Consider the following 72089-nt stretch of genomic DNA (forward strand, 5'->3'; position numbering starts at 1 on the left):
CTAGGGATGCTCATTCAGATTCCACGGAAATGCAATTTCCGAAATTCCGATCGGAAATTGCATTTCAGCATCGGAATGCGGAAATCGGTAGTGCAAGTGTGTTAGGCGGATTTCCGCCGGAAATCGCGGAAATTTCCGCCGGAAATCATGGAAATTCCGCCCGACTTTAACATCGATTTTTTTCAAAAACTATAAGGTCTTTTTGAAACCTTTTTTTTGCATCTTGTTCAGGAGATTCTGCTTAATAAACCCTAAAAAATTGGTGTTTCTAGGACTTAAGGGGGATTTGCTATTAACTGCTAAAGTCGGCGGATTTTTACTGTGATGTAAAATGCAGAAAATCCGCATCTGCCTATTTTCTGCATTTACATTACAGTAAAAATCCGCCGACTTTAGCGGTTAATAGCAAAGCCCCCGTAAGTCCTAGAAACACCAAATTTTCAGGGTTTATTAAGCAGAATCTCCTGAATAAGATGCAAAAAAAAGTTTTCAAAAAGACCTTACAGTTTTTGAGAAAATCGATGTTAAAGTCGGGCGGAATTTCCGCGATTTCCAGCGGAAATTCCGCATTGGAATGCGGAAATTGGTAGCGGAAAGCGGAATCGGTATTTGGCAATGGCGGAATGCGGATTTACCGCGGAATCGGAAATTGGCATTTCCGACCATCCCTATTGGCAACGTGGTGTGTGACAACGGCAGCAATCTCATTGCTGCGTTGAATTTGGGAAAGCTGACACACATACCCTGCATGCCACACCCAGGCTTAGAGGACGTCCTGAAGCAGGCCAGGAAGTTGTGTGGGCATTTCAGGCGCTCTTGCAAGGCCATGGCACGCTTTGTGGACATTCAGCGTAGAAACAACTTGCCGGTGAGACGCTTGATTTGCGATAGCCCGACTCGCTGGAATTCCACTCTGCTGATGTTCTCTCGCCTGCTAGACCAGGAAAAAGCCGTCACCCAGTACCTGTATCATTACAGTACAAGGACACAATCTGGGAGGATGGGGATGTTGTGGCCCAACAACTGGACACTGATGCGAAATGCATGCAGGGTCATGGAGCCCTTTGAGGAGGTGACCAAACTGGTGAGTCGCGATGAGGGCACCATCAGCGACTTGATCCCCTACGCCTACTTCCTGGAGCGTGCCGTGCGTAGAGTGGTGTATACAGCTGTGGAGGAGTGTGAACGAGAAGAGTTATGGCAGCAGGAGTCGTGGGAGCCATTTACACCCGAACAACACAACACCTGTGGCAGCACAGAGGGGGGAGGAGGAGGAGGAAGAAGAGGAGTCGTGTGGGGAAGGAGAGGAGTCAGACTCTGATGATGGTGATGATGAGGAAAGTGTTTCTGTGGAGGAGGAAGAGGCGGCGGAAGAAGAACAACCGCGGCAGCCGTCACAGGGGGCTTCTGCTTCTCCACGTTCCTGTGGTATTGTTCGTGGCTGGGGGGAGGAAGAGGCGTTGCATCCTGTCACTGAGGAAGAGCAAGAGGAGATGGAAAGTACGTCTGCATCCAGCTTTGTGTAGATGTCCTCTTTCATGTTGTCCAGCCTGTTGAGGGACCCCCGTATCAAAAAACTCAAGTCGAATGACCTGTACTGGGTGGCCACGCTACTAGAGCCTCGGTACAGGCACAAAGTGGCGGACCTGTTAACAACTCAACACAAGGCGGAAAGGATGCAGCACTTGCAGAACAAGCTGTCAATGATGCTTTACAATGCGTTTAAGGGTGATGTGGCTGCACAACGCAATCAAGGTACCACTGGCAGTAACCCTCCTCCTCCCAAGTCCACGCAGGCAAGGACAGGACGCTCCAGCGATCTCAGGGTGATGTCGGACATGCGGACCTTCTTTAGTCTAACTCCTCGCCATAGTCCTTCCGGATCCACCCTCCACCAACGCCTGGACCAGCAGGTAGCCGACTACCTGGCCTTGAGTGTGGATGTAGACACTGCGAAAAGCGACGATGAACCCTTGGACTACTGGTTGCGCAGGCTTGACCTGTGGCCAGAGCTGTCCCAATTTGCCATACAACTTCTCTCTTGCCCTGCCGCAAGCGTCCTGTCAGAAAGGACCTTCAGTGCAGCTGGAGGCATAGTTACTGAGAAGAGAAGTAGCCTAAGTCACGACAGTGTTCAGTACCTGAGCTTTATCAAAATGAATGAGGAATGGATCCCGGAGGGCTACTGCACGACCGAAGACCAAATCAGTCCCCACACACAGCATCTCTGCCTGCAGGCCGCTTGCCTTCTCCACCACCACCAACAGGGTCCAGGTCAGGACTCTAGGCGGATTCCTGAATTTTTAAGGCCGCTGCCAGCAGCGGCCGCTACACTAATTTTTCTGGTGCGTGTACATGCCTGCCTAATTTTTCTGGCTCCACTGCAGGCGGCTGAAACAAAAGAAGAAAAGGCATGTACATGTACCAATCCCCCTTCGTGATCATTACCTTGCTGCGGTGAACGGGCTTGCGTATCACAATGAAGCAATGACCGCCGGCTATTTGAGTGTCTCGGGTGGGGGTGGCACACAAAAGATAATAAGGTCATTGCTTCATTGTGGTCAGACCAAATTTGATCAGCTGGACAGTCACTGTTGTTCTATCATTGAGCTACCACAGCCCGGCGACCATATGGGCTTGAAAAACGCTCTGGCCACGGTGCGCACCAGTCCAGCACGGCCGTCACTACGCAAACAGCTGTTTGCGGTGCGTTACACAGTGAGTTTGGTGTGTCAGTGTGAAGCAGAACTCTAATTACACTCCCTGATTGATGTATACACATGCAAGATGTTTGAAAGCACGTTAGGCCTGCAATTTAGCATTCAATGTGATTTCTGCCCTTAAAACGCTGCTTTGCGTCAAATCCAGATTTTTCCCCGGGACTTTGGGCATGTATCCCACTCCGACATACCCCCCTCCAGGTGTTAGACCCCTTGAAACATCTTTTCCATCACTTTTGTGGCCAGCATAATTTTTTCTATTTTTCAAAGTTCGCCTCCCCATTGAAGTCTATTGCGGTTCGCGCACTTTTACGCGAACCGAACCTTCCGCGAAGGTTCACGAACCCGGTTCGCGAACCGAAAATCGGAGGTTCGCGACATCTCTACTGCTATTTAAAATAACTTTTTTTTTTCACTCTGCAATTGAAAAAGTACCAAAAAGATGGTGAAAAGGCACTGTCAAATTTTTTTTTTACTTACACTTTTTAGGAGAAAAAGTGAATTGGATCAGGCCCATTCTGTGTTAGCATAATGTTCTTTTTAGCATTACTTTATTCTGAGCCAATAAACACTTTCTGTGGGTAAAAAAAGAACATACCAATTGAAGTCCGGTTGTCTTGTCAATCAGACCTAGATAAGGTGTGTTCATTAACAATAAGGCCTGGTGCACACCAAAAACCGCTAGCAGATCCGCAAAATGCTAGCAGATTTTGAAACGCTTTTTCTTCTTTTTCTGCAGCGTTTCAGCTAGCGTTTTGCGGTCTTGTGTAGCGGTTTTGGTGTAGTAGATTTCATGTATTGTTACAGTACAGCTGTTACTGAACAGCTACTGTAACAAAAAACGCCTGGCAAACCGCTCTGAAGTGCCATTTTTCAGAGCGGTTTGCGGTTTTCCTATACTTAACATTGAGGCAGAAACGCCTCCGCAATCCAAAATCTGCAGCAGCCCGGGAGTATGCGTTTCTGCAAAACGCCTCCTGCTCTGGTGTGCACCAGCCTATTGAAATACATTACCCAAGCGGATCCGCACCCGCAAGCGGATCGCAAACCGCAGCCGAACCGCTCTGGTGTGCACTAGGCCTATGTGCGGATGAGGTCGAATAGAGAGGACTAAATTATAGGCATACTGCTATCTGCCCAGCAGCCTGGTCTGTTCTATGGTCATGGTTGGATGAGGATGAGAAAAGGTGTCCCTCTGTGAGACCTTTAACAGAATATTGGTATCAGTCAGATTAGAAGGTTTCAACAGGAGGGATCACTAATAATGTTCTAGATTACATATACTGTATAACATCTATATCAACCATGCTGGGATGCTCTGCTAGATTATGTAATGGTTAAGGGCTCTGCCTCAGACACAGGAGACCAAGGTTTGAATCTCAGCTCTTCCTGTTCAGTAACCAAGCAGCACCTATTCAGTAGGAGTTCTTGGGCAAGACTCACTAACACTGCTAATGCCTACGGAATGCGCTCTATTGGCTGCAAGTGCTTTAAGTCTGTTAGGAGAAAAGCACTATACAAATGTAGAATTTATTATTATTTATATATATATATATATATATATTTACAAAGCAAGGGACTTGCCAGGGACCATGGCTGTAAAATAATATATATACAGTGGGATGCGAAAGTTAGGGCAACCTTGTTAATCGTCATGATTTTGCTGTATAAATCGTTCGTTGTTAAAATAAAAAAATGTCAGTTAAATATATCATATAGTAGACACATACAGTGATATTTGAGAAGTGAAATGAAGTTTATTGGATTTACAGAAAGTGTGCAATAATTATTTAAATAAAATTAGGCAGGAGCATAAATTTAAGCACTGTTGTCATTTTGTAGACTCCAAAACCTTTAGAACTATCTATTGGAACTCAAATTGGCTTGGTAAGCTCAGTAACCCATGACCTACATAAACAGGTGAATCCAATTATGAGAAAGAGTATTTAAGGGGGTCAATTGTAAGTCTCTCTCCTCTTTTAATTTTCTCTGAAGAGTAGCATCATGGGGGTCTGAAAACATTTCTCAAAAAACCTGAAGACAAAGATTGTTCACCATCATGGTTTAGGGGAAGGATACAGAAAGCTGTCTCAGAGATTTCAGCTGCCTGTTTCAACAGTTAGGAACATATTAAAAAAATGAAATAGAAGACCACAGGCTCAGTTCAAGTTATGGCTCGAAGTGGCAAACAAAGAAAAATCTTGGATAGACAGAAGCGACGAATGGTGAGAACAGTCATTCAGCCCACGGACCTACACCAAAGACCTACAACGTCATCTTGCTGCAGATGGAGTCACTGTGCATTTTTTAACCATTCGGCGCACTTTACACAAAGAGATACTGTATGCAGAGGAAGCCTTTTGTCCACCCACAGCACAAACAGAGCTGCTTGAGGTATGCTAAAGCACATTTGGACAAGCCAGCTCCATTTTGGAATAAGGTGCTGTGGACTGATGAAACTAAAATTTAGTTATTTGGGCATAACGAGAGGCGTTATGCATTGTGGAAAAACAACACAGCATTCCAATAAAAACACCTGCTACCTACAGTAAAATATGGTGGTGGTTTCATCATGCTGTGGGGCTGTGTGGCCAGTGCAGGGACTGGAAATCTTGTCAAAGTTGAGGGACGCATGGATTCCACTCAGTATCAGCAGATTCTGGAGACCAAAGTCCAGGTATCAGTGACCACGCTGAAGCTGTGCCAGGGCTACATCTTTCAACAAGACAACGACCCTAAACACTACTCAAAATCCACTAAGGCATTCATGCAGAGGAACAAGTACAACATTCTGGAATGGCCATCTCAGTCCCTAGACCTGAATATAATTGAAAATCTGTGGAGTTAGTTAAAAGAGAGCTGTCCATGCTCGGAAGCCATCAAACCTGAATGAACTAGAGATGTTTTGTAAAGAGTAATGGTCCAAAATACCTTCATCCAGAATCCAGACTCTGATTGGAACCTACAGGAAGCATTTAGACGCTGTAATTTCTGCAAGAGTAGGATCTACTAAATATTGATTTCATTTCTTTCTTGTGGTGCACAAATGTATGCACCTACTTAATGTTGTTGAAACAATTATTGCACACCTTCTGTAAATCCCATAAACTTAATTTTACTTCTAAAATATCACTGTGTGTGTCTCCCATATGATACATTTAACTGACATTTTTAATCGTAACAACCAACGATTTATACAGGAAAATCATGACGATTAACAAGGTTGCCCAAACTTTCGCATCCGACTGTAGACAGTCAGGATTAGATGCCTCTGTATAGATAGTTAGGATTAGGTGCCTCTGTATAGGTAGTCAGGATTAGCTGCCTCTGTATAGATAGTCTGGATTAGATGCTTCTGTATAGATAGTCTGGATTAAGGTGGCCATACACTCGTTAGATTAGCAGCAGATAGATCATCAGATAGATTTCTGATCTATCTGATGTGTTTAGGAACAGTTTTTACTAGGAACAGATTTCCAATAGATTTCAGTTTGAAATCTATTGAAAAATCGATCTGATGGCATTTTTTTGCCATCAGATTTCCATTAGGGCCAATGCAAAATGATAAGCAATCTCAACAGATCGACCTAGATTTTCCAGCATGCCAGATCAATTAAAACCGATCGAAATCGGCCGCAAATCGGTCGATTGGTCAACCGATTTGCAATTTGCAATACATTTACAGAAATTCTGCAACTTTGATAAACCAGCAAAACAAAACTTAAATAACAGAAGCATAAGCAGAACTACCAGCATATTTATTGTCCACAGATAGAGAACTCTAACATTCCAAGAAGTCCAAAAAGATAAAGTCCAGGCAATTAGACCAGTATTCCATATGCAGGCAATTGGATTCTTCAGGAAGCTTTTACACGGCATATATATGAATTGATCACCGGGAGACTTGGGCGCAGGATACAGCCGGTTTGGCTTATCCTGCTGCTGCACAAGTTCCGTCCTCTAGGTCCATGTAGATAGTGGGGAATAATGTAATTTGGCTTCCAGCTACAGTGTTTTAGAAGCAACTTCAGCAACTTCATCTCCGTCTCTGAAGTTACTGACTGTGCGCCGCTATAGCCGTAATTCCTACGGCGCCTGCTGTGCCCAAATCTCCTGCGCTGTAATCACAGCACTCATTTTCATGGTTCCAAGGGTTTAGAGAAAACACCACAGCTTTCTGTTTCCATCTCTAAAGGGGCCTATACACCTAACGATTTCCCCCCCGATATACAGCAGATATACAGCAGATTCGATCACTGTGATCGAATCTGCTGTGAAATCATTGCGCAAATGCTGACAGAGCGATCGATTTCCATCCAAAATCAATCGATCCGTCCGTGCGGAAGATTTTGCTCGATCACCGGCGGGCCGGGAGTGCGTCGATAGCGGCGTTCGAATGCCCGACGACCGGCGCAATACAGCGGCAATACATTACCTGCTCCGGCCGGCGCGACTCACCCAGTCTCCGCTGTTTTTTTCTCCGCGCTGGTCTCCAGGTCCGGCTGGCTTGGCTTCACTGAACTTCCTGTCCCGATTAAAGCGCGCATGCGCGGTACTGCCACGCCGGCCGCCGTGATGACGGGAGGCGGCTGGCGTGTGACGTCAGCCGCGTGATACGCGGAAGGAGCAGCCCGACACTCGGGCGAGTGTCGCCCGGGCTGCGGCCGGTCAGCCATTCCGGAGCGGGGAGTAGGAGAGGAGCCAGGACTCCGTCGTGGGACCTCCCGACCAGCACTGGGCTGGAAAAAGCCCCGGGTGAGTACAACTTTTATTTTTTAGATGAGCTCGGAGTCCCTTTAACCCTTAGAACAGCTATACATTTACAGGAAACACTTGAGACTAAAGTCATCGTTTAGGCCTGCCGGGGACTGCATCCCCAGTCTATCGATCCACCAAGACTCACGCCTAAGGAGTTCATTCACATGATCCCTGCCTTCCCGCCTCTGTACCACCTCCAAAACTTGCCACCGTAACTAGTGCTGGGGATACACGGTACGTTTCTGTACTGTGTATCGAGCAGCTGATCCGGCCAGCTGATAATATTCAACTGGTCCGATCACGCTGCTCGACCCCCGCCCACTCGATCCCCGCCGGCGGACAATGGCAGGGAATCGAGCGGCTGATAAGGAGCGCCGGCGGGGACGAGCGGTAATCAATCCGCGCACAGGCGCGGACGAGCGGGGACGTGGCGGGGACGCGACTGGGGTCGATCCGGCGACCCGTGTATTCCCAGCATTATATAGCAGATACATGATCCTATTTACCTGGAGATGCCTTGCTCCCAGACAATTCAATAGATATAGCCAAATCCCTCCTCCAGGAGCTGTGTGGTCCAGCAGAAAGGAGTCAGACCATTGTCTTTTGGTAAACATGAGCAGATAAGGACAAGTCTGCTAACAGACAGTAGAACAATAGAAACTCCACCTGACTCCAGCAAGCTAAAATCAACACAAGAAAATATACAGATCACTGCAAGCACTCTATGCAGGGAAAACAATACATTTTGCAAGAACAATAAATAGCAAACATCACAGGGATCTTGCTTAACCACTTAAGCTTTCAATCGTTTTCACTTTATGCATCCGAGCAATGTTCACCTCCCATTCATTCGCCTATAATTTTATCACTACTTATCACAATGAACTGATCTATATCTTGTTTTTTCCGCCACCAATTAGGCTTTCTTTGGGGGGTACATTTTGCTAAGAGCTACCTTACTGTAAATGCATTTTAACAGTAAGAATAAGAAAAAAAACTGAAAAAATTCATTATTTCTCAGTTTTCGGCCATTATAGTTTTAAAATAATACATGCCTCCATAATTAAAACCCATGTATTGTAATTGCCCATTTGTCACGGTTATTTCACCATTTAAATTATGTCCCTATCACAATGTATGGCGACAATATTTTATTTGGAAATAAAAGAGCATTTTTTTCCGTTTTGCATCCATCACTATTTACAAGCTTATAAAAAAAAAAAATAGAAATATTTCATCTTTACATAGATATTTAAATAGTTTAGACCCTTAGGTAAATATTTATGTTTTGTTTTTTTTATTGTAATGTTTTTGGTTTTTTTTATTAAACATTTTATGTGGGTATTTTTGGGAGGGTGGGAAGCAAATAGTGTATTATTTAGGGAAATATTTGTGTAGTGTAATTTTTTTTTACTTTTTGATGTAGTTTTAACTTTTTTGCCACAAGATGTCAACCTTGAGTTTGTTTACATGACGTCACTCTAAGCGTACAATGTACGCTTAGAGGGACATAGAGTCAGAAAAAGCGAAGCTTCTGAGAGAAGCTGTCGCTTTTTGTGCGGGGGAGAGGAATCAGTGATCGGGCACCATAGCCCGATTTATTGATTCTTGGGCTACCGAATCCGTGGCCGGGAGTGCGCGTGCGCGATCGGCCGCGGGGGCGAGCGGGAGCGCGCATGTCCTCCTTGACGTTTTTATACGTCAAGGAGGACAAAGTGGTTAATATCGATCTCACCCATGTAGCTGTCAGCCTTCAGCAATATTAAGAGAATGTCTGGTCAATATACAAATATACAATCAATGTTTCAATCTGAGTAATGATCAACTATGTAATTGTTTCAATATCTTTTCATTAAATTAGATGTTTAGATTTAGTCTAATGTTCTCACCTATTGAGAAAATCCAGCCACCTTTAAAGTTTTAGCTTCCTGTCCCATTTAATGTGTACCCGAGCCAAAGCTTGGGTACAACATGAGATACTTACCTAAAGAGAGAGAACCCTCAGGATCCTATTAAGGCTTCCCTCGGTGTTCTGATGTTCCCCGTCCCTAAGCACGGCCCTCCAGAAGATTAGTGACAAGGCATTGTTGCTAATCATATTGGGGTCAAGCACCTTTTCTTCCTTCAACATGGCTGCACAGTAGCGGCACGAGCACGCCTGTGTATGTGCAGTAAGCCGGAGCCACAAGCTCTGTGCTATTGTGCATGCACAGTGGCTACTGCAAGTCCTTGCCCTTGACAGATGAGGAGTGCGGCCCTGATGTGAAGGGGGGTGCGCTCAATGACAGAGGACATAGGACCACCGAGCGAAGCCTCAATAGGATCCGGAGGCTTCCCTCTCTTCAGGTTAATATATTATTTTGTACTTGAGTTTCAGCTCGGGATCACTTTAATGGCTGTCAACTTGTGAACCTCAATTTTTTTCTAATTTTAAACATCCTTGCATATAAATGAATATTTGCACAATTTTTGTGAGCAAAAAACATTATACAAAACCCTTTAATTTTGTTCATCTGTATTCATAACTAAAAGTTTAGAGTTATGAAAATGCATGCATTATTCCAAAAACACTTTTTTCTTAATTTTTAATATGTCATAGATGAAATTGGGTTGTTCTTAGTAGGTTATTATTATTATTATTATTACAGATTGGTGGTGAGGTGAGAATAAAAAGAAAACATGATAAAAGGATTGAAGGTTTCCATATTTCTATTGTCTGTGACAACTATTGGATTTCTAGTTAAATATGTACTTAAAAGCAGCAATGTTGCTTACTTTTCCTATTCCATTGAAGAGAATACAGGGCATGACAGTAAAACAACATGTACTGTAGCTCAAGACAAAGTTATTGAAACATCTTCAGAACAAATCCATTCTACTAAACGTACATTGGAAGACGTTCTGAGCCATGGGGATAACATCATATTTCTGGAGACCACTGACAGGATGCAATTACCATCCCTTGTTTTATGTGCAATCGAGTCTGCAGCACGAGCCTACCCTGACCGACACGTGGTCTTTCTCATGAAGGGTTTAACCCACGCAAACTCAGAAGATGATGGGAAAATGGCACTGAGACATTACCCAACAATCTCACATTTCAACAATATCCATATCTACCCTCTGATAATGGAACAACTCTTCAGTGACACACCTCTTCTATCCTGGTACATGAAGGTAAGATTTTCCAGAGTTAAAGTGCACTAGCAAATGTCTACAGCAAGATAAATATTAACATGTACACTACATTTAGAATTTTCTGTTCCCTGCTGCCTTTGTCTCAACTGTACATACATGAATATGTACCTAAAAGAAAGATGATATCCCACCTATCCCACTATTCTTCCAGAAGAGAATTGTGAAGTCAGGCACTGGTGTTGGAAAAGATGGCCTGGGTCACAGTTTCCACTATCATTTATTCTGAAGGTGTTTTGTCAGGTGTACAGTGCACTACTTTGTGTATTGGTGTACTGTCATGTTGGACCAGAGTCCAATAGTGCTGTAGATTCCAATGGTGATGTTGTACTTTACACGACTGCATCCAACACTTTTAATTGCACATGTAAGACTCAAATGCAGCTGTTTGGGCATAAACCCCATTCCATGAAGCTCTCTATGTAATGTGCTCTGTGATTTTACTGTAAGGAACTTAACTCAATGGCGTTCCAATGACGATCTGGCTTTTCTGAGAGCCAGCTCTATCAATCCCCCCCCCCCCCCGTAGTATGAGTGAGGATGTTATTTATTTCTATTTTGGCATCTCCTATTGCTTTTCAAAAATATAATGAGGGAAGAGTCTGGTTCACCACTTCTAGTCTCTCAAGTTTTCCCAAGCCAAGTTTCTTTGTTTTTTAAGTTGTGATTTTTTTTTTTTTAAATCAAGAACTCTCTCATAGGGTTTGAGAGCTATTCATATAATTTCAGTAGTCACTGTAGTATTGTCATATCTTTAATTACCTGGGGCTTCCTCCAGCCCCTAGTGGTCACTCTGTCCCTCACCGCACCTCTAGTCTTCTCTCTGTTCCTGCTGGCAGGCTCTGCAGGATTGTCAACCTCCAGACACCCAGTATGCTGGCAGGGTCTGCAGGATCACCGACCCCCAGAGGTGCAGTATGCTCCGGATGACATGGGCACATGTGCAGAAGGCGCCGACCCACTGGGGGTCAGCGATCCTGCGGAGCCTGCCAGTGGGAACGGAGAAAATATGGGAGGTGTAGCAAGGGACAGAGTGACCACTAGGGGCTGGAAGAAGCCCCAGGTATGTAAAGATAGTTTATTTAATTTGCCTCGTATGTCCTTTAAAGAACATTAAGGAAAAACATTTCTTAAACATTAGTGTGAGATTAATTTCCTGATCAGTGGGAGGAACTCCCAAATAGTTGATGCCGCTGTAAAGATCTAGGAAAGGTTAAGATTTCCACAGAGACATAATTAGTGGGGAGCATAGAAACCTATGGCAAAAAGGTACAAAACATCAAAATACTGTATAAGTCAGCTTAGGAACAGTAATGTAAACTAATATGGGTCAGCACGGTGGCATAGTAGTCAGCGTAGTGGTTAGCGCTCTGTGGGTTTCCTCTGGGCACTCTGGTTTCCACCCACATCCCAAAAACACATAGATAAGTGAATTGGCTTCCCCTAAATTGGCCCTAGAATATGATACATACATACACTACACGATACATACATAGACATATGACTCTGGTAGGGACTAGACAGGGCCGGCCTTAGGTTTCACAGCGCCCTGAGTGAACCTGATTTTTGTGCCCCCCTTCATCCTCTTCACGCATGCGCGCACACACACGCACTCACACACACAAGCCCATATGCAATTCACCTTTTCTCCTGAGATATCTCCTAGGACAGTGGTTAGCAACATTTTTGACGTTGTGACACATCATGCCAAATGCTCAGATCTTTGTAACACGTCACATATGTATAATAGGAAAAACATTATTAAGAACCACGAATGGATGGAAAGAGTGCATTATCCTGAATACACTTAAAAATGAAGGCTAGAACCTTTCAGGAATATTAATAAAAACAATCAGTGGGACAGTTACCTGCCCCCTCCCCCTCCCCATTTAGAATGATTGCACAGCACCGATAATTTGCACCACACGTTATAGCCGCAGTGGGCCCCCCCCCAAAAAAAACAACCCCCGATCTCATGTGTAGGTGCCCTTAATATAGGTTGCCAAGCATAGGTGCCCCCAGTATAGTCAGTTGAAGGTCTCCATCGCCCCCATAGGTAGCCAGGTGTAGGTGCCTACAGTATAGGTAGCCAGGTGTTGGTGCCCTCAGTAAAGGCAGCCAGCTATAGGTGCCCCTAGTATAGGAAATCAGATGTAGGTGCTCTCAGTATAGGTAAACAGCTATTAGGCGCCCCCTTGGAAGCCGGCGCCCTGAGCGACCGCTCTGTTCGCACAGGTCAAAGGCCGGCTATGGGACTAGATTGTGAGCCCCTCTGAGGGACAGTCAAGTGACAAGACAATATACTCTGTACAGCGCTGCGTAATATGTCAGCGCTATATAAGTACTTAAATAAATAAATAATAAATACATATGAAAAAATTTGTACCTAGGTTTAGATATCATCTAGAACATCTGTAATCAATCAGAGCAGTTAGAGCAGCCATATATTGAGTAGGGAATCCCAAAGCAAATACAGACGTCATTATTGTTCTGTATCATTGGCCATTTAGACTGTTAGTTAAGCAAATATCAGTCCTAATAGATGGAGGGTATTGAGAACCGTAATAAGTAAGTGTTAAGGAGATTATAAATGCTATGCTGTGAAAAAGTTGATTTAGACAAAACACAGAACATTTGAATCATGCTTTTTTCCTGGCGGACTCAAAGCACTTCAGGGCTGCAGCCAGCCACTAAAGGCACGATCCACGGCTGACCAGGATCATCTAGGACCTTGCCAAAAGACTCCTTACTGTTTTACATACTAGCTCGAGTCAGGATTCGAACCCTGACCGAGGGCTGAAACCCTACATCAAAGGCTACAGCTTTACCAGTTCCCTATCCAGCTGACCCATTTAAAATGAAAGCCTCCTAACAAACTCAGCATGGGTTATAAGGAACATCTTATTAATTATAAGGCTGGATATCACATAGCCAGGCATTCAACCTAGAAGAACACTAAGTAACTTGTGATTGCAGCCCTATAATGTCACCTAGTGGCCAGAACTATGAAGTGTCTCTAGCTAGATATACAGTATAAATCCCAATCATGTCAGTAAAGAGGCTGGATCTACCAATCATACATGTGCTTGTTTACTGAAAAATGGTAGAGCCAGGAATTCTATACACAATTCTAATTTTTATAAACTGCTCTTAAAGGGAGTCTGAAGCAGAGCCGGGACAAGATCCTCCAGCACCCAAGGCTGATACACCAAAGTGCGTACCTCCATCCCTTCCCCCCGAGCCATCAAACACTGATTGCTATTAGACTAAGAGGCACCACAGGGCCCACAACCTCCCCAACCCCTTAATCTCTAGTTATCTGGCTTGCAGTCACTGCCAAGTATCCCCTTTTCTTATTTCTTTCTGCTTCAAACACAATTAGGAATGACAGCTGAATGAATTATGCGCCCCCTCCTACACTGCGCCCTGAGGCTGGAGCCTCTCCAGCCTATGCCTCGGCCCGGCCCTGGTCTGAAGCCTTAATTAAAAAATAAAAAAAAAGATATTCACCTAAGGAAAGGGAAGGCTTTGGGTCCTATAGGGCTTTCCCATTCCTCTTACGGTCCCCTCATTCCAGAGCTGGCTCACCCATTTAAATCCCCCACCGAGGGAGGTTTTCAGAAGTCTTTGGGAGCCCAAGTGCCTCTCCGGACTGAGCATGTGCAGTACGGAGTGGCCTGTCTTTGGGAGCACTCGGGACCGTAATAGGAAGAACGGGAAGGCTCTTTAGGACCCAGAGCCTTCCTTCTTCTTATGTGAGTATCTGTTTTTTTGTTTTTTTCCCTGCTTCAGACTAACTTTAAATAGAAATAGCATACAGGAGGTACTTTCATGATACATGCTCATTGCTCATGCTTATGGCTAGTCCTGGGGCGTATTATGATATTTTTTAACATTAGACGATACAAAATAAATGACAGCAGATTTACTTACCGGGGGCTTTCTCCAGCCCCTAGAAGCCTCAGTGTCCCTCACTGTAGTTCCGCTGTCAGACACTCTTCTGGGGTCCCTACCATAGCAGCCGCCGACCGAAGCATGTGCCACTTGCGGTTGCGCTCCAGTGGCCGGGAGCATTCTGAGCAGGCACAGTATGCAGTAGCACTGCATCTGTACAGACTGCTCCTCACCACAGGAGCGGTGAGTGCATGTACAGTACACTACAGAGAGGACCCCAGAAGAGTGTCTGACAGCGGGAATGGGGTGTCTGCCATTGCAAGCAGACATAGTACAAGTTATATGTGATGATGTCACCAGATGATGTGGGGTACTTGTACTTTATTAAAATCAGGGTTGGACTTTAAAGAAAATCAGCACAGAGGGACAGACAGCAGAGTAGAAGAAAGTGCACACTAAGGGCCTGATTCACAAAGCGGTGCTAACAGTTAGCACCGTGGTGAAAAGCCCTTTATAACGCCTAAACTCTGTTTAGGCATGATAAGTTTAGGTGTGATAAGTTTAGGTGTGATAAGTTTAGGCATGATGGGCTCGATTCACAAAGCGGTGCAAAGTGTTAGCACCATGGTGAAAAGGCCCTTATCACGCCTAAAGTCACTTTAGGCATGATAAGAAGAAACTCGCGCGAAGTTGCCGCGCGTACGCGCGTAAGTGCGCGCGCAACACCCGACGCTTCGCGCGAAGCTCCCATTAAGCCCTATGGGACTTTGCGCGCGCTCTTACGCGCGTACGCGCGAACGCGCTTACGCGCGGTAACTTCGCGCGAAGAGCAGGAAAAATCGGTGATAACTCAGTGGTGAAAAGGTCATCACGCCTAAAGTCTTTTAGGCGTGATAACTGGGTTAGCACCGCTTTGTGAATCGAGGCCGATAAGTTTAGGTGTGATAAGTTTTTAGGCGTGATAAGTTTAAGCACCAACTGGGTTAGCACCGCAGTGCACAGCTGATCAAAAGTTTTGCGCTAGCAAAGTCTGGTGCACTTTGCATAGAGTTTAATGGCGCTGCTTTCCGTACGTGACTTTGCGCGCATAATAAACTTATCTAAACTTAGCATGCCTAAACTTATCACACCTAAACTTATCATGCCTAAACTTATCATGCCTAAACTTATCGGGCCTGATTCACAAAGTGGTGCTAACAGTTAGCAACCTGGTGAAAAGCCCTTTATCATGCCTAAACTCAGTTTAGGCATGATAAGTTTAGGTGTGATAAGTTTAGGTGTGATAAGTTTAGGCATGATAAGTTTAGGTGTGATAAGTTTAGGCATGATAAGTTTAACCACTTGCCGACCGCACGCTTATACCGTGCGTCGGCAAAGTGGCAGCTGCAGGACCAGCGACGCAGTACTGCGTCGCCGGCTGCAGCCTAATTAACGAGCGATCGCGCGGCTACCCTTGTGACTTCAGCCCGCCGGCCAATCAGCAGCGCCGGCGGGCTGTACTTTTTCAAATTAGCCAATGCAATGAGTATAATACAGTTTGTTTACGTAACAAACTGTATTATACTGCCTGCCTCCCGCTGGTGGTCACACTTAGCGATCGACCACCAGCGAGGAGAGCAGGCACAGTAAGAGTGCACACACACACATCTTAGGAGCCCCACAGACCCCCCGATCACCCGCAGCACCCATCAGACACCCCCGCAGATCAGACCTAACCACCCCCCATATCACCCATCAATAAATCCCTGTCACCACCTGTCACTTCTATCCATCAGAGCAGACCCCCATCCCCCCTTAGGGGTATCTGATCACCCCCCACACCTCCAGATCTCCCCCCGACCCCCCCCCCCCCCCCCACTGTATACTGAACCTATCTATCTCCCCTGCATCTGTCTATCTCCCCAGCGATCAGCTGCCAATCACCTATCAGTCACCTGTCAATCATCCCTTGTCACCACCTGTCACTGCCCCCCATTAGATCAGACCCCCAACTGCCCCTTAGGGGCTTCTGATCACCCACCCACCCTTTCAGATCCCACCGAGACACCCCCCCTGATCACATCAGCAGTCCATTGTTTACATCTGGTTTTCCCTGTAAACACACACTTATTACCTGTCAATAACCCATCTATCACCCCCTGTCACCACCTGTCACTCCTATCCATCAGATTAGACCCCCAACTACCCCTTAGGGGTATCTGATCACCCCCCACCCCTTCCGATCCTCCCCACACCGTCCTAGTTCATTGATTGCGTATATTCTCCCCCCTGCCACTGTGTATCGTATCTCCTGTCTGTAAGGCTTGATTGTGCTTTGTTTGGCTACAATTGTCTCAATTGCACTGTGATTGGCATCGATTGTCGTTTGATTGGCTTCGATTGTCACGTAATTTGTTTTCGATTGTCGCGTGATTGGCTTCAATTGCCCGTAATTGGTTTTGATTTTGCCAATTGCCCACTGATTGGCTGTTTTGCCCTGTGATTAGCATCGATTGTCGTGTGATTGGCTTCAATTGTCACGTAATTGGTTGTTGATTGTCGCGTTATTGGATTCAATTGGTCCGTGATTGGCTTTGATTGCGCCGATTGCTGTAATTGTGTTGTAATTGTCTCGTGATTGTTTTTGATTATTTGTGATTGCTCTCTGATCCCCAACCCCCCCCCCCCCCCCCTCACCATCACTATCCTAGTGATCTAAAAACTTTTTTAGTATCACTAGTGGTAACAAACAGTTAGGCCAGTTAGCTAAGCAAAAGGGTTGTTAGTGTCAGTTAGTGCTCAGCCCACTGCACCACAGTCACTAATTAGCGTCATCACTGTCGCTAATCAGCATTGGTACTATATAGTATCTGTAAGTGATTATTAGTGATCACAGTCAGATCTATATTAGGGTCTCTAGGATCCACAAAAAAACGCAGTGTTTGCCCGATCAGACCTGATCGTTCGCCTGCACTGCGTTCAGCCTGCCCCACCGCAGTGACAGAAATTTCTTTTTTCTGATCACTGCAAAAAACACTGTACACAAGCTGTGGCACTGTAAACATCAGTTTTGATTTTTTTTATCTAAACTCAGTGACCACAGCTTTCTACCTCTCAAGTATTCCCTTTCGCTAGGTAGGTGCTCTTTTCCTGGGTAGTCTCAGAGGAATACCTCCTAAATTTAGCAGGCCACCATGGCAAAAAAGAGGTTTTCCAATGAAGACATCTACAGGTACATGGACCAGTCGGATGAGGATGATTGGGTCGACTTATTCGACGAATCTTCGGGTTCAGAGTACAATCCTGTAGACAGCAGTGGCTCTCTGACCGATAGTTCCGATGACGAGGTTGAGGTCCCGGCTAGAGCCAGGCGTACCACACCCCGTGTCACTGGACTGCAGGTGGCGGAAGATCAGTCTCAAGGGCAGCAGAGTGGCGCTGATCTGATTTTTCTTGGTGAGGCATGCACCAGCAGCGCAGCATCTCCTGGACCTATCAACACCAGTACTTCCGCAGAAGACCCTGATGAAGTGGCGGACACCATCCTGGAAGTAGAAACTGGTTCGGTGGTACGTGAATTAAGATCCGATCCGCAGCCACCAAGTAGACGGGCCCGTACTCCCATTGGTTTTCCAGAGGTGCTGGCAAACCCTGATTGGCATTCCCCTGATCCCGCCACACCCATACTGCCCCCTTTCACCGCCCAGTCTGGAGTCCAGGTGGAGACAGTTGAACTAGGATCGGCCCTAGACTTTTTTGAACTGTTCCTCACCCAGGATCTCCTTGACTTAATTGTGGCTGAGACCAACCTATATGCCACACAATTTATAACCGCCCATCCGAACAGCTGCCACGCCCAGCCTTTTCGGTGGAAACCACTCCAAGTTTCCGAACTTTAAATTTTTTTGGGCCTTTTCCTCAACATGGGTATTACTAAAAAAAATGTATTGCGCTCTTATTGGTCTACACGCCACATACATAACATGCCCGTGTTCTCTGCTGCCATGTCCAGGACGCGATTTGAGATCATCCTGCGCTTCCTGCATTTCAATGACAACGACACCTGTCATGAAAGAGACCACCCAGCTTATGACCGGCTCCACAAAATTCGGCCCCTCATAGACCACCTGTCATCCACATTTGCAGATGCTTATACCCCTGAACAGAACATCTGTGTAGATGAGTCCCTCGTACATTTTACCGGGCGCCTTGGCATCAAACAGTACATCCCAAGCAAGCGCGCCCGGTATGGGGTGAAACTGTATAAGCTCTGTGATAGGGCCACAGGCTATACATCTCGTTTTAGGGTCTATGAGGGAAAAGACTCAAAATTGGAGCCGGTCGGATGTCCTGACTACCTGGGGAGCAGTGGAAAGATTGTGTGGGACTTGGTGTCACCCTTGTTCCAGAAGGGGTACCATCTTTATGTGGACAACTTTTACACAAGTGTGGCCCTCTTTCAGCACTTAAAGTTAGAAGGAATCCGATGCTGTGGCACCGTGCGGCCTAGTCGCCGGGGCTTCCCCCAACGGCTCGTTAACACCAGACTTCAACGGGGGAGAGGGCCGCCTTGTGTACCGATGACTTGCTCTCGGTGAAATGGAAGGACAAGAGGGACGTTTACCTTCTGTCTACCATTCACACAGACACGACAGTACAAATTACACGGGCAACAGAGGTCATTGAAAAGCCCCTCGCCGTCCACAGCTATAATGCCAACATGGGAGGGGTGGACTTCAATGACCAAATGTTAGGGCCCTATTTAATTTCCCGGAAAACCAGACGCTGGTATAAGAAAGTGTCTGTGTATTTAATTCAATTGGCGATGTACAACAGCTTTGTTCTCTACAGTAAGGCTGGGAGAACTGGATCTTTCCTTCAATTCCAGGAAGACATTGTTTCGGCACTCCTCTATCCAGAAGGTGCCAGAGCCCAACCCCCAAATGCAACTAGCCGGCTGCATGGAAGGCATTACGCCTACCCGATTCCCAGTACCCCAACTCAACGCAACCCCAGAAAAAGATGTCGTGTCTGCAGCAAGGCTGGAATAAGGCGTGACACCCCCGTTTACTGTCCCCGCTGTCCTGACCAGCCTGGCCTATGCCTAGGGGAGTGTTATGAGAGGTACCACGAGAAGGCACACTTTTAGAACCTAGGGAACTACAGACACAGCAGTAGGCACACAAGGGTCTCTCAGTGCTATTTCACACTGGCGCGATGCGTTAGGGCAAATTGCCTAGCAAAAGTCACACTTTGCGGTCCCCCCCTACGCCGGAAGTGCTTGACTTAACGCTAGTGCATGCCTACGTTACTGCGTGGCTTCTGCGGCAATTTGGGTCGGCCCAGAAGTCATGTTAGTCTACGGCGACGCAGTTAATTACTAGGCCGAATGCTACTCTTGTGGTATTCCCTGAAGATCTATTTTGGGCGAGACGGTGCGGCGGGCTCGACCGACCGGATAGGCCAGTATGCAGTGTGAACCCAAACATCAGGTTTTGAGAGATCCAAATACACTGGCCTGCCAGAAACCTCTCCTTTCACTTGGGACAGAATGCATAATGTACTTCGCCACATATCTGTGCGATTTGCACTTTGCACATTGACCCATGGGGGAGGAGAAGTTTATCCTCAGCTCGCAGGTAAAAAAAACAAAAAAAAAAAAACAGGTAAGCAAAAAAGTTAATATTTGGTTACCAATGTTATTGTTTGGTTTGAACATATTTAATAAAGTTTAAAAAGTTAATGTTATTGAAGTGCTTTGCTGCTTGCTTGCTTTTTTTTTTTTTTTTTTTTTTCTTCTTCTCTCTTTTTTTCCAACCGACCAATCAGCTGCAGCACTGATGATGCATCCTGACAGAAGCATTGCGCTTCTGTCAGGTTACACAAAATCGGTGCATGCAGCGCTGTAGGACGAGATTTCTCCTCCACAGTAAAAAAGATACGTTTGCCGAGGCATATGGGCCAAGGTGTGGTGTTGGGGATTCATATGCTTTGGCAAGCACTTTGTATCAAAAAAGAACTCAAGCAATGATTTCTCCATTCACATCGATCGATGTGGATGAATAAATCAGGTTTGCCTGGGCATACGAGCTGGTGGGTTTGGATTTTTGGGGTGGCAGCTCCTATGTCCCTCTTTCTTTTCTTTTTGTTTCACATTTTTTGGCAGATATTTGTTCATCCACATTGATCGATGCGAATGAAGGGATGTTTGCCGTTCATTTTTCCTTTCAGCCCAGAATGCACTACCTGTATGCCCAATATAAGGAGTATAGCAGAAATACTGGCCATACATGTAATAATTGCAGAGGCCCTAAAATGCCAGGACAGACCCCACAAATGACCCCATTTTGGAAAGAGGACACCCCAAAGTATTCCGTGAGGTGCATGGTGAGTTCATAGAAGATTTTGTTTTTTGTCACAAGTTAGCATAAATTGTTTTTTTTTTGTTTTTTTTCACAAAGTATCCTTTTCTGCTAACTTGTGACAAAAAAATAATTTTTTTTATAAACTCACCATGCCCCTCATGGAATACTTTGTGGTGTCTTATTTTTAAAATAGGGTCATTTGTGGGGTTTGTTAACTGTCCTGTAATGTGGGGGGGGGGGCTAAATTGTGAGCACCCCTGTAAAGCCCAAAGGTAGTCATTGCACGTTGGGCCCCTTAGCGCAGTTAGGCTGCAAAAAAGTGCCACACGTGCTATCGCCGTACCCGGGAGACGTAGACCAATGTGTTTTAGGGTGTATTTTTACACATACCCATGATGGGTAGAAGAAATCACTCTGTAAATGACAATTTTTTGATTTTTTTTACTCACATTTGTCCATTTACAGAGATATTTCTCCCACCCAATATGGGTATGTGTAAAAATACACCCCAAAACACATTGTACTACTTCTCCCGAGTACGGCAATACCACATGTGTGGCACTTTTTTGCACCCTAACTGCGCTAAGGGGCCCAGAGTCCAATGAGTACCGTTAGCATTTCACAGGTCATTTTGAGAAATTTGGTTTCAAGACTACTCCTCACGGTTTAGGGCCCCTAAAATGCCAGGGCAGTATAGGAACCCCACAAATGACCCCATTTTACAAAGAAGACACCCCAAGGTACTCAATTAGGCGTATGGTGAGTTCATAGAAGATTTTACTTTTTGTCACAAGTTAGCGGAAAATGATTTTTATTGTTTTTTTTTTACCAAGTGTCATTTTCCGCTAACTTGTGACAAAAAAAAAAATCTTCTATGAACTCACCATACTCCTAACGGAATACCTTGGGATGTCCTCTTTGTAAAATGGGGTCATTTGTGGGGTTCCTATACTGCTCTGGCATTTTAGGGGCCCTAAACCGTGAGGAGCAGTCTTGAAACCAAATTTCTCAAAATGACCTGTGAAATGGTAACGGTACTCATTGGACTCTGGGCCCCTTAGCGCAGTTAGGGTGCAAAAAAGTGCCACATATGTGGTATCGCCGTACTCGGGAGAAGTAGTACAATGTGTTTTGGGGTGTATTTTTACACATACCCATATTGGGTGGGAGAAATATCTCTGTAAATGGACAATTGTGTGTAAAGAAATCAAAAAATTGTCATTTACAGAGATATTTCTCCCACCCAATATGGGTATGTGTAAAAATACACCCCAAAACACATTGTACTACTTCTCCCGAGTACGGCGATACCACATGTGTGGCCCTTTTTTGCACCCTAACTGCGCTAAGGGGCCCAGAGTCCAATGAGTACCTTTAGCATTTCACAGGTCATTTTGAAACATTTGGTTTCAAGACTACTCCTCACGGTTTAGGGCCCCTAAAATGCCAGAGCAGTATAGGAACCCCACAAATGACCCCATTTTAGAAAGAAGACACCCCAAGGTACTCAATTAGGAGTATGGTGAGTTCATAGAAGATTTAGCTTTTTGTCACAAGTTAGCGGAAAATGATTTTTATTGTTTTTTTTTTACCAAGTGTCATTTTCCACTAACTTGTGACAAAAAATAAAATCTTCTATGAACTCACCATACTCCTAACGGAATTCCTTAGGATGTCCTCTTTGTAAAATGGGATCATTTGTGGGGTTCCTATACTGTCCTGGCATTTTAGGGGCCCTAAACCGTGAGGAGTAGTCTTGAAACCAAATTTCTCAAAATGACCTGTGAAATGCTAACGGTACTCATTGGACTCTGGGCCCCTTAGCGCAGTTAGGGTGCAAAAAAGTGCCACACATGTGGTACCGCCGTACTCAGGAGAAGTAGTATTATGTGTTTTGGGGTGTATTTTTACACATACCCATATTGGGTGGGAGAAATATCTCTGTAAATTGACAATTGTGTGTAAAGAAATCAAAAAATTGTCATTTACAGAGATATTTCTCCCACCGAATATGGGTATGTGTAAAAATACACCCCAAAACACATTGTACTACTTCTCCCGAGTACGGCGATACCACATGTGTGGCACTTTTTTTGCACCCTAACTGCGCTAAGGGGCCCAGAGTCCAATGAGTACCTTTAGCATTTCACAGGTCATTTTGAAACATTTGGTTTCAAGACTACTCCTCACGGTTTAGGGCCCCTAAAATGCCAGAGCAGTATAGGAACCCCACAAATGACCCCATTTTACAAAGAGGACATCCCAAGGTATTCCGTTAGGAGTATGGTGAGTTCATAGAAGATTTTATTTTTTGTCACAAGTTAGCGGAAAATGACACTTGGTAAAAAAAACCAATAAAAATCATTTTCCGCTAACTTGTGACAAAAAGTAAAATCTTCTATGAACTCACCATACTCCTAATTGAGTACCTTGGGGTGTCTTCTTTGTAAAATGGGGTCATTTGTGGGGTTCCTATACTGCCCTGGCATTTTAGGGGCCCTAAACCGTGAGGAGTAGTCTTGAAACCAAATTTCTCAAAATGACCTGTGAAATCCTAAAGGTACTCATTGGACTTTGGGCCCCTTAGCGCAGTTAGGGTGCAAAAAAGTGCCACACATGTGGTATCGCCGTACTCAGGAGAAGTAGTACAATGTGTTTTGGGGTGTATTTTTATACATACCCATGCTGAGTGGGAGAAATAACTCTGTAAATGGACAATTGTGTGTAAAAAAAATCAAAAAATTGTCATTTACAGAGATTTTTCTCCCACCCAGCATGGGTATGTGTAAAAATACACCCCAAAACACATTGTACTACTTCTCCCGAGTATGGCGATACCATATGTGTGACACTTTTTTGCAGCCAAACTGCGCTAAGGGGCCCACAGTGCAATGACTACTTTTAGGCTTTACAGGGGTGCTTACAATTCCACACCCCCCAAAATGCCAGGACAGTAAACACACCCCATAAATGACCCCATTTTGAAAAATAGACACTTCAAGGTATTCATTGAGGGGCATGTTTAGTCCATGGCAGATTTCATTTTTTTTTGTTACAAGTTAGCAGAAATGGAAACCTTTTTTTTTTTTTTTTTTGTGACAAACTGTCATTTTCCGCTAACTTGTGACAAAAAATAAAATCTTCTATGAACTCACTATGCCTCTCAGTGAATACTTTGGGATGTCTTCTTTCCAAAATGGGGTTATTTGTGGGGTATTTATACTATCCTGGAATTTTAGCACCTCATGAAACATGACAGGTAGTCAGGAAAGTCAGAGATGCTTAAAAATGGGAAAATTCACTTTTTGCACCATAGTTTGTAAACGCTATAACTTTTACCCAAACCAATAAATATACACTGAATGGGTTTTTTTTCATCAAAAACATGTTTGTCTACATTTTTCGCGCTGCATGTATACAGAAATTTTACTTTATTTGAAAAATGTCAGCACAGAAAGTTAAAAAAATCATTTTTTTGCCAAAATTCATGTCTTTTTTGATGAATATAATAAAAAGCAGCAGCAATCAAATAGCATCAAAAGAAAGCTGTATTAGTGAGAAGAAAAGGAGCCAAAATTCATTTAGGTGGTAGGTTGTATGACCGAGCAATAAACCGTTAAAGCTGCAGTGGTCTGAATGGAAAAAACAGCGCTGGTCCTTAAGGGGGGTAAAGGCTGAGTCCTCAAGTGGTTAAGCACCAACTGCGTTAGCACCGCAGTGCACAGCTGATCAAAAGTTTTACGCTAGCAAAGACTGGTGCACTTCGTATAAAGTTTAATGGCGCTGCTTTGCGTGCGGGACTTTGCAAGCGATCTAGACTTATCTAAACTTAGCATGCCTAAACTTATCACACCTAAACTTATCATGCCTAAACTTATCACACCTAAACTGGCTTTTCACCAGAGTGGTGCAATGGTTATCATGCCTAAAGTCTCTAACTGGGTTAGCACCTCTTTGTGAATCGAGCCCATCATGCCTAAACTGAGTTTAGGCATGATAAAAATGTTTATCATGCCTAAAGTCTTTAACTGGGTTATCACCGCTTTGTGAATCAAGCCCCAACTGTCTATCTCTCACACTGACACTGCTGCTCAGCACAGCAGCACTGCAGTAATCTGTAATAAGCTAACACAGTACTACTCTAGCAACTAACTAGCACTGCAGTACTAACTACACAATAACACAATAATCCTATTCCCTAACCTATACTGTAGCTAGGGCTAATAGCAGGCAAGCAGCAGGCCTGGCCTGCACACACACAGGACCTAATTAGCAGCTGCTGCAGCACAGAGTCTGACTGTCTGTCACTGACTGAAATCAAACAATTACACAAGCTAGCTAGCTAACTAAAAAAACAATAAAATAATAGTGTAGCACAGGTGTTTAGCGCACTCAAAACGCTAGGTTTTTAACTGTAATACAGCACTTGCTGAACCAACACCACTGGAGATGTCTCAGTCACAAGCAAGGACGAGATTTCTCATCATGGCACCTGCCTTATATACAGGAGGGGCTGGCCAGGGTTCCCCTCTGTGATTGGTTGCTAGGGCTTCGACTGGGAGCCCTCTGATGTCATGGACTTCATCTCCATGGTTACACTATCCGGATTTGGATACCCAAACTAAGTATCCGACCGGATTCTGGATTCCTAATAGGTATCAGAGTTAGCTCGGATAGTGCATTCCGGATTTACCCAGCTATCCGGAATCCGGATCCGAGGTCGGATACCGAAAAAAAGCTCAGGTATCTGGAATCCGGATGAGCATCTCTGATCTCAAGGTCCTTTTGAAAAAAATGTTGAACATTTTTATTTCCTTGTTCCCACTATTCTCCTTAACATACATAGCAATTTTGATGACAATGGCATGTATGGGGGCTTTGCTATTAACCCCTCGTCGGCACAAAATTACACAAACGTATGCGAAATTACGGTTTCTGATTACATTAAGAGCTCTTGTACACTGCAAATCGCAAACCTGATTTCCGATTCTGATATGCAATTCCGATTTTCAATTCCGATTTTCCCTGGATGATGTCAACACCAGAAGAAAAAAAAAAAAAGAAGAAAAAACGCAGCATGCAGTACCGATTAAAATCACTTATCAGAATCACATATAAAATTGCGTCAAAATTGCAAATCGTAATCGCATGTAGTGTGCAAGATGCCTTACAAACAACATTTTTTAAGCACTTACTTGACATTTTGCATGACAGTTTTGCATCATAATAGCTAATCATGATGCAAAATTATGGTTATACCAAATTTGTGCTCATCACTAGCAAGAATACTCCACCCTCCTGTGGGAGGGAGAACTACAAGCAAGGCATAGTGTTCAGCAATTAACTGTTTCAGAGCTGCATATTCATAGAACTGTAACTCCCAGCAAGGTTATTATACAGAATATATAATTTGTACAGGCACCCAACAGCCATGTTACCAAAATGGCTACATGGGTAGAAAAAAATGGAATCAGACCCATGGCGGGCTAGATTACCTTACCCCAGAAAGCCTGATGCTGCTCATTGTCTCTAGAGTCCCTCCCCTTTCCTGTCCTCAATCCTTTTCTTCGCAATCGCCAGCTGTGATAGACAGTGCTGTATATGCATTGCATTGTCAGTGGGACACACACACACACACACACACACACACACACACACACACACACACACACACACACACACACACACACACACACACACACACACACACACACACACACACACACAACACATCACAAGAACATTAGCTCTCAAAAGAGCTGTTTTGGTGGTGCTCTTCATCAACAAATATTAGCAAGGAGAAAGCTAACAGACCTCCTAACTATCGCTTTCCCTATCTCTCCAATGCCTCTCCCTTCTCTCACTAATACAGCAGCACACAGAGTGAGAACATGGCTGACACTGCTGCCTTATATAGGGGGGGAGGGGGTCCAGGAGGGAGTGCAGCGTGATTGGCTGCCATGTGTCTGCTGACTGTGATGTAGAGGGTCAAAATTTAGCCCAATGATGTAGTATAGAGGGCGGGTCAAACTCGCATAAAGTTTGCGTTTTGACGGGAACACGAACCCGCATTGTTTGCACAAACAAGTTTGCATGCAAACCGTTAATGCCATCTCTACTGACCCTATTCCTTTTTATCTTGCCACTCAACTCTCCTCCTTCATTCCTGCTTTACCAACGCTTTTTAACCTCTCCATCTCTACTGGCTTTTTCCTTTCCTCATTTCAACAAATAATCATAACAACACTAATCAAAAAACCCTCTTTGGACCCTACAGCCCTCTCTAATTACCATCTAGTCTCACTTCTTCCCTTTGCCTCTGAACTGCTGGAACCAGGGGTGCTCATCCGGGATTCCGGATATTCGAACTACCCGGATATCCGGGCCTTTTTTTCAGTATCCGACCTTGGATCCGGATTCCGGTTTGCTGGATAAATCCGGAACGCATTATCCAAGCCAACTTGGATACCTATTAGGTATTCCGGAATCCGGTCGGATACTTAGTTCGGGTATCCGAATCCGGATAGCGTAACCATGGAGATAACGTCCATGACGTCACTGAGCCAATCAGAGGGCTCCCAGCCGAAGCCCTAGCAACCAATCACAGAGGGGAACCCTGGCCAGACCCTCCTGTATATAAGGCGGGTGTCATGATGAGAATCTCGTCCTTGCTCGTGACTGCTCACTGAGAGACATCTCCAGTGGTGTTGGCTCAGCAAGTGCTGTATTACAGTTATAAACCTAGCATTTTGAGTGCGCTAAACACCTGTACTATACTATTATTTGATTGTTTTTTAGCTAGCTAGCGTGTGTTATTTTTTTATATCAGTCAGTGACAGTCAGATTCTGTGCTGCAGCAGCTGCTAGTTAGGTCCTGTGTGTGTGCAGGCCAGGTCTGCTGTTGGCCTGCTATTAGCCTTAGCTACAGTATAGATTAGGTAATAGGATTACTGTGTTATTGTGTAGTTAGTACTACTAGTTAGTTGTTAGAGTAGTACTGTGCTAGCTTACTACAGATTACTTCAGTGCTGCTGTGGTGAGTCAGTGTGACAGATAGACAGTTAATGTGCACTGTCTTCTACTCTGCTGTCTGTCACTCCGTTAGGTGAAGTACTATTAAGGTAGCCATACACTGGTCGATTTGCCATTAGATCGACCAGCTGACAGATCCCTATCTGATCGAATCTGATCAGAGAGGGATCATATGGCTGCCTTTACTGCAAACAGATTGTGAATCGATTTCAGCCTGAAACCGATCACAATCTGTTGAGCTGCTCCTGCCGCCTGTGCCCCCTCCCCTATACATTACCTGACGCTGGCTCCCGGGCGTCTTCTCCGCGCTGCACCGCACCGCTCTGTTCTTGCTCCATCCCGGCGCTTCCTGTGTCACTTCGTGACCAGGAAGTTCAAATAGAGCGCCCTCTATTTGAACTTTCTGGTCACTGCAGTGACACAGGAAGCGCCGGGATGGAGCCGGAACAGAGAGGTGCAGCGCTGAGAAGACGCCTGGGAGCCAGCGTCAGGTAATGTATACCTGATCGGATCGGCCGCCGCTAGCGACGCGCACCCTACCCGCGGGCGATCAAGGGTAATTTCCCGCACAGCGCGATCGACGGACCGATCCGATTTCGGGAGGAAATCGGATCGGCGGGTGCGTTTAGCGCGAACGATTGGCAGCAGATTCGATCCCAGGATCGAATCTGCTGTCGAAACGGCCGCGAATCGGGCCAGTGTATGGCCACCTTTACTGTGCTATTATCCACCACTGATTTTCTTTAAAGTCCAAGTAGAGTACCCCGATTTTAATAAAGTAGTACAAGTACCCCACATCATCTGGTGATATTCATCACATATAAGTTGTACTATGTCTGCTGGCACTGGCAGCCGGGGGAAGGGCAGCAAGGCCAAGAGGAGAGGGAGCAGCATTGCCGCCACCGTCAGCAGTTCTGCCACACCAGTGTCCATTCCGCTGCTAGCCACTGGCCGTCCAGCTGTTAGGGGGAGTCACGCTGCAGAGGAGCAGCAGCGGGTAGCGGCCATTTTCCAGCAGGATTGCTGGCTCAAATTGAAGGAGAAAGACGCCGAGCCTGTGATGGAGCTGATGGTGGATGAGCAGGCCATCACCAGCTATTACGCCACTACAATAGCTGCATCTACCTCCTCCTCCTGCTGGTGCTGTCTGTGTTACCCACCACCAGGGTCCACACACAACTATATCTTCTGCTGCCAGTCTGCCAATGCCACCAGCTATTACACCACTGCAACTACCTATAGTGGTGCTCATCCAGATTCCGGATATCCAAATTACCCGGATAATCCGAACTTTTTCCACTATCTGACTCGGATTCGAATTCCGGATACCTGGGCCAAATCCAGAATGCGGTATCAGGATTCGCAGCGGTATCCGGATAGGAATTTGGATATCCGGTTGGATATCCAAATCCGGATACTGTAACTATGGAGATGATGTCCATGACGTCACTGAGCCAATCAGAGGGCTCCCAGCAGAAGCCCTAGCAACCAATCACAGAAGGGAACCCTGGCCAGCCCCTCCTGACCTCATTGAGCCAATCAGAGGGCTCCCAGCCTAAGCCCTAGCACCCAATCACAGAAGGGAACCCTAAATAATTAAAGTTATATACGCGCCCTCTGTCTCAAAAACACAGGAATATACAGTCTCACACCAAGTAGCCAATAAAGTCCTCAGACTGGTTCCTCAGAGTCCACCGTATTCCAGAATATCTGGCTCCTTAGTCCAGGACAATCATCTCAACATGTAAATGAAAAAAAATAAAAGTACATAGCGTAATACTGCTTTCATCCAATCACTCCTTCACCAGGAGAACTTTACACCGTGTGCCTTTAAGGATCACCTTCCAACCACCTGTGCCGGGACACAACCCCCCAATGTGCCTGCACTTACCCTAAATATCCTCCAAGATCTCCAGAGGCAAGATTGATCACATATGGGGATATGCACCAGGAAATACTCTGTTTCAAACACTGGCAAGGTTTCCAATATTACTGCAACTTAGAGAACACTAACATAGTGTAATACTGTAAATTTATTAAAAGCAATAAAAGATAGTGCACTCACAAACATAAGGTAAATCAAAGCATGTAATGCTGACAGCGCTGGTCCCCAGGTGACCACTCTGCGGATGCCGCATCAGATTCCCCTCTGCCCGATCGAAGCTGCACTCCCAGCGTCTCCAGCGTCCACTTCCGGTCTCGTGTACTACTGCTCCGCCCTATGCATTTCGTCACAAGTGACTCATCAGGGGCTCGCAGTACAGCGCAGACCGGCATTTAAAATAGAAAACAACATGCCCTCCTACCCTCTTCCCATTGGTCAAAAATAAGAACCTTTATTACAATTTCATACGGAATCCTCCGCAGTCCCTCTGTGGAGCGGCACCCTCACATCCATCTCTATCCTATATACGTACACTCCTATCCATTAATGCCACCCCAATCCTATCATCGCCCACCCATATAAACTTGCGATATCGTAAACGATTCTTCACAAGAATTGCAACACAATAAAAACCAAATAAGTAGATTAGATCTAAATCACAATCAAAACAGTAAAATGTTATAAAAATAGTTACTTATTGCAAATGAAAGCATTAATATCAAGATCTATATTCATACCATTAAGAGCAGCTGATTCTAAATTATAAATCCACTCGGTTTCTTTTTTTGATACTTCCCTCAACCTATTACAGCCCCTCCATGATGGTCTCAATTTCTCAACACCGCAAAAATACATATTCCTGGGGTCTGAATTATGCTCATTCTTAAAATGCAAGGACAAGCTATGCAACTCAAATCCTTTCCTGATATTGTTGATATGTTCACCTATCCGTTCTTTCAACATTCTGGTGGTGCGGCCCACATACTGTAGGCCGCATTCACACCATACAACAAATACAACATATGTACTTGCACAATTTATAAAGATACGTATTTTAAACGTTTTTCCATTTACTGTAGAGACAACTTCCCTTGTTTTCACACCTTTAGCTTCTCTACAGCCTTTACAAGGGAAGAAGCCATCTGATTGCCAACCCAATAGTTTTTGTTGCTTAGGGGGGGGGGGGGGGGGGGCACACAACTAGGGGCTAATTTATCCTTTAGATTTAAAGTTTTCCTATATACAAAAGGTGGTCTAGGGGGTAATACCCTCCCCAACACATGATCCCCTTGCAGGATATCCCAATGCTTGGTAAATATTCGTTCAATTTGCTTATATTGTGTGAAAAAGTCAGTACAAAAAGTAAAAGGACTCACCTCTTCTTTTTTATCCCTCGATGAGTTCAGAAGGGAACCCTGGCCAGCCCCTCTGTATATTAAGGAGGGGTGCCATGATGAGAAATCTCACCCTTGCTTGTGACTGCTCACTGAGAGACATGCTCCAGTGCTGCTGGCCTAGCAAGTGCTGTATACAGTGATAAACCTAAAGCTGTTCAGCGATTAACACCTTCACTATCACTACGTTATTGTTCTATTGTTCTATTGTTTATTAGGTAGCTAGCTTGATTTCATTCAGTGACAATCAGAGTGTGTGCTGCAGGCCTGCAGCAGCTGCTATAGGTTCTGTCCTGTATCTGTGTGTGTGCGAGTCTTTCCCTGTTGTTGGCAAGAGGTGGACATGAAGTGGCTGGAAATCACTATACCTGCCTTACCACCCTTTACCGCCACCATCTCAAGCTCCTGGCTCCTCCTGATTAACTATTACTAACTAAGCCGCCTGGTTCACAATTTTTTTTTCAGCTATGGTACCAACAACGCTACGGGCCAAGTGCCACTGTCTAGTGCCATGTCTGACATGCTCCTGGCAGACGTTACAACTGTTACTGCTGCATTGCCCTGCTCCTGCTGCCTGTGCTGCTCCTACCGCCAGGGTGCCACAGGCCACTGATACCACCTATATTTAACCCAAAACACAATTGCTGCGTAATTTTTGGGAGTTGTCCGGCCTGAAAACTGTCATGTCCCAGTTGTGCGGTTGGACTTTGGACACAATGTGGGCTGCACGACCGCTGTCTAGAACCTAGTCCTGATGTTAATTGACAGCCATTTTTTTTTGGGGGGGGGGGCATTTTAAGTCCCCACACAATCAATTAGTGTTTCCCTTTAAAAAAATCATGATGCTACATGCCACATTTATCCTAAAAACCGTTGTAGAAGCAATTTAAAGGCCACTTCCGGTTTTCTATCAGGATATCTGAATGCGGGCGGATATCTCGGATGCTGGGCTCGGATATCCGATTCAATTCAGATAGCAAAAAGTTTGGATTCGGATATCCGGATCCGGATATCTGGGTATCCGGACCCGAATCAATTCAGATTTTAAAAAATAGGGGTATCCAAGCAGCACTGTCTACCTACTCCTCCTGTTGTGTCAGTCTGTGTTACCCACTGCCAGCCGCCACAGTCCACACAGAACAAATCTTCTGCTGCCAGTCTGCCACCAGCTATTAAGCCACTACAATAGCTGTATTTTGTTAAAAAAAAAAAGTTAAATTTTTTGAGATGTCTGGGCGAAAAACTGTGATGTCCCAGTTGTGTATTGGACACAATGTGGGCTTCACGACCGCTGTCTGGAACCTCCTGATGTTAATTCACAGCCTTTTTTTATTATTATTATTATTATTATTATACCTCCCCACATAAACAATTTCTGTTTTTCTTTAAAAAAAAACCATGATGCTTCATGCATCATTCATTTACTATAAAAGATGTTTTGGAAGCAATTTAACCTCCCTGGTGGTACAATAAATCCGCCAGGGGGCAGCGCAGCACTTTTTTTTCAATTTTTTTTTTAAAGCATGTAGCTAGCCTAGCGCTAGCTACATGCTTCCCCCCTCCCTTTGCTATCCCTCCCTGTTGAAATCAGTGGCGTATTTAGAGGGGTGCAGGCATGGCTAGTGCCATGGGCGCCCTCCTGTACCATGGGCGCCATGTCTGCACCCCTGTTCTGCAGCTGAAGCCGCCTGGTGTGTGTCCCGACTCCCTATGAAGACACAGTCATAGCTGCTCGTTTTCTCCAGGGGAAATATTAGAGAGGAGGCGCCACTAGGGGGAGCTCCAGGCAGCTCTGACGGCTTTGCAGAGAGGGGGAAGCACGCTGAGGATGGTGGGAGGAAGCACGTTGAGGATGGTGGTGCTGGATCTGCACGAGAGCAGACGATTAGGGTCTGAGACTGATCCTCTCCCTCAGTCTCTTGCAAAGCAGGTCTATTCTGCAGGATGGGGAGTACACTCGTAGCATGATGAAAGGTATGTGTATATAGGTCTGCACAGGGGGGAGGGAGCTGTGTATGGAGCACGGACTCTGCAGACAGCGTCTGTTCAGCTGCACTGTGAAGCATGTGTAGTGTGACAGGCTGTGATATCTGTTGTTGCTGCCTTTGTGACGCCCCCCTTCTGTTAATACTGCCTGTGTGACCCCCTGTCTATTATTGCTGACTGTCTGTGTGACACTCTTCCTGTCTGTTTTGCTGCCTGTGTGACCTCCCTGTCTTTTATTGTTGCTGTCTGTGTGACCCCCTTGTCTTTTATTGTTGCTGTCTGTGTAACTCCCTGTCTGTTATTGCTGTGTGTGTGTAACCCCCTGTCTGTTATTGCTGTGCGTGTGACCCCCTGTCTGTTATTGCTGTGCGTGTGACCCCCTGTCTGTTATTGCTGTCTGTGTGACTCCCTGTCTGTTATTGCTGTCTGTGTGACCCCCCTGTCTGTTATTGCTGTCTGTGTGACTCCCTGTCTGTTATTGCTGTCTGTGTGACCCCCCTGTCTGTTATTGCTGTCTGTGTGACCCCGTCTGTTATTGCTGTCTGTGTGACTCCCTGTCTGTTATTGCTGTCTGTGTGACCCCCCTGTCTGTTATTGCTGTCTGTGTGACTCCCTGTCTGTTATTGCTGTCTGTGTGACCCCCCTGTCTGTTATTGCTGTCTGTGTGACCCCCTGTCTGTTATTGCTGTCTGTGTGACCCCCTGTCTGTTATTGCTGTCTGTGTGACTCCCTGTCTGTTATTGCTGTGTGTGTGTGACTCCCTGTCTGTTATTGCTGTCTGTGTGACCCCCCCCTGTCTGTTATTGCTGTCTGTGTGACTCCCTGTCTGTTATTGCTGTCTGTGTGACCCCCTCTCTGTTATTGCTGTCTGTGTGACCCCCTGTCTGTTATTGCTGTCTGTGTGACTCCCTGTCTGTTATTGCTGTGTGTGTGTGACTCCTTGTCTGTTATTGCTGTGTGTGTGTGACTCCCTGTCTTTTATTGCTGTCTGTGTGACCCCCTCCTGTCAGTTATTGCTGTCTGTCTGTGATCCCCTGTCTGTTATTGCTGTCTGTGTGACCCCCTGTCTGTTATTGCTGTCTGTGTGACTCCCTGTCTGTTATTGCTGTCTGTGTGACTCCCTGTCTGTTATTGCTGTCTGTGTGATCCCCCTGTCTGTTATTGCTGTCTGTGTGACTCCCTGTCTGTTATTGCTGTCTGTGTGATCCCCCTGTCTGTTATTGCTGTCTGTGTAACCCCCTGTCTGTTATTGCTGTCTGTGTGACTCCCTGTCTGTTATTGCTGTGTGTGTGACCCCTCCTGTCTGTTATTGCTGTCTGTGTGACTCCCTGTCTGTTATTGCTGTCTGTGTGACCCCCCGACTGTTTTTGCTGTCTGTGTGATCCCCCTGTCTGTTATTGCTGTCTGTGTGACCCCTTGTCTGTTATTGCTGTCTGTGTGACCCCTCCTGTCTGTTATTGCTGTCTGTGTGACTCCCTGTCTGTTATTGCTGTCTGTGTGACCCCCTGTCTGTTATTGCTGTCTGTGTGATCCCCCCTGTCTTTTATTGTTGCTGTCTGTGTGACCCCCTGTCTGTCATTGCTGTCTGTGTGACCCCCCCCCCCCCCTGTCATTGCTGTCTGTGTGACCCCCCTGTCTTTTATTGCTGTCTGTGCCCCCCCCCCCCCCCCGACAGAGTACAGAGAGGGAATAAGAAGACTGACAAAAACAGACGACTATAACAAATGTGCATGAGACAGGGTGCAGTTTTTACAGGGGAGCCTCTGACTGGGGGGCGCAATTTTAGCTTTTGCCATAGGCGCTATATTACCCAGATACGCCCCTGGTTGAAATGTCTGGGCTAAAAACTGTGATGTCCCAGTTGTGTATTGGACACAATGTGGGATTCATGACCGCTGTCTGGAACCTCCTGATGTTAATTTACAGCCATTTATTTTTATTTATTATTATACCTCCCCACATAAACAATTTCTGTTTTTCTTTAAAAAAAAAACCATGATGCTTCATGCATCATTTACTATAAAAGATGTTTTGGAAGCAATTTAAAGGCCACTTCCGGTTTTCAGTTTAGAGTCCGGATTTACACGAATAATGGGTTCGGATATCCGGATCGACTCGGATACCTGAACGGTTCAAATTTGGATATCCGATCTTATCCGGATTTCTGGCTATCCGGATCAACTCGGATATCAAAAAGAGGTATCCGAGCACCACTGGCTGGAACACAGTGATCAAGAGTCGGGAGCCAATGAAATCAGCTCCTGACCAGCTCACTGAGCTCTGCTGTCTTAGCGATGGCAGGGTGAGTGGGCTGCAGTGGCGAGAGAGCGGCACAGTTGGCGGTAGCGGCAGCAACATGTGGCACAGAGATTGAAATCTATGCCCTGACAGGGATAACAGGTCCCAAACAGGGTGTAGATTTTAATCAGCAAGGTCTGGAAGCCATTAAAGTGTGATTTATAAATGTTTGGAAATGTTTTTATTGAAAAAAAAATAGCCTGGCTGTCTTAAAGTGGACCTGAACTCTTGCACAGGACCGAAGGAAACGTATAAAAATGCACCCTGTATGTATGTAGAGAATTTAGCTTGTCTAATTCCCCATAATCTGTGACTAATCACAAGTTGTCATTTGATCCCTCAGTTGTGTCAACTGGCTGCTACGGCAGAGGGCTAATGTGTAAATACAGGATGTTAACAATAAGACTGCTTCCATGAAATCAGAAAGTAGACACACTCCAGAATAATTGCAGGATTTGTATCAGCTGTAACAAATAAATGTTTTTCTGTAAAGGTTATTATGATGTTGCGTATCTTTAAGAGCAGAGAGGAAGTTCTGAGTTCAGGTCCACTTTAATTAGCCACAGACAGTCTGTGACCTCTTAAAGAGGGATTGTCAGCCATACAATCAAATTCCAATTACCCACTGCACTGTGTTTATTAGTTACCATATTTTACGGACTATAAGACGCTAAGGACTATAAGACGCACCTAAGTTTAGAGAACAAAAACCAATAGAAAAAAATAATATACTAAACCTGGAGCGTCCATGATGCAGGGGCATCTTATGGACCTTTTCCCCAATTATTATGTCTTCCTTATGTCTTTCTTGTACTTCTTGTGCCCCCGTGTTCTCCTTTGTCCCTCTGTGACCTCTGTACCACTTGTGTCCTTTGCCCCCCTGGGTCCACTGGTGTCTCTGTGTCCTCTTTACTCCTTCCTCTGTCTCCATGTCCTCTGCCCTGGTGTCCGATGCCCTGTGCGCTGTCCCCTTCCTGTGTCCCACTTGTCCATTGTTTCCTCCATGTCCAGTGTCTTCTATCCCCATTGTCCCAGTGTTTGCTATCCCTATGTCCCCCTGTGTCTGCATGTCCCCTTGTCCCAGTGTCTGCCTGTCCCCCTATGTCTCAGTGCCTGCCTGTCCTCCTATGTCCCAGTGCCTGCCTGTTCTTCCATGTCCCAGTGCCTGCCTGTCCTCCTATGTCCCAGTGCCTGCCTGTCCCCTTGTCCCAGTGCCAGCATGTCCCCTTGTCCCAGTGCCTGCCTGTCCCCCTATGTCTCGGTGCCTGCCTGTCCCCCTATGTCCCAGACCCAGTGCCTGCCTGTCCTTTCATGTCCCAGTGCCTGTCTGTCCCCTTGTCCCAGTGCCTGTCTGTCCCCTTGTAGCAGTGCCTGCATGTCCCCTTGTCCCAGTGCCTGCATGTTCCCTTGTCCCAGTGCCTGCCTGTCCCCCTATGTCCCAGTGCCTGCATGTCCCCTTGTCCCAGTGCCTGCCTGCCCCCCTATGTCCCAGTGCCTGCCTGTCTTCCTATGTCCCAGTGCCTGCCTGTCTTCCTATGTCCCAGTGTCTGCATGTCCCCTATGTCCCATTGCCTGCCTGTTCTCCTATGTCCCAGTGTCTGCCTGTCCCCCATGTCCCACTGTCTGTCTGCCCCCTTATGTCCCAATGTCTTTGTGTCCCCTTGTGTCCCAGTATCTGCTTGTCTGCATATACCTCATGTCCCCAGTGTCTTGATGTCCTGGTGTCTTAAACACATACATTCAGCTACCACTTATTCATCGTCAGGCTGCCCCTGTGTCTCAATCACATACCTCTCTTGCAGCTTTGATCATCGCGGTATCCCCCGGTACCGTCTCAGTTTGTATCAATCAGGAAGTCCCGGATGGCTTTGCAGACAAATGCACCAATCATGTGGGGGCGCTGTGATTGACCCCAATGATGGAGAGGTGGTTCCGCCCTCGAAACATTGCTCGAGCAGTGCACAGTGTGATTGGTGGTTGAGGCTAGTGCCCCCCGCCTGATTGGTGCTTTTTTTCTGCAAAGACGTCCAGGGCTTCCTGATGTATACAAACTGCGGTGGTACCGGGAGATACCGAGATGATCAAAGCTGCAAGAGAGGTATGTATTTGAGACACTGAGGAAAGCCTGATAAATAAGTGGCAGCTGTAAGTATGTGTTTAAGACATTGGGACACCCGGGGACACGCAAACACCGATTACACGGAGTACATGCAGACACGCAGATAATGGGACACACAGACACTGCAACACAGGGAAACATGCAGACACTGGGGCACGAGGGCATGCGTACATAGCAAACATGGGGATAGAGAACACGGGAAGGGGGCGCAGGTCAAAAAAATGTAGCATTCGGTCTATAGGATGCACTGACTTTTTCCCCACACGTTTGGGGGACAAAAATTCTGTCTTATAGTCTGAAAAATACGGTACTAGTTTACCTAATGACCCTGCATTGCAAGCATTCCAATGTAATCATTAATGTGTCTGCCATAGTGAATATTATCTCAGTCCCCCCTTGCACTTTTCTCATACATTGCTGGAGAGACAGAAGCTAGAAAACGCTGTGTTATCTCCCTTTTCTTCCCCTCCCATAATTCTGCTCCTTGATGATTTGCTGAGGGCAACTCAGAGAGATTTTCTGGCACAAGGCTCAGAAGGGAAACAGAAGTTGAATCACCCCACCCCCCTGTTAGAAGCTGCTGAAATCTACTGTATGCTCTTGCGCACATGTTTTTACAAAGCAAACTAGATATGCCAGTGCAGCTTCTAGTACAGAGCTAGCTCAGAGGATAGGAGGGCGAGCAATGCATACACCATTTCAAGCAGAGGAGTAAAAAGAAGTAAGGGAGGAAATTACACTAGGTTTAGCTTCAGTCAGATGCAGTAAAGATGGGAAATGTCTGGAATAGTTTTCTGTTAATTTACTTCATAAAATTCAGTAAAATCAAAACATGGACAGTGCAATACATATGTTATATAAGTAGAGCAAGTATTTATCTACTTATATGTGTGTGTTTTTTTCCCTTGGAAAGCATGGCTGACCCTTGTGCCTTAAGGACCAAATACTTTTTTTTTTTTTTTTACTGGATTGCTTCTGTGCCCACTGTGACTGGCTCACACAGTGATCACAGGGTCAGGAGCCAATGAAATGGGTTCCTGACTACCATAGGGAGCTAAGTTGTCTGCTGGCTAGCTTAGTTAGCAGGCGGCAGCTTTGCCAGAGTGATGCGAATGTCGAGAGTTACGGCAAGAGTAACTGAAATCTACACATTGGCAGGAATAACAGAATATAAACAGGGTAAAGATTTCAGTTACTTCAGTCCGGAAGAACTGAATTTCTGCAATGATGAAAATAACTGTTTCTTATTTGTTTTCTGTTTTTATATTAAGCTCTCCCTCTCTCTTTCTTTATTTATTTCTCTTTTAATATTTGTAGGTTAATACTACACAGGAAAGGTTCTGGACCCATGTGACTGCAGATGGCTGCAGGTTGGCAGCGATCTGGAAATATGGTGGCATTTACATGGACTCTGATATTATTTCAATCCGACCCATACCAGATCATAATTTTCTGGCTGCGGAAGGTGATCAGGATAGCAGCAATGGTGTCTTTGGATTTTTTCCCAAGCACAATTTCACCTGGACATGCATGGAAGATTTTGTAAAGAAGTATAAATATAGTGCATGGGGTAATCAAGGACCTATTCTGTTTAGCCGAATTTTAAAGACTCAATGTTCGTTACCTAACTTTAAGGGTGTAGAAGATATAATTTGTGGAAATATTACTTTTTTGCATCCAAACCGTTTTTATCCAATCTCCTACCCAGCCTGGAGACAATACTATGTTGTTTGGGATAAACTGCCAACATTCAATGATTCCCATGCTTTACATCTCTGGAATTACATGAATCATGATAAGATAGCTATGGTTCCTGGAAGTAAGACACTGGTTGAACATCTTTACCAAAAGCATTGCCCTTCTACATACACAGCTATTCAAAGAAATGCAAGCACATACATTTAGTTTTGGGATTCCTACTGAAAAAGCATGACAAAATATTATGTTGGATTAGGATTATTTGTCATTTTTAGGAAAACTTTTTTTCATTCAGCATATTCAACAGTTCATTCTAACCAAAACATTTTCATGTTCATAATTCATAATTCTTTCTTCCACACAAATATGAAGGATTCTATCAGGAAATGCTCTAGATGAGGTAAAAAAACAAAGTAATAATAATACAATTCTTTGAAAATTTATTTTAAACGTAAATGTCAAAATATTCATTGTTTAGCTTTTAAATTAATTAATGATACTTAAAGGGACCCTGAGCAGTGAAAATAAACAAAATCGTACTTACCTGGGGCTTTCTCCAGCCCACTGTAGGTCGGGAGGTCCCGCGGCATCCTCCTGGGTCCTGTCCTGGTCCCGCTGCACAATCGATCACCGGCGACACCTGGGCCGAGTGTTGGGCTGACACTTCCTTATCGGTGATGCTCGTCATCATAACGCGGCCGCCTCGCGTCATCACGGTGGCCGGCGTGACAGTACTAAACATGCGCGGTTTAGAGTTAGAAAACTGCGCATGCGCAGTACTGTCATGCCGGCTGCCGTGATGACACGAGGCAGTTGGCGTGATGTTGCTAAGCGCCACCTATAAGAAAGTGTCAGCCCGACACTCGGCCCGGGTGTTGCCAGTGATGGATTGTGCAGTGGGACCGGAAAAGGAGCCAGAAGGACTGCTCAGGGTCCCTTTAATATAGAAAAATATGTAATTGTCAGGATGGAGAGTGTTACCTCTACTGCGGAGAGCAGCCCGACCGCTGCTCCTGCATCTGACATCACCACAGCCGCCGTCCCGGCCTCACAGGGTCCGCCCGCGGTCTCCAACAGGACGGGGCTCTCGGCAGTTCACATGGGCAAGGGCAGCACGCGCGCGCGTACGGAGCGCCAGCATCTTTATAGTCTTAGGAGACGGGTCAGCTGACATGCCGGTCAGCTGACTCCAGCCCAGCTGTATTCCTTGCTGATTGGTTGGGGCGTTCCTGGGCAGGCTGTTTGAGTTGCCTTTCCCTATATTAGGCTGGAGTTGGCATTTGCTTCTTGTCTGTTGTTGCGAATACTTCGGTGTTAGCGCTCAGACCTTAGTCAGATCCATGTGTGCTTGAACCGGCAGGACCCCGGGGATTCACAATTAGCTCAGGAATAAACATATTATTGTTATTGTATTGTTGACCTCTGCCTTGCCTCTTACTACCCTTCTCCTAACGATTCTGTACTTTTGCTTATTTGATCTGCTGCCGACCTCTGCCTGTATATTGACTCTGATTCTTGCCTCACGATTCTGTACCTTTGCCAATCTGATCTGCTGCCGATCTCTGTCTGTATATTGACTCTGATTTTGCCTCACGATTCTGTACCTTTGTCATCTGATCTGCTGCCGACCTTGTCTGTCCGACCTTGATCCCACCAGTGGGTCCTCGCCACTGGGGGGTACCACCTATCTAGTGCCATTGTATTTTTTCTGTGTAAAGTGTGCACCAATCACCTGTGTTACACATCTAATAAAGTATACTCATGTCAGTAAGTTCTGAGCTGAACACTGCTGTTCATAGCATAACAACAGACCAACATTATGTAGGCTTTATGCCAGCAGGTCCAGGCCTTAACCACATCAGTGAATCAGTTAACCACCACTGTTAACTCACAACAGGCACAACTGAATCTATTGTCTGATGCTGTGCGTATTCTGCAGGGGCCTGCTTCATCGGCGCCTCTCACTCATGTCTTGGAGCCTAAGATGGCTCTCCTGGAATAATTTTTAGGCGTTAGATCAGATTTTAGAAACTTTAGAAACAGATGCATTTGAGAGTCATAGAGATACAGGGCCTGTTTCCACTACACGCAGATTCTGCATGCAGAAAACTGACTCCAATGAATGCCTATGGGAAATCTGCATCAGAAAAATCACATTCAGTGGAAACAGGCCCATAGACATTCATTGGAGTCAGTTTTATGCATGCAGAATCTGCATGTAGTGGAAACAGGCCCTAATGGCTTTTTTGCATAGAGATAACAACTGGAGTTTCTTAACTCTTCCTGTACTGAAAACAATTAGACTGATGTATCTGATCTTAATGTTTTATTTCTTAGCTGTACTACGCATACAAATCATAATATCATAATTTTTTTTCCGCTTCAGTGTCTCTTTAAGTGCATGGTGACATTTTTACTGTGGGCAGGTTATGTAGCTGCTGCTAGCTGTTTTGGCTGTTAGAGACAGCTGTAAACAGCTAATTCCTGTCTGTGAGCCTTGTTACATTGTAACAAGCTGCCAAAAGTACCGCGGTACTCAGAGCTTCTTGTGGGAGGGGTTTCAGCACAAAATCAGTCATACAGCGCCCCCTGATGGTCTGTTTGTGAAAAGCAATATATTTCTCATGTAAAAGGGGGTATCAGCTAGTGATTGGGATAAAGTTCAATTCTTGGATGGAGTTTCTCTTTAACATGAATAAGAGATCCCTGCACATCATATTGACCCCTGACTTTGTCACAGGGAACCCTCATTGATGGTAAAACCCTATCCTTTTTGTAAACATAGCCATTGTTTGATCTAGAGGATCTAAGGGATCCCAGCAAGCAACCTTGATGACATCATTGCTTAAAAAAGAGCTTGCTATTGCAGGTATATCTCTTTAAGGGTTTGTCTGCATAGTGCCAGGGATTAGGGGGTGCAACTGAAGGGGAGCAGACCCCTGTGGCTGCAGGGGGGGGGGGGGGGCAAGATTTTTTTGGGGGGGGTCTCTTCTAATCTTTTCTACCTTTCATACAGGGGTCCATCCTCCAGATCAGGTGTTTTTAAGGCTACACTTGTTATGGGTGTGAAGACTATGATAGCCACACTTGTTTTATGACCCTAGCTAGATAGGCCCTCATGTCCTGAATATCCCCAAAGGTAGGCAAGGAAAGAAGTGTATCAAAGTTTTGCGGGGGGAGGGGGGGGGCATAATTTGTAGTTACGTCACTGGATGGGACAGTGGGGGCTGTCAACATTGGTCAAGGAATCTCAAATCAAGATTAAAGAAGAATCGAGAGGAAATTGGTGTGGGAGAATGAACACTAAGCAAATATTTTTTGTTAACTAAGAATATTAAAATGTTTTTTAATTTTGATTCTTAAATCAGGGAAGGACCCTCTCAAGGCAGACTCATATAGGCCCATCTCTCTCCTCACTGCAGATGTCAAGATACTGTCGAAGGTCTTGGCGAACAGATTGGCAAAGGTAATAAATACCATAATAAATCAGACCAATCAGGTTTTATGCCCTCAAAGTCCACAGCTATTAATATTAGGCGTGCTTTTTTAAATATGCAATTACAGGCAGACAATATAGGAGACAGGGCTATACTATACTGTCTCTTGATATCGCCAAGGCCTTCGACAGTGTGGAATGGCAATATTTACATGCGGTATTGGAGGCAATGAGATTTGGACCAATTTTTCGTCAGTGGATCAAGATTTTATATACTGCCCCTGTGGCTAGACTTAGGGTCAATGATCTCATGTCACCATTTTTTCATCTAGGAAGGGGAACTTTACTCTGCGATAGCAATAGAGCCGCTAGCAGAATTGATCAGGCCTAACAACGCAATTAAGGGTTTCAAATTCGGGGAACTAGAGGAAAAAATTGCCTTATATGCCGATGACACGTTATTGTTTCTGCAGGATACTAGTGTCACATTAAAAAATGTAATGAATCACTTTCCGCCAAACTCTTAAAGTCTGGGATACTGCACATAAATTTCTTGAACCAGATGCCCCTATGAAATGTACCCCTCTCTGGGAAAATCGAGGCCTTCCTGAACTCCGTAAGCTTCCCAATAGCAGACTATGGGTTGACCGAGGTATACTCTACTTGCATCAGGTCATTGACTCTGGATCTATTGTCCCCTTTGAGCAATTAGCGGCCAAATTCCAACTGCCATCATCTATGCCAGTGTTTCTCAAACCTGTCCTCGTGACTCCCCAACGGTGCATGTTTTGCAAGCAGCCTCACCTATGCACAGGTGGGTTAATTAGTGTCTCAGCTACATGGAATCCTTCTAGCTGAGACACTAATTACCCCACCTGTGCATAGGTGAGGTTGCCTGCAAAACATGCACCGTTGGGGAGTCACGAGGACAGGTTTGAGAAACACTGATCTATGCAATTCTACCACATACAATTATCACATGCCCTAAAAACTCAGTTCTCTACAATACCACACTCTCTTTTTGACTCCAGTATACTTAACATTGTTACAGGCCCCTCTTCCAGTCAGTTAATTTCTGCTTTGTACTCTGATATTATGATAACTGGTGCTACGCGTAGAGCCTTTGTCAAAAAATCTCAGTGGGTGCAGGATCTTGGGGAGATCCCTGATAAAGATTGGGAGGAGGCTCTTGAAGATTCTGCTAGGGTTTCCCCTCATGTACCAGATAGATTACTCAGTCTCTACGTGATACACAGAGCCTACCTCACTCCGGTCCGACTGGCTAAGTTTCGACCCAGATACTCACCTCTATGTCCCAAATGTGCCCTAACCCAGGGTACCTTCTATCACATGATTTGGTCCTGTCCTGAGGTAAACCTTTATTAGCAACAAATTATAAAATTTCTAAACGACAAAATCGGCTGTCCAGTAACTCTTGACCCCAAACTTTGCCTGCTAAACATGTTTTCGCACAACATCCATAATAAATTCACTAAACTTTTCCTGCTCAACGTGCTTCACGTTGCCCGCAAGGTCCTTACCCAGGCCTGGATACAACCACTAGTCCCTGAACTGTCTGACTGGATTAGAGTCATAAACACCATGTTTCCATTCCACAAAGCATTATATACCCGTAGGGGAGCAGAACGTAAATTTCACTCCATTTGGGACACTTGGATCACTTCTCGCTACACTCGCTCTAGAGTCTAATCGCTGTTAATGGACCATGTAATTATATGGAATTTGCTGTGTGGTAGGGGGGGAGGCGGGGGGAATCCCTCCTGGATCTCGGCTGTTTCTGTATATATTTTGTTTTTTGTTGGGCTTTCTTTTATGTTAATTAATTTATAACATGTCACTTTGTTGGCTAATTTCCTCTTAGCTAAAAGTAAGACTATGATCATTCTCCTGCAGGTTCTTTCCTCTACATTAAAACCAACACCTTAAGATAATGCTTTATATACCCTTTATTCTCCTCTGTACCACTTATCTGCAATTGTATTATGCAAGCCGTCTGCGTACGGTCGATACCTTTATGTCTTATTCATATCCACAATAAAGTTGACTTGTTAAGTTAAAAAAAAAAAAGTAATGAATATTTTGTCAGTCTTCGGAAGGTACTCTGGCCTTACTATAAATTGGGACAAGTCCTCTATATTACTTTTAGACAAAGCAGATACAGTACTGCCAGACGGTTGTAGTCAGATTCAAAGTTGAATCCTTTAGATATTTGGGCATTGTAGTATCAGCAGATATAGGTGCATACGAAACCCTTAATATTACTCCGTTATTAAATAAAAATCGGCAAAAACTTAAAACTTGGTCCAAACTCCCTCTTTCTCTGGTAACTCGTATCAACTTGCTTAAGATGGTTACTATGCCTCAGCTGCTCTACCTCTTGCATAATGCTCCAATATGGCTCCGTCTCATACTGTTTAAAACCATTCATAAGATTTTCAGAGACTTTATTTGGGGGCAGGGCAGGGTAAAAATCAAATTGCAATTCCTTCAATATCCCAAGGAGGAGGGAGGTCTGGCGGTGCCAAACCCATGGGTGTACTATTTGGCCTCACAAATGCAACACTTGGTAGGATGGGAAGATGAAGAGTTGGCTGACTCTAGTAGAAGGGTGTTAAACTTTAAGTTAGATTTTAAATCAATATATGCAGCATTAGAAGCGGGGATATGTGGTCACAGAGGAGGAAAGGAACCTACTCTTGTTCTCATGCAAAAAATGTGGGATAGAACACGTTTAATGCAAGAAATTCAGGGGATCACTACTTATACTCCGCTTAATGCCTTTGCTCGTCTTCCAGAACTGGCAAATTTGTCCTTTTTGAGAACTTGGATAAAGGAAGGGGTTTTGTGAGGAAATGCGGAAAGCCGGCACGTGTGCCAAGAGCTAGGCGGCTGACTCCGCGTCCTACGCGGCGGTTTGCACGCGTCTGGTTGTGTGGTGGATCACGGAAAAGCCACCGCATGTCCTGACAGCAAAGCGGCTGTTTGCATGCAGCAGTGTGTGCTTGGTGTGGCTGGGTCTGTTTGTGCACCTAGGCAGATGGAGAGCTATGCGCGCGCGGGCCTGAATTCAGGACCTTTATACCAGCAGGGGAAGTGTCAGCTGATCAGGAAGGTCAGCTGATTCCTGCAGGACTCATGATTGGCTGAATGGTTCGGGCGGGGCGGCAGTGTCCAGCAACTATATATTCTGCTGCTTGGTCAGTTGCTGGTTGCCTGTCGTTGCGAACACATACGTGGGAGCACTCAGACCTGTAGTCAGATCCTTAAGTGAGCTGGGACCAGCTGGAGCTGTAATCCTACACTTAGCTAGATTCTGTTGATAGCTTAAAGTACTAGTTTGATTGTGATTATCTGTTATGACTTCCTGCTTGTCTGACTACTCTCCTGATATCTGACTCTGTACCTTGCCTTTCTGATTCTCCGTTGCCAACCTCCGCTAGCCCCTGACTCTGCCTCTGTCTTCTGATCCTGTACTTTGTTTGTCTGTGAGTGGCCGACCTGGCCTTCTCGACCCTGAGAACTATCTCTATCACTAGGAGATAGTTCATGCCTTGTATGTGCTGGGCACCTGCTTCACAGGGCCAGCTCTGTATGTGCTGGGCACCTGCTTCACAGGGCCAGCTCTGTATGTGCTGGGCACCTGCTCCACAGGGCCAGCTCTGTATTCGCTGGGCACCTGCTCCACAGGGCCAGCTCTGTATTCGCTGGGCACCTGCTCCCCAGGGCCTTCCCGACCCTGAGAACTGTCTCTATCGCTAGGAGATAGTTCATGCCTTGTATGTTCTGGGCACCTGCTCCACAGGGCCAGCTCTGTATGTGCTGGGCACCTGCTCCACAGGGCCAGCTCTGTATTCGCTGGGCACCTGCTCCCCAGGGCCTTCCCGACCCTGAGAACTGTCTCTATTGCTAGGAGATAGTTCATGCCTTGTATATTCTGGGCACCTGCTCCACAGGGCCAGCTCTGTATGTGCTGGGCACCTGCTCCACAGGGCCAGCTCTGTATTTGCTGGGCACCTGCTCCCCAGGGCCAGCTCTGTATTTGCTGGGCACCTGCCCCATAGGGCCAGCTCTGTATTTGTTGGGCACCTGCTCCACAGGGCCAGCTCTGTATTTGCTGCCTCAAGGCCCATCCTGTATTCATTGGGAACTCGCTCCTCAAGTTCCCCAAGCTTGTTACTATTCTTCTGTATTCTGCTCTTGTACCTTGTCATTCTGATACCCTGTTGCCGAACCTCGGCTCGCTCTTAGACTCTGCATCTGATTCCCGATTCTGTACCCCGATATTTCTGATACCCTGTTGCCGAACCCTGCTTGTTTATTAGACTCCGCCTCTGCTTTCTGAATCTGTACTGTATCTGTCCGTGTGTTATGACCTGGCTTGCCCGACCTTGAGAACTGACCTTACTGTTAGAGGCAGTTCCCAGATCTGTTAGTGACACTCTCTCCTAGGTGTCACTCACGTTCTGTCCTTCCTACGCTCCGCCTGACTCCTCCCCCGGGAGAGGCCAGGCCTTCGGAAGGAATCTGTATTGCTGCAGTACTTCATACTGTATGGCACTTGTTTCTGAGGCTTAGTCCTCACGGTATTACTGTTGCACCAAGCACTCACACTACTCAGGTGTTCAGAGGTTAGCGTTAAATCGGATTATCAGTGATACTGCAGATCATCAATAATCAGATATATATCTGTATTCCCAGTGATACTGCAGATCACCGAGAATCAGACCCTCTCTGCTACACCGATCGTGACAGGTTTCTTCTTTGAACCAGGTGTTGATAGACCAAAATGTAATATCTGAGCAACAAATTTGTGCTCTTCTGCAAAAGCCTAATTCTATACTGGTAAATTTTCAATATATGCAACTGAAGCATGCAATTAATAAACAACTTACTACTCACTCCTTGCAAATACAATCGTCACCAGTTTTTAATCTTATTAGTCAATACAAAGGGCAGAGCGGATTTATCTCAATGTGTTATTCTATGGTTCTTGGATTATTTTTGAAAAAATTCCCTCTCACGTGTTATGATAAATGGGTACAGGAGCTGGGAGAGTTAGCGGGTGAAGAGTAGGTGAATATCCTTCAAAATGTCCCTATGGTCTCCACTAACGCTTCCCAAAAACTATCACAGCTTAATATCCTGTATAGAAACCTGTTAACCCCTAAAAGACACTTCTCTATTAATTGCAGAAGTGATCCAATTTGTCCCAGGTGTAACAGGGACCATGGGGACCTGTTACATATGCTATGGCGATGCCCAAAATTACATAGATATTGGAAGGAAGTTCTGGACATTATAGATTCTGTTTCCAATCAACGGTTAAATAGAAATGTACAACTGTGTATTCTGGGTAAACTGTTGGGTTAAAGGCACAGGATCATATACAAACCATGATTATTCGTTTACTATTTCAAGCTAGGAAATTAATTTTAACGATATGGAAGGACCCAAATGCACCAACTGTTGACACTTGGATTAAACAGGTAAATGCATTTTTAAAAATGGAAAAGGTGATATATCTACCTAGAAATGCTCCGCAGAAATTTGATATGATTTGGGCGGGCTGGTTGGATACCCCGGGTCTCCCTGAGTTCTCCTTAATACAGGATAGACGGTTCTCTGGATCTAGCTAAGAACCAAAAATAAGTGCTGGAATCAAGGTCTTAGACCCAGTCCAATAAAAACCTCTTACGTACACCATCTCTGTAGGGGATATGTATGTTTTGTACTGGTAGTGATGCTCAGATTAACAACTGTTGTTTGTTCGCACTGAAGTACTGCCAAAGTATCTGGAGATTTGATGTTTGATACGTTATAAGTCAAATTGTACTGCTGCACTGTCTGTTAAAAATGTTGATATTATGATGTTTGGCCTAAAGAGGAGCTGTTAGGTATAGGGTCTCAGAGAAAAAAAAACACATATATCAGTAGCTAAAGATTGGCTGTACTTACATTACATATGCATTTCACTGTCCACGTTTGGGTAATATTGATTAGCCATGTGGCTAGGAACAATAGCGGACTCCTGCAGTGTACTCTGCCTGGAGATTTTTCACTGCTACCCTGTTGTAACATTGTAACATGAGCCTGTACTTTCTCCCTAGCAGCCGAGGGGAGGACCCAAGCAGCCCCAGAATGCTTTGCAGTATGGTATGCGGCTTTTCGTCATTTTGAGAGCTCGGGTCTAACAGCTTTGCTGATAAGCACACATTAAAAGTAAGAGAGATTTTTAACTTCAGTATTGCCTTTTTGGCTTCCTTCTAAACTGTTTAACACAGGAGAATAGAGGTTTAAATTAGCTTTTGCAGCCTGACAGTTACTCTTTAAACTGTTTAATAAAGGCTGATTTAAAAAAAAAGAATATTAAAATGTTTTTAAAAATGTGTCCGTGTGTTCAATTTTAAATTCATTGTGGAAATCTGTAAAGGGTATGGTACTCCTGTACTTATATTAGGAGGAGGCAGACATCTGGGGGACTCCTTGGAGTTAATGAGGGATTCCAGTACTGCCACCACATGTAGGACCTAGTTGACCCGAGCTCCTCCTGGGCGTCAGAGGTGTGTATGAGCCCCTTGTTCATAAAATTGGGCAGGGCTGCTTTATGAAAAGGGTAAGGTTTCATTTCCCCCCATTTGTAGAGTACCACCAATCTTGTAGGCTACAGCCCCACACTCATGGGCTCTAAATATCCTGACAAATGTAAACCAACATTGGGAAAAATTAATAAACATGCTTGGGGAGGAGGCTAAATATGTTTTTTTTTAATGTGTCCTGTCACTTTAAATTTAAAAATTTCCCCTAATGACGTAGGAAAACAATTGTACTATAAATGGAAGCATGGGAACGCTAATGAGACACAACCACCATAATCTCATTAAGTTTAAAAAATATATTTTCCTAACAAAAAACTTTAAAATAATATTCTGCAAGAAGAAAAAAAAGTCATGACTACAGATGGGCCGAATCTCCGATTTTAGGTTCGCGATAGACTTCAATGGGGAGGCGAACTTGGAAAACTAGAAACATTTATGCTGGCCAGAAAAGTGATGGAAAAGATGTTTCAAAGGGTCTAACACCTGGAGTGGGCATGGCGGAGTGGGATACATGCTAAAAATCTGGATTTGAAGCAAAGCAGCGTTTTAAGGGCAGAAATCACATTGAATGCTAAATTGCAGGCCTATAGTGCTTTAAAACATCTTGCATGTGTATACATCAATCAGGTAGTGTAATTGGTGTACTGCTTCACACTGACAGACCAAACTCACTGTGTAACGCACCGCAAACAGCTGATTGTGTAGTGACGGCTGTGCTAGACTGGTGCGCAACATGGCGAGATTGCTCTTCCTCAGTGATATCAGGTAATGTCTGACTGCCTTATCGACTTTCGATGGTTCTTTTTCTACCATTGTTAAAGCTTAGCTTACATCTATTTTTTTTTTTAAATTACATTTTCTACTTGCTGTTCAGTACCTGCAACGAGAATCTGCTATGGAGGGCAAGTCTGCCATTGTCACCACAGGTAATGGCCGAGGAATCAAGGTTCGATTCCGGTCCGAAGTGGGAGCCTGAGACCCATGCTGTACCTGCCCTTAACGTGCTTTGCAGACCAGGCATCTGTGGTCAGATGGACCCTTGACCCAGCGGAAGACAAACCAACTCAAAAGCATTTGCCAAGAATGTTTTATGGAGGGCAAGTCTGCCATTCAAGTGAAAGGTATGCACTGACTGCCAGGTATAATACAATGTGCAGTCACAGATGCAGTAAAAGGTATGCAGTGACTGCAAACAGCCTTTTGTGTAGCGACGGCCGTGCTGGACTGGTGCGCACCATGACGAGACTGCAGCTGATGGTGGCTTTACAGCCCATATGGTCGACCGGCTGATGTAGCTGAATGACAGAAAAGTGACTATCCAGCTGATCAAATTTGATCTGACCACAATGAAGCAACAACCTTATTATCTTTGGTGTGCCAGCCCCCGAGACACTCATATAGCCGGCAGTCATTGCTTCATTGTGATACGCAAGCCCCTTCACCGCTGCAAGGTAATGATCACGAAGGGGGATGGGCACATGTACATGCCTTTTGTTTTGTTGTTGCAGCCACCTGCAGTGCAGCCAGAAAAATTAGGCAGGCATGTAGAAGCCCCAGAAAAATTATAGCGGCCGCTGCTAGCAGCGACCTAAAAAATTCAGGAATCCGCCTGATATCCTGGACCCTGTTGGTGGTGGCGGAGAAGGCAGTCAATCGGCCGGCGGGCAGAGGTACTGTGTGGGGAGCAACTTAGTCTTGGGGCAGGCAGCCAGTCACACGGCGTGCAGGCAGAGATGCTGTGTGTGGGGACTGACTTAGTTTTTGGGCGGGCAGTAGCCTCCGGGATCCATGCCTCATTCATTTTGATAAAGGTGAGGTACTGAACACTTTTGTGACTTAGGCGACTTCTCTTCTCAGTGACAATGCATCCAGCTGCACTGAAGGTCCTTTCTGACAGGACGCTTGCGGCAGGGCAAGACAGAAGCTGGATGGCAAATTGGGACAGCTCTGGCCACAGGTCAAGCCTGAGCATCCAGTAGCCCAAGGGTTCATCATTGCTGCTCACAGTGTCTACATAAACTCTTAAGGCCAGGTAGTTGGCTACCTGCCGGTCCAGGCATTGGTGGAGGGTGGATCCCGAAGGGCTACGGCAAGGCGTTGGAATAAAGAATGTCTGCATGTCCGACATCACCATGAGATCGCTGGAGCGTCCTGTCCTTGCCTGCGTGGACATGGGAGGAGGATTACTGGCAGTGGTACCTTTATTGCGTTGTGCTGTGACATCACCCTTAAACGCATTGTAAAGCATAGTTACCAGCTTGTTTTCTGCACGTGCTGCATCCTTTCCACCTTCAGGTGAGTTGATAACAATCCGCCACTTTGTGCCTGTACAGAGGGTCTAGTAGCGTGGCCACCCAATACAGGTCATTCCCCTTGAGTTTTTTTATACGGGGGTCCCTCAACAGGCTGGACAGCATGAAAGACGCCATCTACGCAAAGTCGGATCCAGACGTACTATCCATCTCCTCTTGCTCTTCCTGAGTGATGTTACGTAAATCCTCTTCCTCCCCCCAGCCATGAACAATACCACGGGAACGTGGAGCAGCACAAGCCCCCTGTGACGGCTGCTGCGGTTGTTCTTCTGCCGCCGCCTCCTCCTCCACAGAAACACCTTCTTCATCATCCGAGTCTGACTCCTCTTTTTCCCCACACGACTCTACTTCTTCCTCCTCCTCCCCCCTCTGTGCTGCCGCAGGTGTTGAGGAAACATCTGGTTCAGATGAAAATTGCTCCCACGACGCTTCCTGCCATAACTGTTCCTGTTCATGCTCCTCCACAGCTTGATCCACCACTCTACGCACGGCACGCTCCAGGAAGTAAGCGTAGGGGATCAAGTCGCTGATGGTGCCTTCAGTGCGACTCACCAGGTTGGTCACTTCCTCAAACGGCCGCATAAGCCTGCATGCATTTCGCATCAGTGTCCAGTTGTTGGGCCACAACATCCCTATCTCTCCAGATTGTGTCCTTTTACTGTAATTGTACAGGTACTGGGTGACGGCTTTCTCCTGGTCTAGCAGGCGAGAGAACATGAGCAGGGTCGAATTCCAGCGAGTTGGGCTATCGCATATCAAGCGCCTCACCGGCAAGCTGTTTCTCCGCTGAATGTCCGCAAAGCGGGGCATGGCCGTGTAAGACCGCCTGAAATGCCCACACAACTTCCTGGCCTGCTTCAGGACGCCCTCTAAGCCTGGGTACTTTGACACAAATCTTTGAATGACTAGATTCAACACATGTGCCATGCACAGGGTCAGCCAGTGCTCCACCTGTTTGTTAAGAGCAGCCAGGAGAGCTGATCCAGTGTGACTCTCCGTTTTTAAGGCAAGACATGTCTAAGATGGTGTGACACCGTCGTACCTGGCATGCAGCATAGGCTCTGGGGAGATGGGGCTGTGTAGCAGGAGAGGAGATGGCAGCACCACTACAGTTGAACTGCCACTCAGCCAAGGAGGAGGAGGAGGATGACAGTGAAGAGGATGTAGCAGGAGGAGTAGGAGAGGAGGTGGGAAGAGGCCTGCCTGCAAGCCATGGAGGTGTCATTAGTTGGTCCGCTGCACAGCTACGTACTCCCTGCTTGCCATCGTTCACCAGGTTTACCCAATGGGCTGTATAAGTAATGTAGCGGCCCTGACCGTGCTTGGCAGACCAGGCATCCGTGGTCAGGTGGACCCTTGACCCAACGCTGTTCGCCAGAGATGACACCACTTGCCTCAGAACTTCATGGTACAGTTTGGGTATCGCCTTTCTAGAAAAATAAGTGCGGCCTGGTATCTTCCACTACGGTGTCCTAATGGCCACAAATTTATGGAAAGCCTCAGACTCCAGCAGCTTGTATGGTAATAGCTGGCGAGCTAATAGTTCCGCCACGCCAGCTGTCAGACACCGGGCAAGGGGGCGACTGGCAGAAATTGGCTTCTTCAGCTCAAACATTTCCTTCACGGACACCTGGCTGCTGTGGGCAGAGGAGCAGGAACCGCTCAAGGGCAGAGGCGGAGTGGAGGAGGGTGGCTTTGAAGGTGCAAGGGAGAAAGCGGCTGAAGATGCTGCAGCTGGAGGAGGAAGAGGAGAAGGAGGGTGGCTTTTCTATTGTGTGGTTTTGCTCAGGTGTTCTTTCCATTGCTGTTTGGGCCTTATCTCCAGGTGCCTTCGTAAGGCACGTGTCCCTATGTGAGTGTTGGCCTTTCCACGGCTCAATTTTTGGAGACAGAGAGAACAGATCTGAGGCAGACACATCAAAAAATTTCCGCACCGCTGAGCCATCCTGGGGTGATGGCACTATGGTGGCCTCAGAGTCAGCAGCTGACATTGAAGGGCCTGTTGGCTGGCTGCCCATAGCTGGCGATACATGGCGCTGGACACTGCCACCATCTGTTTCTGAGGATGGGCTCCCCCTGCTTCTTTCAGGAACTTGTCTACTCCTACTCCTCTCTGACTCCCCCTCCGAACTGTCCCCCTCTTCATCACTTCTATTGGGAACATACGTGGCATCCGTATAATCGTCATCATAATCATCCTGCCCAGCTTCGCTTTCCTCACACACCTCCAAAACTGCACCTACAGCAGGTACTTCATCATCATCATCATCCTCCTCCATTACGTCCATATGGTCGCCTAACTCACACATATGAGGTGGTGTAACTTGCTTAGCGCCTTCATAATGTTGTAGCTGTAGTGGGTGTGAATCAGTGATTTCACCACCAAATAACTCCTGCGAAGTGTCAAATGCAGTGGATGTGGTGATTTTAGTAGCGCTGGTGGCTGCGGAAGATGAGGTGCTCTGTGTTAAATAGTCAACAACGTCCAGACAATTTTGGGAGGTGATGGGATGTGCCTTCTTCTGAGCACTGTACTTTGGGCCAGGGCCACACGAAATCACATCAACATGACCACACACACACCTGCCAGGTGGCCTTCCTATGGGTCTGCCGCTACCTCTTCCGCGACCTGGTTTGTCCGTTTTGTCCATATCGGGGGGGGGGGGGGGGGAATGAAGTGAAAGGTATGCACTGATTTGACTAATACAATGTGCAGTCACACAGGTGCAGCAGTTAACAGGTATGCACGGAATGGTATATCACACTGCATGCACTCGCGTAGGTAGGTGGGTTCACTGAACCCAACAGCTGGGTAGGTATATGCAGTAATGGGTATTACAATGTGCAGCTGCCTATCACACACACAGGTACAGTAGTCACTGAATGTGCTGGGCCTGGGCTGCCAGTGGCACTGCACACAGTATGAATTACAAAAGCTGTCGACGGAACACAAGTGCAGTAATAATGGGTATTACACAATGTGCAGCTGATACAGTTAGTCACTGAATGAGCTGGGCCTGGCTGGCAGTGACACTGCACACAGTATGAATTACAAAAGCTGTCACCCGCAACACAAGTGCAGTAATGGGTATTACACAATGTGCAGCTGACTGACACAGGTAGTCACTGACTGTCTGAATGTGCTGGGCCTGGCTAGCAGTGACACCGCACAGTATAAATTACAAAAGCTGCTGCCGCAACACAAGTGCAGTAATAATGGGTATTACACAATGTGCAGGGCCGGGCCGAGGCATAGGCTGGAGAGGCTCCAGCCTCAGGGCGCTTTTTACGAGGGGGCGCACAATTCATTCAGCTGTCATTCCTAATTGTGTATGAAGCAGAGAGGAATAAGAAAAGGGGATACATAGCAGTGACTGCAAGCCAGATAACTAGATATTAAGGTGTTGGGGAGGTTGTGGGCCCTGTGGCCCTCTTAGTCTAATAGCAATCAGTGTGTGACGGCTGAGGTGGGAGGGATGGAGGGGCGCACTTTGGTGTTTCAGCCTTGGGTGCTGGAGGACCTTGTCCCTGCTCTGTGTGCAGCTGATACAGTTAGTCACTGAATGTGCTGGGCCTGGCTGGCAGTGACACTGCACACAGTATGAATTACAAAAGCTGTCACCCCGCAACACAAGTGCAGTAATGGGTATTACACAATGTGCAGCTGACTGACAAAGTAGTCACTGACTGTCTGAATGTGCTGGGCCTGGCGGCTGGCAGTGGCACTGCACACAGTATGAATAACAAAAGCTGTCTCCGCAACACAAGTGCAGCAATAATGGGTATTACACAATGTGCAGCTGATACAGTTAGTCACTGAATGTGCTGGGCCTGGCTGGCAGTGATACTGCACAAAGTATGAATTACAAAATCTGTTGCCGCAACACAAGTGCAGTAATAATGGGTATTACACAATGTGCAGCTGACTGACACAGGTAGTCACTGACTGTCTGAATGTGCTGGGCCTGGCTGGCAGTGGCACTGCACACACTATGAATTACAAAAGCTGTCGCTGCAACACAAGTGCAGTAATAATGGGTATTACACAATGTGCAGCTGATACACTTAGTCACTGAATGTGCTGGGCCTGGCTGGCAGTGACACTGCACACAGTATGAATTACAAAAGCTGTCGCCGCAACACAAGTGCAGTAATAATGGGTATTACACAATGTGCAGCTGACTGACACAAGTAGTCACTGACTGTCTAAATGTGCTGGGCCTGGCTGGCAGTGGCACTGCACACAGTATGAATTACAAAAGCTGTCGCCCCGGCCCCGCAACACAAGTGCAGTAATGGGTATCACACAATGTGCAGCTGACTGACACAAGTAGCAGAGGTGGCCTTAGAGTACGCGGGGCCTGGGGCGAGTGTCATATGCGGGGCCTAGAGACATATGCTGTGGATACACGTTGTGGAAGCACACACTGTATAGATTAGATAGGTAGGTGCTTCCAGTATAGGTTAGATAGGTAGGTACCCTGCAGTATAGATTAGATAGATAGGTGCCTGCAGTATAGATTAGACAGTAGGTGCACTGCAGTACAGATTAGATAGGTACAGTGGTGTGAAAAACTATTTGCCCCCTTCCTGATTTCTTATTATTTTGCATGTTTGTCACACTTAAATGTTTCTGCTCATCAAAAGCCGTTAACTATTAGTCAAAGATAACATAATTGAACACAAAATGCAGTTTTAAATGATGGTTTTTATTATTTAGTGAGAAAAAAAAACTCAAAACCTACATGGCCCTGTGTGAAAAAGAAGTTGCCCCCTGAACCTAATAACTGGTTGGGCCACCCTCAGCAGCAATAACTGCAATCAAGCGTTTGCGATAACTTGCAACAAGTCTTTTACAGCGCTCTGGGGGAATTTTGGCCCACTCATCTTTGCAGAATTGTTGTAATTCAGCTTTATTTGAGGGTTTTCTAGCATGAAACGCCTTTTTAAGGTCATGCCACAACATCTCAATAGGATTCAGGTCAGGACTTTGACTAGGCCACTCCAAAGTCTTCATTTTGTTTTTCTTCAGCCATTCAGAGGTGGATTTGCTGGTGTGTTTTGGGTCATTGTCCTGCTGCAGCACCCAAGATCGCTTCAGCTTGAGTTGACGAACAGATGGCTGGACATTCTCCTTCAGGATCTTTTGGTAGACAGTAGAATTCATGGTTCCATCTATCACAGCAAGCCTTCCAGGTCCTGAAGCAGCAAAACAACCCCAGACCATCACACTACCACCACCATATTTTACTGTTGGTATGATGTTCTTTTGCTGAAATGCTGTGTTACTTCTACGCCAGATGTAATGGGACACGCACCTTCCAAAAAGTTCAACTTTTATCTTGTCGGTCCACAAGGTATTTTCCAAAAAGTCTTGGCAATCATTGAGATGTTTTTTAGCAAAATTGAGACGAGTCTTAATGTTCTTTTTGCTTAAAAGTGGTTTGCGCCTTGGATATCTGCCATGCAGGCCGTTTTTGCCCAGTCTCTTTCTTATGGTGGAGTCGTGAACACTGACCTTAATTGAGGCAAGTGAGGCCTGCAGCTCTTTAGATGTTGTCCTGGGGTCTTTTGTGGCCTCTCGGATTAATTTTCTCCGCGCTCTTGGGGTAATTTTGGTCGGCTGGCCACTCCTGGGAAGGTTCTTCACTGTTCCATGTTTTTGCCATTTGTGGATAATGGCTCTCACTGTGGTTCACTGGAGTCCCAAAGCTTTAGAAATGGCTTTATAACCTTTACCAGACTGATAGATCTCAATTACAGTACTTTTGTTCTCATTTGTTCCTGAATTTCTTTGGATCTTGGCATGATGTCTAGCTTTTGAGGTGCTTTTGGTCTACTTCTCTGTGTCAGATATCTCCTATTTAAGTGATTTCTTGATTGAAACAGGTGTGGCAGTAATTAGGCCTGGGGCTGACTACAGAAATTGAACTCAGGTGTGATAAACCACAGTTAAGTTATTTTTTAACAAGGGGGGCAATCACTTTTTCACACAGGGCCATGTAGGTTTTGAGGGTTTTTTTCTCACTAAATAATAAAAACCATCATTTAAAACTGCATTTTGTGTTCAATTATGTTATCTTTGACTAATAGTTAACGGTTTTTGATGAGCACAAACATTTAAGTGTGACAAACATGCAAAAGAATAAGAAATCAGGAAGGGGGGAAATAGTTTTTCACACCACTGTAGGTAGGTACCCTGCAGTATAGATTAGTTAGGTAGGTACCCCGCAGTATATATTAGATAGGTGCCTGCAGTATAGATTAGATAGGGTGGTGCCCTGCAGTACAGATTAGATAGGTGCCTGCAGTATAGATTAGACAGGTAGGTGCCCTGCAGTGCAGATTAGGTAGGTAGGTAGGTACCCTGCAGTGTAGATTAGATAGGTCCCTGCAGTATAGATTAGTCAGGTAAGTGCCCCGCAGTATATATTAGATAGGTGCCTGCAGTATAGATTAGACAGGTAGGTGCCCTGCAATACAGATTAGATAGGTAGGTAGGTGCCCTGCAGTACAGATTAGATAGGAAGGTGCCTGCAGTATAGATTAGTTAGGTAGGTGCAGAGCCGGGACAAGGTCCTCTAGCACCCAAGGCTGAGACAGCAAGGTGCGCCCCTCCATCCCTGCCTCCCCATCCGTCACACACTGATTGCTATTAGACTAAGAGGCGCCACAGGGCCCACAACCTCTCCAACACCTTAATATGTAGTTGTCTGGCTTGCAGTCACTGCCATGTGTCCCTTTTATTATTTCTTTCTGCTTCAAACACAATTAGGAATGACAGCTGAATGAATTCTGCGCCCCCTCCTACATTGCGCCCTGAGGCTGGAGCCTCTCCAGCCTACGCCTCGGCCCGGCCCTGGGTAGGTGCCCCGCAGTATATATTAGATAGGTGCCTGCAGTATAGATTAGATAGGGTGGTGCCCTGCAGTACAGATTAGATAGGTGCCTGCAGTATAGATTAGATAGGTGCACTGCAGTATAGATTAGATAGGTGCCTGCAGTATAGATTAGACAGGTAGGTGCCCTGCAATACAGATTAGATAGGTAGGTAGGTGCCCTGCAGTACAGATTAGATAGGAAGGTGCCTGCAGTATAGATTAGTTAGGTAGGTACCCCACAGTATATATTAGATAGGTGCCTGCAGTATTGATTAGGTAGGGTGGTGCCCTGCAGTACAGATTACATAGGTGCCAGCCTGCAGTATAGATTAGATAGGTGCCAGCCTGCAGTATAGATTAAATAGGTGCCTGCAGTATAGATTAGATAGGTGCCTGCAGTATAGATTAGATAGGTGCCTGCAGTATGTGCCAGCCTGCAGTATAGATTAGATAGGTGCCAGCCTGCAGTATAGATTAGATAGGTGCCAGCCTGCAGTATAGATTAGATAGGTGCAAGCCTGCAGTATAGATTAGATAGGTGCCAGCCTGCAGTATAGATTAGATAGGTGCAAGCCTGCAGTATAGATTAGATAGGAATGTGGCTGCAGTATAGATTAGATAGGTAGGTGCCTGCAGTATAGATTAGATAGGAAGGTGGCTGCAGTATAGGTTAGATAGGTGCCTGCAGTAAAGGTTAGATAGGTGCCTGCAGTATAGATTAGATAGGTGCCAGCCTGCAGTATATGTTAGATAGGTGCCTGCAGTATAGGTTAGATAGGTGCCAGCCTGCAGTATAGATTAGATAGGTGCAAGCCTGCAGTATAGATTAGATAGGAATGTGGCTGCAGTATAGGTTAGATAGGTGCCTGCAGTAAAGGTTAGATAGGTGCCTGCAGTATAGATTAGATAGGTGCCAGCCTGCAGTATATGTTAGATAGGTGCCTGCAGTATAGGTTAGATAGGTGCCAGCCTGCAGTATAGATTAGATAGGTGCCAGCCTGCAGTATAGATTAGATAGGTGCCTGCAGTATAGATTAGATAGGTGCCAGCCTGCAGTATATGTTAGGTAGGTAAAAAAAACAAAACTAATATGAATAATAAGAGGTGTAGCCTTATATGCAGGTACCAGCACTGGTAACAATTATGAAAAACCAGAAGAAGAGAACAAAAACCGGTATATGCTGCTCAAAAACTGCACTTTATTGTAGATATATTTAATAAAAAGGCACACACATGTATAATCAAAATATGTCAGGAGTTGGCCTGTCATAAATTATGTATTGTTGGAAGACAATACTATGTGCTGCAACTGTCAGGGACAGTAGGAGAAGGTCCCTACTAGAATAGCATATTGGCAAAAGTAGATCAGGTCACAAATAACCACCAAAAGCTAGTCGCACTTGACTGATCACAGGTTGGATACCAAGGATTATAAAGCCCAATAGGATAATTCAGTAAACCATTCGGTTAGGCATGCTTATAAATCCTAAGGCAACCTATATTTTGAGCCTTGGCAACGCCAATATCAGGCACCCGTGAGGAGACCCAGTTGTGGAATAAAGGTATGGTCATAACCACTCACAGAGGGCAAAATATGGCGCAACCAATATGATCAAAAGGTGGGGCTAATAATATCACAACCATATTGGCATATTAGCAAAAGTGGATCGGGTCACAAATAACCATCAAAAGCTAGTCACACTTGACTGATCACAGGTTGGATAACAAGAATTATAGGGCCCAATAAAGTAGTTCAGTAAACCATTCGGTTAAACATGCTTATAAATCCTAAGGCAACCTATATTTTGAGCCTTGGCAACGCCAATATCAGGCACCCGTGAGGAGACCCAGTTGTATAATAAAGGTATGGTCATAACCACTCACAGAGGGCAAAATATGGCGCAACCAATATGATCAAAAGGTGGAGCTAATGATATCACAACCATAGAGGGTAGAGAACCCGATGTATAGTAAACTTATTGGGAACACCCTTGACCAGTCACTGTGAGGAAACCAGCATATATTAAGGAGATATGGTTATAACCACTCACAGAGTATAGAAGAGTGTGACCAATGTGATCTAATATGCTATTCATAGAATATAGGGAGACCGGGGACTGATAGCCGCAGCCCTAAACCACTAATTGTGTATAGAGCCTGTACCGCATGGATAATTACATAGAGATATAATGAATGGAACCATAGGCAGCAAGAAGCATTTTCAAAGGTAGCTGCATTAAACACATGTCCATAGAGCCAAACCCTGTCACAAAATGGTTAACAGGAAAAAGATTACTTTAGTTGTAGCACCAGCAAGCCATAATGTCATTGCATGTAAATCATTTCCATGGGCAGTATACAGATGTTAAGAATATATATGAGGTAGAGCCATCCAAGACAGAGCATATGGAAATCCCATTCAATGCTGTGTGTAAGGAATCTTGAACTGAACATCCATCACATCCCACATGAGTATACACGTATATAGACCTGCCAGCCAGATGCACATAGGTCTGCAGCCATATATGTGGCCTGTAGGTAGCTGTATAGTATTTCCGAAAGACTGCTATAAAGAACACAGTCCCATCAGACCGCCTGAAGTGTGGCGCAGTATAGGCAAAAATCACATATAGGCAACTAGAGGCACTCATATGGCAGTCATTGTCCCATATATACTGGCAGAATCACTTATCTGATCCGATGATGATGCTGGATATAGTAGACTGTATAATGAAAAAGCAGCTCGTGATGGCTCCAGGCCGACGCCTGGGTGGAACTCTCACATCCAGAGATGGCTGCGGCCTGTATCAGTCAAGCGGCTCATATTGGCTCCAAAATGGCGCCCAGGCAGGGCTCTCACCTACGAAAATGGCTACAGTCTGTATCAAACAGCTCGTAATGGCTCCGAGCTAGCGCCCAAGTAGGGCTCTCACATGCGGAAATGGCTGCAGCCTGTATCAAGCGGCTCGTAGTGGCTCCAAGCTGACGCCCAAACAGGGCTTTCACATGCGGAAATGGCTGCGGCCTATATCAGTCATCCACGGCTCCCATTGTCGTATATCGTAGCATGGCGTCTACGCGTTTCGCCCCGCCCACCGGAGCTTCATCAGAACGAGCTACGTAATCACGTAAGCTGTCCCGACCCCCTTGTATTTATATGTGTCGTCCACCTGGCACTATTCCAAGGAGACTCCATCTAGTGGTGGAGGTCGGGTAACAGCTACAGATGTATAATGGGGACATCTTGTGGCCAAAAGCAAACATGGCAACCTATGAAACAACATATGGCTTAAACATCAATACCAATTAGGCAATTAACAATCCCGAGAATCGATTAATAGTTTATAGTATGAACTCCTATTTCAGGAACACAAGAATTCTTGTTATCCAACCTGTGATCAGTCAAGTGTGACTAGCTTTTGATGGTTATTTGTGACCCGATCCACTTTTGCTAATATGCCAATATGGTTGTGATATTATTAGCCCCACCTTTTGATCATATTGGTTGCGCCATATTTTGCCCTCTGTGAGTGGTTATGACCATACCTTTATTCCACAACTGGGTCTCCTCACGGGTGCCTGATATTGGCGTTGCCAAGGCTCAAAATATAGGTTGCCTTAGGATTTATAAGCATGCCTAACCGAATGGTTTACTGAATTATCCTATTGGGCTTTATAATCCTTGGTATCCAACCTGTGATCAGTCAAGTGCGACTAGCTTTTGGTGGTTATTTGTGACCTGATCTACTTTTGCCAATATGCTATTCTAGTAGGGACCTTCTCCTACTGTCCCTGACAGTTGCAGCACATAGTATTGTCTTCCAACAATACATAATTTGTGACAGGCCAACTCCTGACATATTTTGATTATACATGTGTGTGCCTTTTTATTAAATATATCTACAATAAAGTGCAGTTTTTGAGCAGCATATACTGGTTTTTGTTCTCTTCTTCTGGTTTTTTATGTTAGGTAGGTGTCTGCAGTATAGGTTAGATAGGTGCCAGCCTGCAGTATAGATTAGATAGGTTCCAGCCTGCAGTATAGATTAGATAGGTGCCTGCAGTATAGATTAGATAGGTGCCAGCCTGCAGTATATGTTAGATAGGTGCCTGCAGTATAGGTTAGATAGGTGCCAGCCTGCAGTATAGATTAGATAGGTTCCAGCCTGCAGTATAGATTAGATAGGTGCCTGCAGTATAGATTAGATAGGTGCCAGCCTGCAGTATAGGTTAGATAGGTGCCTGCAGTATAGATTAAGTAGGTGCCCCGCAGTATAGATTAGATAGGTGCCAGCCTGCAGCATAGGTTAGATAGGTGCCTGCAGTATAGATTAGATAGGTTGGTGCCCCGCAGTATAGATTATATAGGTGCCAGCCTGCAGTATAGGTTAGATAGGTAGGTGCCCCACAGTATAGATTATATAGGTAGGTGCCCTGCAGTATAGATTATATAGGTAGAAGCCCTGCAGTATAGATTAGATAGGTAAGTGCCCCGCAGTACAGGTTAGATAAGGTGGCTGCAGTGCTGGGGAGAGCAGGCATAGTTGTTAAAACTCACGTGTCTTCACTGGTGCTCACACAGCTACCATCTAGTTCCTCTCCCAGCATCTGTGTATTGGTAACAGTGCCCCCCTGTGGTGACATGCGGTAACGTCATCCCAGGGGGCGCTATTACCAATACACAGATACTGGGAGAGGAAATAGATGGTGGCTGTGAGCATCGGTGAAGACACGTGAGTTTTAACAACTATGCCCGCTCTCCCCAGCACTGCAGAGGGTGCGGGGCCTCCTCAGGCGCGGGGCCTGGGGCGATCGCCCCACTTGCCACCCCCAAAGGCCGGCTCTGACAAGTAGTCACTGACTGTCTGAATGTGCTGGGCCTGGCTGGCAGTGGCACTGCACACAGTATGAATTACAAAACCTTTCGACGCAACACAAGTGCAGCAATAATGGGTATTACACAATGTGCAGCTGATACAGTTAGTCACTGAATGTGGTAGGCCTGGCTGGCAGTGACACTGCACACAGTATGAATTACAAAAGCTGTTGCCGCAACACAAGTGCAGTAATAATGGGTATTACACAATGTGCAGCTGATGCAGTTAGTCACTGAATGTGCTGGGCCTGGCTGCCTGGCAGTGACACGTCACACAGTATGAATTACAAAAGCTGTCGCCTCAACACAAGTGCAGTAATAATGGGCATTACACAATGTGCAGCTGACTGATACAGGTAGTCAGTAGTCACTGACTCACTGTCTGATTGTGCTAGGCCTGGGCTGGCACAAACACAGTATGAATTATCAAGGCTGTCTATAATGCAACACAAGTGTCAGTGACACACAGAAAAAAAAATCACAAAAACAGGATTAGCTCTCAAAAGAGCTGTTGTGGGGTGCTATTATAGCAATAAGAATCAGCCAGGAGCAAGCTAACAAGCCAAGAGCCTTACTAATCTTTCCCTAGGAGAAACAGTCTGCAGCACCTCGCCCTACTCTCACTATAGCAGGCACACGAGTGAGTGTAATGGCCGGCGTTCCCTATCTTATATACAGGGGGAGTGGTGAGTGTAGCCTGATTGGCTACAATGTGCCTGCTGACTGTGATGTAGAGGGTCAAAGTTGACCCAATTGGAGCATTATGGGGCGAATCGAACTTCCGGGGAAAGTTTGCCATTGCTTACGAAAGCGAACCACCCAAAGTTCGCCTGGAACCGTTCGCCGGTGAACCGTTCGGCCCATCTCTAGTCATGACAAGTTTCCAAAAATTACTTTAAAAAATTACTAAAGAAAATTTTGTGAAGATAGTATGTTTTGGAGCTTTGAGACTGACTGAATTAGCACTGTAAACTTTAATGCAAAAAGCGAAATTAAAATGGTTACTTTTACAATTTATGGCTGTCCTGATTTCAGATCAGATTGATATTCCAGCCCAGAAGCCAGAGTGCTGGAAATTCCACTATTCGTCTCTACTTATTTTTATTTTCATAAATCAAGGTGTTGCCTTGTGTACTTACTGGAGAGATAGAGGAGAGTGTAGAATCTTGTGACTTGAGCTATAGAGGTTGAATTCAACTCAGAAGCACTGAGGAAGCCACACTGAATCTAGTATCAATGTATTGCATACAGTATATCTCTGATAAATAATGAACTGACTGGACGAGGCCCGGACTTACCTCACCGAAGCCTATAGGCACAGGTATCCTGGCACCTTAGACTTCTCCCTCCATGAACCTTCACCACCTCCCTCCAATCACCAAACTGCACCGCAAGTGTGCTGGCTTGCCCAGCTGTCACTTCTCCCTTACTTTCCTTGTCCATCATAGGTAGTTACAGGTGCCCTTTAGTATGAGGAAAGCAGCTGTACCCTCAATATTAAGTAGATAGAGGTGCCCCTGACATCAGGGAGATCTTGTCAGTAAAATGCAGATAGCAGAGTGAGTAACCTCTGAGTAACAGGGATATGTGAGGGAGCAGGCTGGTGTTGTACTTTGTTTTCTGGTTGAACTCGATGGACGTATGTCTTTTTTCAACCCAAATAACTATGTAACCTCTCTTTTACACTCTCATCTGGACTCTGCATATGAAAGGAAGTAGAGAGGCACTGTGGGAGAGTGAGAGAGTGAGCTGCCTCTCCATCATCAGGCGCCTGTAGGCTCATGCCTACAGTGCCTTATGATAGATTCGGCCCTGGCCTGGACTTTCAGGCAGGGCGTCCATTACAGAACACTAATTGAAATAGCTTAGCATTTTTGCAAGTGTTTTGCATGGCCGTTTCTACGGCCGTGCGGCCCATGCGGGCGCCCTGAGCGCTGCTGGGAGGGGGCGCTGTGATGGAGAGGGGAGCCGCAGCAGCGGGGAGGGCAGCCCGACCTCTACCTCCCTTCTACTCCCCGGGCCACCCTCCGTGCGATCCCCCCTCGGACTGCAGAGTAATGCAGCAGGGAAGCGCTATAGAAAACTACTCACCTCCCTGGTTCCGATCGCTGCTCTCTCGCCGCCATTCTCCTCTCTCTCCATACACGCTGATACACACACACGCTGCTTCCGGCTAAACAGGAAGCAGCGTGTGTGTGTATCAGCGTCTATGCAGAGAGAGGAGACTGGCGGCGAGAGAGCAGCGATCGGAACCAGGGAGGTAAGTAGTTTTCTATAGCGCTTCCCTGCTGCATTACTCTGCATTCCGAGGGGGGATCGCACGGAGGGCGGCCCGGGGAGAGGGAGGGAGAGGTCGGGCTGCCCTCCCCGTGGCTGCGGCTCCCCCCTCCATCATGGGGGGCACCTACCTAACCTATATTGGGGCAGCTACCTATCTAACCTATCCTGGGGGGCACCTACCTATCTAACCTATCCTGGGGGGCACCTACCTATCTAACCTATCCTGGGGGGCACCTACCTAATCTAACCTATACTGGGGGGCAGCTACCTAATCTAACCTATACTGGGGGGCAGCTACCTAATCTAACCTATACTGGGGCAGCTACCTAATCTAACCTATACTTGGGCAGCTACCTAATCTAACCTATACTGGGGGGCACCTACCTATCTAACCTATCCTGGGGGGCACCTACCTAATCTAACCTATACTTGGGGTCAGCTACCTAATCTAACCTATACTGGGGGGCAGCTACCTAATCTAACCTATACTGGGGCAGCTACCTAATCTAACCTATACTGGGGGGCACCTACCTAATCTAACCTAAACTGGGGGGCAGCTACCTAATCTAACTTATACTGGGGGGCAGCTATCTAACCTATATTGGGGGCAACTATTCTGGCTACCTATATTAGAGGCACCCACCTAGCTAACCTGTACTGGGGGCACCCACCTATTTAACTTATACCGGGGACGCCTGCCTATCTAACCTATACTGGGGGCAACTATACTGGCTACCTATATTAGAGGCACCCACCTAGCTAACCTGTACTGGGGGCACCTACCTATCTAACTTATACCGGGGACGCCTGCCTATCTAACCTATACTGGGGGCAACTATACTTAGAGATGAGCGTAATGACGTAATTACGATTTCGCGAAATTTCGCGTAATTAGTGTAATTACGATTATGGCCGTAAGTACATAATCGTAATGAAGAAGGATTTCGCGAAATTTCGCGTAAGCGTAATTTTCGCGTAATTTTCGCATTACAAAGGGTATTACGAAATTAATGCGTATGGCCATGCTCCCAAGCGGAAAAGTTGACGCATGGATCAATGTTAGGTAGCCGCTGACTTTAAGGGTTAATAGCAAAGCCCCCTTAAATGCTAAGAGCCTCAAATTTGGAGAATATATTAAGGAGATCATAAGGAATAAGAGGAAATTTTTTTTTTCAAAAAGACCTTATAGTTTTTGAGAAAATCGATGTTAAAGTTTCAAAGGAAAAATGTATACATTCAAAAACCCGCCGACTTTAACGGTTAATAGCAAAGCCTGCTTAAAGTGTAGGAACACCAAATTCCCAGGGTATATTAAGGGGATCAGTGGGAATAAGAGGAACATTTTTTTTTCAAAAAGACCTTATAGTTTTTGAGAAAATCGATTTTTAAGTTTCAAGGGCAAAAATGTCTTTTAAATGCGGAAAATGACAGTTTTTTTTGCACAGGTAACAGTAGTGTATTAATTTCATAGATTCCCCCAAGTGGGAAGAGTTTTACTTACTTCGTTCTGAGTGTGGGAAATATAACAAAAAAACCGACGTGGGTAGAGATGAGCGTAATGACCTAATTACGATTTTGCGAAATTTCGCGTAATTAGTGTAATTACGATTATGGCCGTAAGTACATAATCGTAATGAAGAAGGATTTCGTGAAATTTCGCGTAAGCGTAATTTTCGCGTAATTTTCGCATTACAGTCGTATCATGCCGTAATTTCGCATTAAACGCTACCGTAATTTCGCGTTAAACCGTAACGCTCCGTATAATATAAAAAAGCCGCCGACTTTAAGGGTTAATAGCAAAGCCCCCTTAAATGCTAAGAGCCTCAAATTTGGAGAATATATTAAGGAGATCAGGAGGAATAAGAGGAAATTTTTTTTTTTCAAAAAGACCTTATAGTTTTTGAGAAAATCGATGTTAAAGTTTCAAAGGAAAAATGTAAACATTTAAAAATCCGCCGACTTTAACGGTTAATAGCAAAGCCTGCTTAAAGTTTAGGAACACCAAATTCCCAGGGTATATTAAGGGGATCAGTGGGAATAAGAGGAAAAAATTTTTTTTCAAAAAGACCTTATAGTTTTTGAGAAAATCGATTTTTAAGTTTCAAGGGCGAAAATGTCTTTTAAATGCGGAAAATGTCAGTTTTTTTTGCACAGGTAACAATAGTGTATTATTTTCATAGATTCCCCCAAGTGGGAAGAGTTTTACTTACTTCGTTCTGAGTGTGGGAAATATAAAAAAAAAAACGACGTGGGGTCCCCCCTCCCAGACCTCTTTAACCCCTTGTCCCCCATGCAGGCTGGGATAGCCAGAATGCGGAGCACCGGCCGTGTGGGGCTCCGCACCCTGACTATACCAGCCCGCATGGTCCATGGATTGGGGGGTCTCGGAAGGGGAGGGGCAGCCAAGCTTTCCCCTCCCCCTCCGAGCCCTTGTCCAATCCAAGGACAAGGGGCTCTTCTCCACCTCCGATGGGCGGTGGAGGTGGAGGCCGCGATTTCCTGGGTGGGGGGTTCATGGTGGAATCTGGGAGTCCCCTTTAAAAAGGGGTCCCCCAGATGCCCACCCCCCTCCCAGGAGAAATGAGTATAGAGGTACTTGTAGTACCCCTTACCCATTTCCTTTAAGAGTTAAAAGTAAATAAACACACAAACACATAGAAAAAGTATTTTAATTGAACAAAAAACATAACCACGAAAAAAGTCCTTTAATATTCTTAATTAACCATTAATACTTACCTGTCCCTTTAAATAAATGATCCCACGCAATATCCTCGGAAATGTTCTATCAGTTACAATGTAACAAAGTTATTATGTAACAACTTTGTTACATTGTAACTACGCCGCACCCGACGCCACTCGCCGCTCAGCCGCCGCATACGCGTCCGTGCAGGACGCTAAGTCCCCGCAGCTCCCGCTGTCCACCCCGCCCACATCTGTCACCCACATGTCACCCACATGTGGGTGACATGTGGGTGACATGTGGGAGAGGCGGGGAGGGCAGCGGAGCCGGCGGGGACTTAGCGTCCTGCACGGACCCGACAGAGCTCTAAACTATATAGCTCAGAGCTCTGAGAAGCATCTTTGTATTTGGGCTCCAAGGAGCCCCATTGGTCCTTAGCAGACCAATGGGGTTCCTTCAAATCAGAAGGAACCCCATTGGTCTGCTAAGGACCAATGGGGCTCCTTGGAGCCCAAATACAAAGATGCTTTCGAGAGCTCTGAGCTATAGCTCAGAGCTCTGTCGGGTCCTGCAGCGCAGACGCGGGGGCGGCGGCGGTGAGTGACGTTGGGTGCGGCGTAGTTACAATGTAACAAAGTTGTTATATTGTAATAACTTTGTTACATTGTAACTGATAGAACATTTCCGAGGATATTGCGTGGGATCATTTATTTAAAGGGACAGGTAAGTATTAATGGTTAATTAAGAATATTAAAGGACTTTTTTCGTGGTTATGTTTTTTGTTCAATTAAAATACTTTTTCTATGTGTTTGTGTGTTTATTTACTTTTAACTCTTAAAGGAAATGGGTAAGGGGTACTACAAGTACCTCTATACTCATTTCTCCTGGGAGGGGGGTGGGCATCTGGGGGACCCCTTTTTAAAGGGGACTCCCAGATTCCACCATGAACCCCCCACCCAGGAAATCGCGGCCTCCACCTCCACCGCCCATCGGAGGTGGAGAAGAGCCCCTTGTCCTTGGATTGGACAAGGGCTCGGAGGGGGAGGGGAAAGCTTGGCTGCCCCTCCCCTTCCGAGACCCCCCAATCCATGGACCATGCGGGCTGGTATAGTCAGGGTGCGGAGCCCCACGCGGCCGGTGCTCCGCATTCTGGCTATCCCAGCCTGCATGGGGGACAAGGGGTTAAAGAGGTCTGGGAGGGGGGACCCCACGTCGTTTTTTTTTTTTATATTTCCCACACTCAGAACGAAGTAAGTAAAACTCTTCCCACTTGGGGGAATCTATGAAAATAATACACTATTGTTACCTGTGCAAAAAAAACTGACATTTTCCGCATTTAAAAGACATTTTTGCCCTTGAAACTTAAAAATCGATTTTCTCAAAAACTATAAGGTGTTTTTGAAAAAAAATTTTTTCCTCTTATTCCCACTGATCCCCTTAATATACCCTAGGAATTTGGTGTTCCTAAACTTTAAGCAGGCTTTGCTATTAACCGTTAAAGTCAGCGGGTTTTTAAATGTATACATTTTTACTTTGAAACTTTAACATCGATTTTCTCAAAAACTATAAGGTCTTTTTGAAAAAAAATTTTTTCCTCTTATTCCTCCTGATCTCCTTAATATATTCTCCAAATTTGAGGCTCTTAGCATTTAAGGGGGCTTTGCTATTAACCCTTAAAGTCGGCGGCTTTTTTATATTATATGGAGCGTTACGGTTTAACGCGAAATTACGGTAGCGTTTAATGCGAAATTACGGCATGAACGAAACGCGAAATTTCGCGTTGAAAATTACGCTTACGGTATTTTCAATTACGATTTTAATGGCAATTTCGCTACGCTAATTTCGCATCGTAATCGCAAATTTCGCATGCGTAATTATAGTAATGCGAAATTACGAAAATTTCAGCTCAACCTCTTTAACCCCTTGTCCCCCATGCAGGCTGGGATAGCCAGAATGTGGATCATCGGCCGCGTGGGGCTCCGCACCCTGACTATACCAGCCCGCATGGTCCATGGATTGGGGGGTCTCGGAAGGGGAGGGGCAGCCAAGCTTTCCCCTCCCCCTCCGAGCCCTTGTCCAATCCAAGGACAAGGGGCTCTTCTCCACCTTTAAAAAGGGGTCCCCCAGATGCCCACCCCCCCTCCCAGGAGAAATGAGTATAGAGGTACTTGTACCCCTTACCCATTTCCTTTAAGAGTTAAAAGTAAATAAACACACAAACACTTAGAAAAAGTATTTTAATTGAACAAAAAACATAACCACGAAAAAAGTCCTTTAATATTCTTAATTAACCATTAATACTTACCTGTCCCTTTAAATAAATGATCCCTCGCAATATCCTCGGAAATGTTCTATCAGTTTCAATGTAACAAAGTTATTACAATGTAACAACTTTGTTACATTGTAACTACGCCGCACCCGACGCCACTCGCCGCTCAGCCGCCGAATACGCGTCCTGCACGGACCCGACAGAGCTCTGAGCTATATATCTCAGAGCTCTCTAAGCATCTTTGAATTTGGGCTCCAAGGAGCCCCATTGGTCCTTAGCAGACCAATGGGGTTCCTTCTGATTTAAAGGAACCCCATTGGTCTGCTAAGGACCAATGGGGCTCCTTGGAGCCCAAATACAAAGATGCTTAGAGAGCTCTGAGCTATATAGCTCAGAGCTCTGTCGGGTCCGTGCAGGACGCTAAGTCCCGCCGGCTCCCGCTGCCTCTCCCGCCTCTTCCACATGTCACCCACATGTCACCCACATGTGGGTGACATGTGGGTAACAGATGTGGGTGGGGTGGACAGCGGGAGCTGCGGGGACTTAGCGTCCTGCAAGGACGCGTAAGTGTATGCGGCGGCTGAGCGGCGAGTGACGTTGGGTGCGGCGTAGTTACAATGTAACAAAGTTGTTACATTGTAATAACTTTGTTACATTGTAACTGATAGAACATTTCCGAGGATATTGCGAGGGATCATTTATTTAAAGGGACAGGTAAGTATTAATGGTTAATTAAGAATATTAAAGGACTTTTTTCGTGGTTATGTTTTTTGTTCAATTAAAATACTTTTTCTAAGTGTTTGTGTGTTTATTTACTTTTAACTCTTAAAGGAAATGGGTAAGGGGTACAAGTACCTCTATACTCATTTCTCCTGGGAGGGGGGGGTGGGCATCTGGGGGACCCCTTTTTAAAGGGGACTCCCAGATTCCACCATGAACCCCCCCCCCCCCCAGGAAATCGCGGCCTCCACCTCCACCGCCCATCGGAGGTGGAGAAGAGCCCCTTGTCCTTGGATTGGACAAGGGCTCGGAGGGGGAGGGGAAAGCTTGGCTGCCCCTCCCCTTCCGAGACCCCCAATCCATGGACCATGCGGGCTGGTATAGTCAGGGTGCGGAGCCCCACGCGGCCGGTGCTCCGCATTCTGGCTATCCCAGCCTGCATGGGGGACAAGGGGTTAAAGAGGTCTGGGAGGTGGGACCCCACGTCGTTTTTTTTTTATATTTCCCACACTCAGAACGAAGTAAGTAAAACTCTTCCCACTTGGGGGAATCTATGAAAATAATACACTATTGTTACCTGTGCAAAAAAACCTGACATTTTCCGCATTTAAAAGACATTTTTGCCCATGAAAATTAAAAATCGATTTTCTCAAAAACTATAAGGTCTTTTTGAAAAAAAAAAAATTCCTCTTATT

General features: G+C 45.6%; 1 protein-coding gene across 1 annotated transcript; it reads left to right on the top strand.

Annotated features, from left to right (window-relative positions):
- The first annotated feature begins 10157 nt into the window (after positions 1-10157).
- On the top strand, positions 10158-39675 carry LOC137570468 (alpha-1,4-N-acetylglucosaminyltransferase-like). Its single transcript, XM_068279137.1, has 2 exons — positions 10158-10655; positions 38943-39675. Exons 1-2 carry the CDS (start codon positions 10158-10160, stop codon positions 39528-39530), a joined length of 1086 nt encoding a protein of 361 aa, XP_068135238.1. The 3' UTR covers positions 39531-39675.
- The last annotated feature ends 32414 nt before the right edge of the window (positions 39676-72089 follow it).

The sequence above is a fragment of the Hyperolius riggenbachi genome, chromosome 4 (assembly GCF_040937935.1).
Source record: "Hyperolius riggenbachi isolate aHypRig1 chromosome 4, aHypRig1.pri, whole genome shotgun sequence".
Classification (NCBI taxonomy): domain Eukaryota; kingdom Metazoa; phylum Chordata; class Amphibia; order Anura; family Hyperoliidae; genus Hyperolius; species Hyperolius riggenbachi.

Coding starts and splice junctions, on each gene's coding strand:
- LOC137570468 (XM_068279137.1), top strand. CDS start 10,158: ATGATAAAAGGATTGAAGGTTTCCATATTTCTATTGTCTGTGACAACT. Junction 10,656..38,942: donor TTCTATCCTGGTACATGAAG/GTAAGATTTTCC, acceptor TAATATTTGTAG/GTTAATACTACACAGGAAAG.